This window comes from Mchenga conophoros, linkage group LG4, assembly GCF_057382185.1.
Source record: "Mchenga conophoros isolate Kocher_MC1m ecotype Shallow Benthic linkage group LG4, M_conophoros_male_GT1.1, whole genome shotgun sequence".
NCBI lineage: Eukaryota > Metazoa > Chordata > Actinopteri > Cichliformes > Cichlidae > Mchenga > Mchenga conophoros.
The window spans coordinates 21,606,137-21,678,106 of NC_140529.1; the positions used below are offsets into that span (position 1 = coordinate 21,606,137).

At 41.1% G+C, this 71,970-nt stretch overlaps 1 protein-coding gene across 1 annotated transcript; it reads right to left on the reverse strand.

Annotated features, from left to right (window-relative positions):
• Positions 1-12,177: 12,177 nt before the first annotated feature.
• LOC146575995 (protein Tob1-like) lies at positions 12,178-16,026 on the reverse strand. Its single transcript, XM_085270952.1, has 2 exons — positions 15,742-16,026; positions 12,178-14,457 (listed from the first exon to the last, which is right to left on the reverse strand). Exon 2 carries the CDS (start codon positions 14,225-14,227, stop codon positions 13,208-13,210), a length of 1,020 nt encoding a protein of 339 aa, XP_085127078.1. The 5' UTR covers positions 14,228-14,457; positions 15,742-16,026; the 3' UTR covers positions 12,178-13,207.
• Between the last annotated feature and the right edge of the window lie 55,944 nt (positions 16,027-71,970).

The following is a 71,970-nucleotide window of genomic DNA, read 5'->3' on the forward strand; positions in this document are numbered from 1 at the left end:
TTAATCCCATGCAAACGTACACCTATCTGGAATAACCCTGACATATTACAAAACAATAATATGATTAATTTCCCAGAATGGAGTTGTAAAGGAATTAAATACTTAGAACATATATTAGAGGGAACAGAATTTATTCCATTTGACAGACTAGTTGAACAATATGGGATCAACAAGACAAGGTTTTTAGAATATCAACAAATTAAATCCATAGTAAAAAAGAAATTTAACCTCAGTCAAGTTGAATTACAAACACCACTAAGTGCGGCACATTTTCTTACTCTTAAATCCCCCAAATTATTATCTAAAATATACAGAACACTTTCTAAATTAGATGAATCAATATCCCTTCCTACTGCAAAGTGGGAAGCAGATTTATCAGTCAACCTAGACCAAAACTTCTGGTCTCAGATTTGCTTAAAAACTTTTAAATTAATTAAAAATCCCAGTCTGCAATTAATACAATACAAAATACTTCATAGAGTGCACTATACAGGTCATCGGATGTTTAAGATGGGCTTTACATCTTCCAACAACTGCTCACACTGTCAAGGCAATACACCAGACAATTACATCCACGCTCTTTGGTTCTGTCCACCAGTGCAAAAGTTTTGGCGCGAGATATGTGAAGACTTATCAAAGTGTCTGAAATGTAACATTCCAACCTCCCCCTTAGTGTGTTTGTTGGGCAGCTTAGATAATGTCACTTCAGAAAAGAATATAGCCCATATGATCTTCACTGCCCTATGCATAGCCAAGAAAACAGTCCTCATGAACTGGAAAAATAAAAATAATCTTAATTCTAACCAATATAGAAATTATCTATTAGATTACATTAGTCTTGACACAGCCTCTGCCACCACATCAGATCAATTGCTCTGGGCCCCTTTTATCAGCTCCATCACCTAGTGGGGGTGGGGGGTCATAGTTTGGTCCCGCCTTCACTGTTGTGATTGGTGAGGGGGTAGGGACAGGCTTAGGGCGTCGGGGGGTTCCCCGGAGGCATCTTCCTTGGGGGGCTCAACCCGGGGTAGCGGTCACGTCCGGTTGAGGGCTCTGTTGGCTCTCAGGTGACTGTTTCCTCGCGGCTGCGTGCAGCGGGGCTAGGGGAGGGTCTGTGCTGACGGACGTGGGTTACTGACCTGGCAACCTGGCTGCCCCTGGGTGGGTCCGGGATGGGCGTGAGGTTCTGGGGGTGCTCCGTCTCTGGGCGGGGGCCCGGGCCGGGCCTCGGGGGCTCGGGTCCTGGTTGGTGTGTTGCCGGGGTTGTGGGCGGGTGGGTGCATGGGGGCCCGGCCCTGGAGCAGGGTGCCGCCGGTGCATCGAGCCGCCTGGGGGGCTCTTCAACTGGTGGGGGGGATGGTCACATCTGGCAGGAGCTTTCTTCTCTCAGGAACTCTCTGCAGGAGGGGGAGATACAGGAGAGGTGGAGGAAGATCTCAGCCTGGGCGTTTACCGTCTTATGTAGTCTGGAAGATGTGTGGTTGGTGGGGTGGGTGCAGTTTTCTCTGTGGTGGGGTTGGGTGGACTGTCCAGGGCTCTGTGGAGCCGGGGGGCGCTACTGCACTGGGCCCCGGTCTGATGGGCCTGGGCCCCCCTTCCCTGGCGGGTCGCGGAGGGTGGGGGTGCCTACTGGGGTCAGCGGGGGAGCTGGCCCCAGGGAGGGGTTACCTGCCCCTCCCTTCCTTCCCTCCCCATCTCCAGCTGCCTCCCTCTTCCCGCTCCTCCACAACCACCCACACATGCAGGGCCTTGGAGTGGGGGTATGTCACCAGGGTGCGGAGGAGGCTACCCCCCCCCCGTCCCCTTCTGGCTGCCTCTGCCTCAATTTTATCCCACAACTTAGACATTCACATTATTCACACTCTCATTACACATACATATAGGATCTTGGGGGTGGGCACAATCACGGAGTCCAAATCACCATCAGGGTGTATACCTCACCCCTGGCGTCGTTGCCCACCTCTCAATTTTAAATACACTTAGTCATTGAGGGCTAGCAGGAGGGACCATGCGCTTACCTGCTGCTCCTTGGCAGGTAGCTCCATGCCCTCCTGAGTTTTAATTGCACCTTAGAACACATATGCATCAACACTACAATGAGCGGGTGGAGGGAGGTTTGGAGTCTTCTCCCACCCCCATTCTCTGCGGCCTGCTGGAGCGGGGGGGCTAGTAGGAGGAGTTGGCCGTCCGACTGCGGTCTGGGGTGTGGGGCCTCCCTGCTGCTGCGGAGTCGGGGTGGTCTGCCTCTCCCCACCGCAGGGAAAAGGGTAACACCACCTGGGTCTGGGTGCAATTCCCCCCTCCAGGGGCAAGGGTACCTAGACCCGGTTTGTAGGGTACGCTTGGGGAGTGTGATTGTGTGTACAGCGTCTCTTTATGTCTGTCTCCACGTTGGTTGAGTGTGGAGTGAGTGCATATGAGAGCATGAGGGTGGGAATGGATGTTTGTGTCTGTGTGTGCCTGTATGTCTGTGTCTATATGTCAGGTTGGGTATCAGACGCCACCTCTCTGGGGACACCTCAGGCCCTCCAAGGTTTGGAGGCCTATCTCCACCCACCACCACTTCCCCTGCCGGTGGCGGACTCCCTCAGGTGTCGGTGTGTTGGTGGTTCTTTGTGTCTGGGGGTGGGCGTCCGGGTACACACCGGCTCACTCCTTGGCGGCCGCTTGTCGGGGCCTGGGGCCTGGGGCTCGCTCGGGCCCCTTTGGAGGTGGGGTGCCCCCGGCCTCTCGGCCTAGGGCTCGGTCACTCAGGCGCAGCTGGGGGCCGGCGGAGCTCACGGGCGCGTCACTGCAACCCCCCCTGGCTTCTGCTCCGCGGCTGCTGAGTGAGCCCTCATCTGGGACTCTCCTCAGCTCTTACTGGGACAGTGGCGCGGCTGCCCCTCTGTTGGTCTTCCATGGTCTCTTGTGTTCTGGGGGCCTCTGGATGTCTGGAGTTTTGATCTCCTCCATACCCGCTTCACACCCTGGAGGACGGGGCTGTGGCCCCCCCACACTCCCTAGCAGATCATTACATGGAGAAACCTTTGGAATGCAAGCATGCTGATCCACACAGGTATGCACACATGGGTATTCACAGACGCGGACTAAAGCTTTCTTGGCTGCTGCCTCAAAGCACACTGTGCGCTGTCTATCTTGCGTGCTGCACAATATCGTTTATTACTTAGTAAATACTGATATCTATGACTAGCTAGTTTATTGTGATGGTGCTTTGCTTTCTCTATTATTATGTTGCTCTTTGTTGTTTGCTGTCTCCTCTGTTTGTTTGTTTGTTTGTTTGTTTGTTTTTTCTCCATACAGGTGACCCAGGAGTTTTTTTTTTTTTTTTTGTCTCTCTTCCCCCCCCTTCTCACCGTCTCTTCTCCCCTTGGGTTTTCTTTCTTTCTCTCCCCCTCTCTCTCTCATTCATTCCCCCTGTCCTATTTATTAAAAAAAAAAAAAAAAAAAAAAAAAAAAAAAAAAAATGACAAAGGATGAACTGAAGCTCTGCCATCACGTAATGTCGCATACTGCTGTTTCTGATGTCATTTAAAAAAAAAAAAAAAAAAAAAAAAAAAAAAAAAACAATAAAAAATAAAACAGTTCACACATTAACATCAAATACATAAGAGTAACGGATTATGTTCACAGATAAAAGCCACCAATAAGAGTAAACTGCAGCACATAGGTTATAGCAAGGTAAGACTGTACCACCATGATAAAAGACACCAATAATGGAAAGATAGCAGAGAATTTAATACAATACAATACAATAGGTCAATAGGTCACTGCAAGCAAGCCAGCATTTAACTGGTAGAAAAGGCAAGTTTAAAAAGATATGTTTTTAGCTGTGATTTAAAAGAATGAATAGAATCAGACGCCCGGATGCCAATCGGGAGATTGTTCCACAGCTCCGGTGCAACTAGAGCAAACGATCGATCACCTCTAGATTTCAGTCGAGATCTGGGCTGAACCAACAGTAACTGTGAGGATGACCTTAAAGCCCTAGCAGGAGCATATGGGTTTAAAAGTTCCTTAAGATAGCTTGGTGCAGTGTTATTGGTAATTTTAAAAGTAAACAACAAAATTTAAATTAAAGAAACTGATCTCTGTTTTCTTTTTTAATTTAATATCACAACTTTAACTTTTCATCTTTTAGCCACCAGTTAAACATTGAAACAACATGACAACAATTTCTAACTCTGATTTCCGAGGATCGACATAATCCTTTGATTCCAATGCTGATGCTGGTATTGGATCAATGTGACCAAACTGCTTTAGAGACAGAAACATGTAAATTCCAGGTATAAAAAAAAGGAAAGAAAGGGGAAATCACAGTGATTTAGTGATCATTAAAATATGTACAGAATATGCAAACTGATGATGATTCATCTCCTAAACCATGACACACTGTTATACCCCAAATAAACTTTATAGATTAAAACTATTGGTATCTATATTGGAAATACTGGCCCTGCATTAACTTGGTATTGGGTTTGCAATATCACATAGCACTAATAATCCTACATTCACAGGCTCTTCATATGGTCCAGTTTTACATGTTACAAAGTCTGTAATGTGACTTTGTCTTGATGAACTTTTAACTGAGAATGATAAATAAAATAGATGAAGCATTAATTTTATCTACTTATAAACTAACTTCTCAATTTAAGTCGTTTAAATAATAGGTAGGATCTAATCCGGTCGTTAAGTCTGACGTCACTAGCCGTGTCTGGGCCTAAACTCCGCTGCAGGTCCATATATCAAACGATCACTATGGCATTACTGAGAGTTGAAAAACTGTCTAAAGTCTTTCATCTGTAATAAAATGATCAGCGTTCTGCTCTACCAGGTGTAACAATTGAGTTTAACATCGAGGCATCCATGAAAACGGAATTTATGACATTTAACGGAGTTAGAAGTTAGCAGGGAGTTAGCTCGCTAGCTTCTATCTAAATACAATATAGCATGTCCTGACTGCGGGGTTTTGGAAACAAATTCAAACGTACAGCTCTGTTATCACTTCCAACATAAATGAAGACAGAAAACTAAACAGCAGTGACGTTTGTAGGGTTACTGAAGTTTGGCTAGCTGGTATATAAAGATGTGCTATGTGACCGCTAGCGACACAGCTATGTTAGCACAATATAAACAAGCTAACTTTTTTTCCACTGGATAAAAGTTAATGTAAGTGTTCATGGTGGTCAGAAACAAATGTAATCGCATGAATGCTGTAAAAGGACCAAACTTCAGCCAGGAGAACAACTGAGATAATCCATCCACAATACGAGGTTAGTCATTCATATACTGCTGCATGGGCTGGGCTGTAGTTACATCCTAAGGTTTTAAAAACTGAGCTTAAATAAATGATTAGTGGTAATAAACAGTGGTCAACAGTGATCACTGACTGTTTTAGGAGCTTTTTGGGATTAAATAGAAGAAAATAGAAAACATTAAACACAACACAAAGCCCGGAAGTAGGATTCATCACGTCATCACTTAACGACCGGATCCCATATTATAAAGTAAATGCAAATTACAAAGTAGCAAAGTTTTCTCAGACTGGTATAAAGTATAACAAGCATATTTGGACTTAAGCAGGTGTTCACACCTGTTTTCTGACGTGTACACTTTTTTTGGATTATTTCAACATCTTGTGACCATCAACAGTGCAAAAGGAAGTAGGTTTAGTGCAGGAAACTCAAGTCTGCCTTCATTTCAGCGATACTGGGCTGTTGGTTAACAGGTGTGTGGTACATTCCTCAGACCATTGCCCAATCTGAGCAGTACCGCAGACACCACTGGGGGAGGTGATACCACATCTAAAATGCTAATAATAATTAAAATAATGATAATAATAAAAGGGATAACAATGTCTTTTCAATGGTGGTGAACTTTGAAACTAGCTGCCGTGAAAAGCCAGTATACAGTTTGGACATATGTGAGTCAATAGCACTATGATGGAGAGCTGGTCCAGTAACAAACCTTCTGCAACTCAGAAAGCACAGAAAGCATGGGAAAGCACACCCTCGGGAAAATCACAAGTGCAGTAATATCTGAGGAATGTTTCCAGCTCCTTGTTGAATCTGTGCCACGAAGTTTGGAAGGAAAAACATGGTTCAACCCAGTACTAGCAAGGTGTTCCTAATAAAATGGCCAACGATTGTATATGTGTAACTGAATGAGGTCACTGATTTAGAAATACTCTCGACCTGTACTACATGTACACCACATTTTATTTACTATTGTCTCACAGTTCCCACTTGTGGCTACAGTGTCCACTCCTGACAAAAATGTAAATATTCCTGTTATAAATGGCTAAAATGAGACTCAGTTTGACTCATTTAATCCACCATCTTTTCTTGCTATTCTCTTTTTGCATTTTTTAAATTTACTGGACTGCAGACGTTTGGCGTAGAAAGTGACGCAGGAAAGTTTGTGTTCGGGCCTGCACGTGAGTGTCCCTGGCAGCCGTATTAGAAGGATGGTTGAAATTCCTTAGCCGTGAGTCAGTAAGTGTTGATCCAGCTGTGGAGGCATTTCTTGGTGATGCCCAAACAGGTTCCCATAGTAATGGTGATCTCAGCTCCCGCCATCTCTTTGTAAACAACTGACAAAACCTTCCCCTTAGAAACTGCCCGTTTACAAATGGCAGACACACGGACTGATTGCTGGTTTAATGGTCTTGAAATACGTTTTAGAGGAAAGCAGTGCAACCCTCGCAGCCCTAAACACGATTTTGGTTTTAGTGGAAGCCCTTCTCGAAGGCATAAAACTGACATAGAAGGGTCCATTCACAATTACTGCTCTCTGCCACTGCCAGCAAATGCTACAGAGATGTCTTTTTCCTCTGCGTGTTTTGACTTTCTGTCCCACTGATCCACATGGGTGTAATCCCAGACTCACACATGAGGACAGGCAGGAGAGGGGAAAAAGGTTTCTTTTGAGAACTTGAGCCTACATTAAAGCTGTTGACAAAAACACTCTACTGCTGCACAAACATACGAAGGTAAGGGAACAAAGTGTGCATCTCATGACTTGAAGTCAAAAGCTGGCCAGCTGTTTCTTTCATTAATATGTGCAAATATTATTCATGAAAGTCTTCAAAGCACAAGCCAGATAAATCCAGCCTGACTTTAAGCAGACAGGAGAGCTGTTTAGAGCGCTATATTTTCTCAGCAGTGGGAAAGACACTATAGGTAGAGTGGATTAAACACACTTTGTATGAATGCAGAAATGAATGTGAGACATCACCAGACATGCAGTGTATTTATAAAGATCAAAAATGCTGGTGGCATGAGGAAAAACATCACAGGAATATTGTGGAAAAGACTTTCATTTCTATAGCTGACCTTTTTGGTAGCTCTCTATTCTTCACATTTCATAAAGAAGGTGTGTGTTTCTTTTGTATTTCTCTGGGTTGTTGTCATGCTTTGTTGCTACGAGTGTGATTTTCCTCTCCATCTCCCTTCCTTCCCCGCATGCCTTGGCATCTCTCCTGGCTACAAATCATCCTCTTCTGAGCCTCGGGCCTTGTAGAGACAGCAGAAGATTCCTTTGCTCCTCCCTCTCTGCGTCTTTCACTCCAGCACACAGACACACACACCAGGAAGTGACGGATAGCTGGTGTCCACCAGCCCCCCATACTACCTTTTCCTCACCATCACCACAAATTGCACCACGGCGATTAATCAGGTCGATGTTGAGTCGTGTTGCTTCGACACTGCAAAGCTGCCAAATTTCTAAAATCATCTTTTGGAGAGTTTAACCCAATAGCAGAAGTTTGTCTGGGGCAGGCGACGACCTGTTGACCTTACAAGTTGTTTACATATTTGCCAGAGATTAGTATGCGGGTAACTTAGTAACTTTGCAAATCAGAGTTCTGTTCCAAATTTTACTTCCAAAATATCGGTGTGACCCATTGGCAGGTACGGGAGTGTCGTGATAAACTACCAGGGAAACTGAAGTATGTCACCCGGAGAGGTGTGGAGAGGGAGGAGAGGCTGAGGCAGAGGACTGTGGTTTGTTTATGCTCTCCTTTTGCAGATAAGAGCAGTTGCAGTTTAAACGGCTGGGTGTGTGAGTGTGTGCTGAGGAGATCTGCAGCGTACAACACAAACCGGACAGCCCACTATGCATCAGAAAGTCTAAATATAGCTCACAGTGTGTGTATGTGGCAGCGTGTGCACAATGTATCTGTCACTCATGATGCCAGATGCAATGGAAACAGCTCATGCAATTCCTAAAAAGGCATGTATACTATATACAGTACATTAACCACGCTAAAACTGTGGCTGTTTGAAATAGCTAAAGGGCGTCAGTGCAGTGTGTTAGTGTAGCACAAGAATACATTAGAAAAAAAATGTAAACTGCTTTTGTCTGCCCACTAAAAACAGCCCAAATGTCTTTGAAGGCAATTGTGCTTCCAATACTTAGATGTCACCTGCTAAATGACTCAACAAATGTCCCTTTCTCTGTACTAAAATGAATTTGATTTCAGTTTTATTCATATCACAACACAGTAGTTGCCTCAAGGTGCTTTTTAATGAAATGTAAAGACCCGCACCTATAGTAATACAAAGAAAACCCTCACAATCAAACAACCCCCTCTGAGCAAGCACTTGGTGACAGTGGGAAGGAAAAACTCTCTTTTAACAGGAAGAAACCTCTCGCAGAATCACGTTTTGAGAAGTGGCCACCAGCCAAGACCGGTTTGGAGTGAGGTGGGGAAACCAGGCCAAAAACAAACTAGAGCCAGAGATTAATAATGACTAATGAATTAGATGCAGAGTGGTGTAAAAACACAAAGTGATTGCCGTTCTTCAGGGTCGGTAGAGATCAGAGAGTTAGAGGTGGCATCTGTCTCCAGAATCTAAACTGGGAGCTGGTTGTGCCTCCCTTTGTAAGTTTAAATATCCAGGGAACCACAAGAAAGCCAGCAGTTGGAGAGAAAAGTGCTCCACTGGGGTAAAATGAGGTCTTTCAGATAAGATGAGCCCTGATTACTCAAGGGGAAGGATTTTAAATTTCATTCTAGATTTGAACGTGAAGATATAAAAGAAGAATAACATTTCATACTTTTTTCTCACCTCTAAAACATTTTATTTCATTTTAAACTTAGCAACTGCTTGGTGAAGACAAAAACAACATCGTGCATTCTTCTGGTTACATTCTTCTATGTCGGGCTGATATGCTTTGTTTTCCTGAGATACAGATAAGGCGTAGTGAAGAGATGTTCAGGGGGGAAAGCGCAATTCCTTCCAGCTTATCATTGCTCAATCAGCTCTAGCATGCTTCCAGAAATAGACGGGGAGAGGAGTTGGACTGAAAAGCCATTAACTGCTCCCCCACATCACCGTCTCGTGGAGGGGACCACAAGCTGGGCTGAACTCCACCTGTTTTTATGACAAGCAGGTGGGGGGGTTCTGAGAGGTGAGCTTGGCACTGGGTTTGAATCAATAGCGGTGCTGGCAACATTTCACTGTCGCACTGCTTCCAGCACATAGCTCGTCTCTCTCTTTGTGTCTCTGTTATATTCTGATCCCAGTCTCACTCTCATTTGGATTTTCCCTTGGTTGGTAAAATATATTACACTCCCTCATGCTGTCTTTGGTCGGTCCTCCCTTCTGTTTTCCACCATCCTTGAGTTTAGCTTGTAGATCAGGTTAAGAACAACTAAATATCTGATGTTGCTTTACAAAACATAAATTTAAGTAAGCAAACTGAAGAGTTCGGATGTAAAAGCCGTCGTCAAAAATCTCATACGAGCTTCAAATATCCCTAAATCCCACAGTGAACCTCTTCCAAAACAAGAGTTTTTGGCAAATAAAACTCGAAATGGCACTACCTTTTGTCGGCAAAAGCCAAAGCACCACTAATCAGAAGACACAACTCACATCATGTGACGTTCAACCAGGTCAGCTTGGATTTATCAGTTTGCTCAGACTGCTATTGTAATGCTGTTTGCCAGCTTCATGCCCGACTTCGTATCTTAACTTACTTGACGTGACAACAGGTTTTATAGTTACTGATACACTGAAGTACATTGATCATAGTGTACTTATTATTTTTTTTGTCAGTTTATCATTTATTTTTTGTGCTGTCACTTAGCAATGAACTATGATGTCATCTTGTGGATTTTGCTCAACAGCTTTTTCAATGTTTCGCTTTAATTTCTGCTCTAATGATTTCCAGTGTTAACAGTTGCATCTTTTGCGGTAGAGGCATGGACTGCAAAAGAATATCCAATTTGTTAAAAGCCAATAAATTAATTTAAGTTACATTTACAGTTAACATAACATAGGAGCCTGATTAAAAGAAAAACAACGCTTATTAAAAACAAAACACGTCAGATGGACTTAGACTTTTCTGTCTGAGCTCTTCAATCAAATTAATCCATTTACAACTTGTAATCAAATGATAAGTAAGAAGCAACAAAAGTGCATCATGAAAGTCTAGGAAGTATGTTTGTCTTAGAAGGAATGACTTCGACATTGATTTTTAGAATCAAATGTGAGAAATAATTTAATCTAGAGCTGTAACATCAGTCAGTTCAGTGGTCCATCTATTTACTGACAACGGCCAATCGTGTGCATATTGTATAAGAGATATAACTGTGCTTTAAAATGATAAACTGACTGCCTTTGTGCATGTCAGCATTCATGATATGATTATTAGTAATCATTAACAAACTAAACATCACTTGTGAGATTGCATTTATGATTGCATGTATTTGCAGAAATAGCAAACCTAATTTAAACAAGTAGCAGAAAATAACTACTGACTGGCATTAGCGCACCTTTCCCTTTCATTCCAGCTACTGGACATCTCTGATCTCAACCACACACATTACAGTGACTCATGCTTTGTATACCATGACAAATCCTGGATAAAGAGGGAGCTGATATCACTAACGCCTCCTTTCTGCCTCTGTTGCAGGAGCTCCGACTCCCAGCCCCCACCCCAGTATTTTTGAGAATGACCCAACACTTGTGCACAAACACCGTGTCACGTACCAAGATAAGCACACTCCCACCAGAGCCTGTATCAGCGGCCGAGATAAACCAACACACACGCTGAACTTTGCACTGCCTATCAAGCCCCGAGTGTATCAGGGGACATGCAGACAGACAAGCAATGATGAGGCAGCCCCAAAGGGACAAAGATATGTCAGCAGGGTCGGTGCTGGCATGATACAGTTCAGCAACCTCTCATCAGAACAAACAGCAGTGACGCAGCTCTCAGTAATGGCAACCCAGGCACTGATCCTTAAATCTGATGCATTTTTTAGTCCTAGACATCAGGGGTTTTTTCTATAATTACACGTCCATCGTTGTAAATATTCTAATTTATGTGGGGGTATCATCCGATTGCCTTCCCTAGTTTGACATTACCAAACTAAATTCAAATTCAAAACTGCAAAATGAGCTGAGCATCCAAAGACTTGAGTTACCTTATATTTTTTAGTGGTTTCTGGGCTTCAGTCCACTTGTTCTGTCTTAATATGTCTATTTACATAAAATGTTTTTTCCCTGCACCAAAAGCACCCATTACCAGCCCACATCCTTGAAGACACTGAGTAAAACGTAAATAATGAACATATCTTTCACTCGGTTTTTCAGTTTACACAGTTAAAGTGATGACTGATGTCCGCCTCATCACACTGATTATGCAGTTCTGCTTTTTCACTTGAACCACAAAATATGCCACATCATTTCTCTAATCTACAAGTGGGCATTTTCATCGTATCCAAGGTTCTTCTGCCTTCTATACACGCTGTGCAGAGTACACCTCAGAATCCAGTTGACTGGTTTATCCTGCCTCGACTTAAATGTGAGCCTAAGCTAAGAGGTTATCAGGGTAGACAGAGTCACACTCGCATTAAACGTGTGTGCAATGGCACTTGGCCCAAGTCTGCAGGGCGTGAAAAAAGAAAAAAGTGCCAAGAGCTAGCAGTGTTGCTTGTGTACTGGCATATCTGCGTTACAGGCAGAGGAAATAAAACAATGTGTTATGAAATGTCATGTGTAAGAGCAACTTTGTTCCTGAAACTATGTTGTAGACACGAAACCTGCAATCTCTAACTTAAAAGCACTATTCATGCTCGCTAATGACATGGCTACGCACCAGTGACTTCAGTGCACTCGCCTTCACCAACTGAACCACAAAGACCAACGACAAAGTGAACCAGGGCAATTATTTTCAAGCTTTTTAATACAAACTTAATAAACCATCAGTCTCTCTTAACATGTAAGACACTGACTCTGAATACTTTGTTATACCGTTTGTTTTTATCAAGTATTGCACAATGTAGGTACAAAATTAATATACGATTACATTTTGTCCATGATATAGCAAAAATCTTTTAAACTCTTAACAGAAAATACAACTCTCATGTATTTTTTTTGAAAAAAAGAAAGAAAGAAAGAAAGAAAGAAAGCAAATATTCTTATATCCCACCACTACGGAATATTCTGTACACAATCTTTAGGATAGTCAATTTTTTTACATTTTTTTTTTAAATGATAAATTCATTTTTTATTTCAATAAAAAAGAAAACATAAAGTTGCTGCAGCCATCACAGATCACTGGAGTAGTAAAAAGATATAAATGCAATACCATGTCGTAGAAACAATAGATACTCTGATATTTTACAAACTCTGTACTAAATTAAATTATACAATTAGAAAAAGACCAGGAAATCCCACTTATTTATGCCAATCTCTTGAAAAAAACAAAACAAAAAATAATTGGCGATGTCCAGTTATGTTTAAATACTGAAAAGAGGCCATGACTTGTGTTGTTTTTTTCTCTTTTTTGTCTTTTCATATATATATGTATATATATATTTTTTTTTAAACAGTCACATAAAAAAAATATTTTGTGCTTGGTTGGCAAAAGAAATAACAATGATGCATGTTGAAGTTTAGGTAACCAAGCTTGGACATTTTGTACTACAAGCTTCATTAAGGAAAAGAAAAAGGTATAACTCAAGGGGGCAAAATAATTCACCCTCGGGCTCATGCTCTTAGACTCGTAACAAAGATCTTACAGGTGACAAGTCACTTTTTCCTTTTATACTTGACATTCTGTTCTTGTTTACTTTTTTTAAATTTTTTTTTTTTATTTCTGTTTTGAAATGTGCATTTGTGTTTGTTTCCCCCCATCACATTATCTCTGGTCGTTTCTGTATGAAGTAGTAGCTTAAGTAGTACCTTCACGTGTACTAGTTGGCCATAACTGGCTGGAATTGCTGGTTAGAATACTGCATGTTGCTCAAGCTGAAATTCAAGCCATCCATAAGCGACTTGTCATTAAGGCCACCGTAGGCCGCAAACATATCAAAGGCATTGCTGTACTGCAGCGGGCTGAGGCTGAGCGAGCTGTCGCTGGGGAAAAGAGCACTCTGGCTGCCCTGGCCCTGCAGGCTGGGGAACACAAATTCCTTGGCATTGGGGGAGAGTGCCGAGGGCTTCTGGTGCTGCTGCTGCGGCGCGCCGAGGCCTAACCCGTACAGAGAGTGCATGGAGGTGGAGATGGCTTTCTGTTTCAGGAGACTGTTCACATTCAGGCCCAGGTTGGTGGGAGAGGTACGTGCCACCTTGTTCCCAGCACCACTGCCGCCATTGTTGCGTCCACTGCTCTTCATCTTAGTGGAGCCAAACTTGGTGGCAGCAAAGGTGGCTGTTGTGAAGGTTAAAGGCTGCGTGGAGCGGGGCATAAAGGTGGGGCTTACTGCTGCCGAGTGGCCAAAGGGTGGGGAGGGCGAGCTGGAACCCGGGGAGGCACCATTCACAGGCTCATTGATGGGCATGAAGACCTGCGCGTCTGGATTGAAACTGTTCTTGATCTCTTTGTCCAAATCAAGTCCCACATTGCTACTTCCACTTTCGTTGCTGTCGTCGACGTACAACACTTTGACGGGCCCCTTCTCCCCAATCTGGTAGGACACCTCATAGGGGTCAATCCACACACTGAGGTCCTGGGGAAGGTTGTTGCGGACATCTTCAATGTCCAGCCCACTCTCTTTGGCTGCCTTCTCCACCACGGGGTCAACCTTCTCCCCAACGTGGATGCATCTGAATCCTGAACCTTTGTATGGCTTGTCCGGGTACCAGTGTCCTTCATATTTCTGCTTCAGCTGCCGCTCCAGCTCCTCGCCAAAAATGTTGACTCGCCGCCTGGGCAGCTTGTTATACAGGTATGAGATGATGAAGTTGAGGGCTACTTGGATTTCAAGCTGCATAGCTAACTGCTGAAGTTTACCCGATGCAACAAGATTATTTGTGTCTGACCTTGAACGTATCCACTGGGTCTGCTTTGTTTATCCGTGTTTGGCAGCACAGCTGCTCTCTCCAGTCGGGATGGCAAAAGTAACCAGAACTTGGATGAAACAGGTTGGGGAAAAAAAAATCAAAATCAGAAGTGCTGGTTTTGTGTAAGTGGTGTCCTTCCACAGGGTGTGATATTTTTTTCCTGCAAGAATTAAAAGTGGGGGAGGGACAAAACACATGTATAAGTACATGAAAATATATTTGGAATGATCATGCAGTATGGCTACACAGCTAAAACGAAGGGAGGAGGGTGCTTTAATTATTAAGCATTTGTTTTTAAAGCAGGTATGTTGTACTGTGACCATTTGAGCTCATAAATATGTAGGCTGTAAGCCATAAGATGGCCAACCAAAGCAGGATCTTAAAGGTAAAATAAACCATAAAAGAGGAATATACAGAATATATTCTAATAATATGAATATATTGACATAAATAAACAGAAGAGGCACTACAGCTGGGCTATACTGTTGTCAACCCTGCATCTAAATGTCAAGAAGTAGGCATCGTGCACATTAACCTCACACTAGGACTGAGAATCCTATTACATAATAGGCTTCTAGATATCCTCCTTACAGCAGGAGACAGGAAAACTACTGCGGGGTTACCGCATTTCATTATCTAAAAAGGGTAAGCTTGACTTAGTGACTGCTTTGTAGATAATACCTAATGGTGGATAAGTTGGCAAAGAAACGATCCGGTTGGATTTCAGGCTTATAACCGTGCTACTGGGTTGGTATGGTATGCATACGGCACAGATTAGTCGAAGCAGTGTCGCCGAACAACCTGTCTGCGCCCATGTTTTGCGATTTTTGCGAAAGGATTTAGCCATTAAACATTTACTGAAACGAAGGCTGGATGCAGGCAGCACAGAAATAGCCCTCTTCTACCGAGAAGAGCTAGACAGAGAGGGTCTATAGGGAGTCAGCCTGTAGAGGCTGCTGAAATGCCCCAGAGTGGATTATTTTATTTCTCAGAGGGGGAAGCTAGCCCACACTGGAAAATAAAACCCCAAAAATCTGCAGTGTCTACACCTCACTAATAAAGACTGGTCGCAGTTGTAGCTACAGGTCTTGGCTGGTGTTACAGTAAGAAAGGCATAATATTGCAGAAACTGCAGCGCACAGGAACAGACTGTACTGACACTAGAAAAAGGCGATACAATAAAAAAATAATAACGGGCTGCAGTGAAAATTCAACACCACATCGGACTCATTTCGAGTCTGTGGAGGTATCGCTATGTGCTTACATAAGAATAGAGAAAAAAAAAGAGCACACACAGCCTATATACACCCCTCCCTAACTTCGTGAACTGACGCAGCAGATCAGCTTATAGTTAAGTACGAATAGAGCTACAGTACAACTAAGAGCAATAATAAAGACAGCGACACACACACATTAGCAGAAACAAGAGAGCTGGAGTACTTACTTTTTTGTAAAAAATAAAGATTCTCAGTAGTTCTGAAGTACCGTTAGTTAGTGCAAATAGGAAAAAAAAAGTATAAATACTTTCTTCACATATAATAAATTATCAGCGTTACAAAAAAGTCTTCCAGTACACGTAGATTTTTGGAGGATTGGCGTTTACGGTTTTTTTAAGGTTATTTTTCGGTTTTTTGTTTCTTAGCTCTCCTCTTTCAGCAGGCTTGCAGAGTAGCTCCCTCCTTTCTCGGGAGTTTCGCAACTTCGTCCTCTTCTGATACGGCGTTGCTCGTATTTATAGCTTTCCTCCGCCATGGGCACGAGGTAGGCGGTGATGCGGTTCCAGAGGTCAAAACAATGCAAGCGCCTGCGATTGGTCCGCGGCGGGAGTCCCGCCCTCTTCGTGACGCCCGAGGCGAGCACTGATTGGCTGATCGGCGCTGTCAAACTCGGACAAACGGTCCTGTGAGACGAGAGACGCCTGTGATGAGGAGTTTGCGTCAGAGATAACCTAGGTCTGTGCTGACAGCAAAAGGCAAAAGTCCTAATTAATGTTATTCACTAGCAGTATTATGTAAAGAGATCGAGCTGACTTGAAACAAACATAAAGGTGAAACTGTGGCACTTCCGGGAAGTAAATATGTTATAATAACCCACCCAGCAGGTTTTAGTCGTCGCAATCAGATAATATTTAAGACTAACAGCTCTGTGCCATGTTGATACCAGAAAAAGGGGCCTTAAAATAATTTGCGCCTACATTTCGTCACAGAATAGTCACAAAGACCCCCCCCCCCTTTTTTTTTTTTTTTTTTTTTTTTTTTTTTACCTGCCACGAAAAGCTGCAGGATCTGTGATAAATGTATAACGCCTGAGAGGAGATTCCCCACAGCGGAACGATACAGCTGGCAAGCAGTGTGGGTTGTGCTGCATGCTATCTAGAAAACACAAGCGCTGATTGGCCTAAAATGGGGCAGGAACCATACTGTGAATGGTGTACCCGTATCCAAGGTGCTGATGTAGGCTGCGCACGTCATCGCTCGGCTGAACGCACGCTGTTGCCCAATTTAAAGTGAACCGGCACACACACAGGTATCTGCTCAAGAAAGGAAGAGTCGCTGGGGCTTTAAAAGCCTTTAAAACCACAATAAGGAAAACGTGCTTTCTCCTCATGATTAATGGTGTTATGTGAAACGGAAATAAAGTCGTTATCCTGATTAATTTACTTTGCTGACAACTTTGAGGTCGTATAGATAGATAGATAGATAGATAGATAGATAGATAGATAGATAGATAGATAGATAGGTCGCCTTATTTACCATGGCAGCAGTGCTTTTTATTTAAAAAAAAAAAAGTCTGACAGAGTGGACATTCTCATGTTTCCCAAGCAGAGTCATGTGCTTGATGTGAGCTGTAAATGCGAGCAAACAGGGCTCCTGTGGAAAGTGCTTTAGGGAACAAGACATGACAGATGAGGCAGGGGTGGCTGAAATAGAGGGGGATTATACGATTTGACATTGCCCAGCAGATTCAGATTCACCATCTATCTTAAAGTGGAAGTGGGCGGGTGAGTGAGTGGACTGCCAGCCAGCAGCACTGTGTTTTGCAGCATGCCTTGTGGGCTGTTTTCACTGTAAAGATCTCGGTGTCACATGTCCTCCAGAATCACTTCCATATAGCCATTCTGCTGGGGCTCCTTTTTATGGTATGGTGTTTATATTGTGTATGGCTCCTGTATTTTCCCCCCACTAATGTGTACACAATTTGTGCCCTTGTGATGTTTGGAGTGGCAATAAAAGGCATCAGCTGACAGAGCAAGGTCAGCAGCTATAATCAGGCACGTTAAGACTGCTATATTGTCTTAGAGCGTAATCCTCTAATCATTGGAGTCCAGTGTATCTGCCACTCACTGCTGCTTCTGTCACATGAAGATTTCTAATTCTCCCCTGAAAACAGTGTCCAGTCTAACTTTGTGCCACAGAAATGAGAATATAGGCAGTTACGTGAGTAATTTAGCAAACGCTGCAGCTCAGTTGCCTTGTTGTATGGAAATCCAGCTCATCAGGGCTTAAGCTGACCTTCCTGTGGAACTTTGCAACAAGAAAGGAGAAAAGGGTATTTTAAAGTTTACTAAGCCATTTCTCAGCAAACTGAAGGGCATCTTTTAAGTATTTACAACCAGGCCTTAACCTAACATTCCTCTAGCACCAGAAGACAACACGGTGTTGCCCATCCTTCACTGCTGTCCTTTAACAGAAAAACACAAGCCCCTGGTGTGAAGTGACTACAGACCATAATAATCCACTTCTGCTTTCCTCTGAATGGTTTGTTCAAAGTAATAATAATAATAATAATAATACATTTTATTTAAATAGCGCCTTTCAAAGCACCCAAGGACACTGTACAACAGATAAAAACTGGAAAGCGATAAGAAATGGGAAAAAAGACAGCCCAATAATGTGCAATAATGTAAAAGGCATTATCCTCTTAGCAACGAGGAACTTAAGGGCTGTGATTAAATAACCATTTGCTTTGTGTTTATTTAAGGTCTACTTTTATAGTGCAGTGACACAAACAAACAGACACACAAGTGGAGGAGGATTTCTCACACACTGCTGCTTCCCTGTCTGCCTCCCCGCCTTCCTTTCCTTTTATCCCTCTTTCTATCTTTTTAAGGTAGATACAATATAATAATACAGAGAAAACAACAACAGTCAAACAACTGCCTATGAGCAAACACTTGGCAACAACGTGAAGGAAAAACTCCCTTTTAACAGGAAGAAACTGTTGGTAGAGCCAGGCTCAGCGAGGGGCAGTTATGTCTCTTATATGTCTGGTAAGATGATAGAACACAATAAGTACATCCACATTAAACAGGACAAGCTAAAGCTACACTTTTCATTCATTCGACATATTTAATTCACATAAATATAAATCTCACTGAGATCTGTTTCTGAGTGTTTACATCAGTGTTTCATGGCAGTATCAGCCAGTCTCTGTAGCAGCCTTTCAGCTGTGGCTGTCCATTAAACATCATGCATCAGTGGCTCGACTATGAGTCATGCTGTGTGCATACGCACTGAGGATTTACACGGCACGGTATGTGTAAATACAGGGGTTGTGTTATGAGTTGTCACGACATCGACGTAAACGCTTTTCTCTCCCGCACAGCCACCTTTAAAATCCACAGAGGCTGTTACATAATTCATCCAGGAGCGGACCACTGGGACAACATCAATAGATCTATGTGACATCTGCATAGAGTGGGGGGGTTAAAAAAAGCATCTTAATACAGCCAACTGTAAGCTCTGTAAAACGGCAGAAAAAAGGAAATAAAAGATACATATTTGTCTGGACTGTTATGTATATATTTTATGTTTTTATAGTTGAAGTTTGCTGTTGCTTCTCTGTTTCTCTGTTTTCGTGCCGAGCTGCTGCTTTACATTCATTTATTTTACTTTGACCTTGTAGCGCTGCTCAGAAAAAAGAACGTGCTTCAGCTTTAACTTGGACTAAATAGAAAACAAACACACACACACACACACACACACACACACACACACACACACACACACACACACACACACACACACACAAATGAGCAGGTCAGTACCTTCAGCTGAACCGCCCCAGACTGATATTTCCTAGGAATGGTTCCTCGTGTGACGGCTTTTTAAAGCTAACTATCTTCACCCTGTATTTCTATTGATTTTGGCTGATTTACAAGGGGGAAAAGAGAAGGAGGAAGATAATCAATCAATGCGATAGCTCTGTGTCAACTCAACAGAACATGCATGCTGGGTCTCTTTGCACATAAATTCCCTCATATGATCAAGTGACACCCCGTTTGCCTCGTGGAGAATCAATTTAGTAATGAGACATGGATGGCTAATGGAAGATATGAAAAAAAAGTGCAGAGGAAATTCTGATTCATTTATACAGTGACAAGGTTCATCACTTTTTGTGGTAGATTATGTTGCTAGTTAATATATATTATTACTTTTCTGCACTCTTCTCTCTCACTAATCATCCATTTGGATGGCAACACAGTTGCTCACAGTGTGCACAGGATCTGAAAGGAGGGGTGGAAGGTCCCCTGTGTGGTCTTGTACATACTCCACATGAGTCAAACAGCAGGAAGTGGATGTGCTCCAAGTTGGCAATCTAAATAGTAAACAAATAGAGCTGGGTAGACGCTCTGCAGCTTGTTAGTTTAAAAAGAGAACAATGCGTTATCAATAATTTACAGTGGCTCAATGCCACAGCTTGGCAAAAAGTGCAAATGTGTAGCTGACAGGATGACAGACACAGCCTGTAGATCCTAAATTTGTAATATTTCTAAAATCAACGAATGATTTTACTGAGTTGTTAAATTCTCTGCACATGTTCTTCTTCAACGACAAGCCTGGATTAGATATAGACACTATCTTCAGCCCACCATATATTTTTAATGATTCTGTTTGCTTTTCATAACAATCATAAGTTATTCTAAACGTTCATCTTGTGACTGTTATTCTGTTAATGTTGTCACATCTTTTTTATGTTAACACCAGGGATCTTCCTGCATTCACGGTTCTAAAAGTGATAATGGGAAAATCTTTTCCTCGCCTCCCATCATTCTGCCTGTAATATTTTTATTACATTTTAATAGATCTAGTTTGGGATTCATTTTGGGAGATACTGCAGTGTGTCAGAGCACTCTTTAGTGTACCCCTGAATGGAGTTAATGTGCTTGCACAGTAAGCAGACTGTAAAAACAATGCATGAAAACTCACAAACCAGACTAACATCTACCCCCTATCTGCCTTTTGGTCTAAAAACTGTCTGGCATGTTTGGACTTTTCAGTCCTTCAGTTCGGACAGGGGCTCATTTGCATTGACATTATTATTATATTTGTGGCCCCATGTGTCACTGACCACCTCCAAATGTCCCTTCAGGAATGCGGTGGCAAAGCCTCTCCGAGTACGTTCGCACCTGTATATAGAGCTGTTATTTCCGATTGGGTTACTCAAGACGCATTTTAGTGCTCAGCGTGACTCTTGGGGTGTTGGGGAATAAATAGCGTCTAGGGTTAAAGGAGTGTGGAGGTGTGAGAGAGGAAAGAAAAGGGGAAATAGGGAGGTATAAAGGACAGCTGGGAGGATATGAAGAAAGATGCATAAAAGAGGAGACGGTTATGACCGTGTGGAGGAAGCATGAGTGTCACAGAAAGTGAGCAAGAAAGATGAGAGGACAGATAAGTTCAGAAAGCGGATACGTGAATAAGAGAACAAGAATGAATGGATGAAAGCCATTTAAAAGCTTCAGCTCAATTTTATTTTCAAAAACTCAAGTCATTAGCATTGAGGCCTCCGCAGACAATCCTGTAAGCCTATTCAAGGTAGATTCAGCGGCTGCAGACTCCGATGCACTTATCATAATTCCTATTAGAGCTGACCCTCCGTGACACAATTAGGATTCATGGAGAGAAATTAAAAGTAAACAGCAGGAGCTGTCTCTGCAGACGTGGGCCTGATAGATGAGAGGAAAGATAGAGGCAGACAACAGAGGAAGAGGAATGAGGATGAATGAAAAACTGAGAGGGAATAACAATCCCACTGTTGTTTTTAACAAAGGGGGGGAGGCTCCACTGTGTTCGTGGCTGCGGAAAAATACTTTATTGAATCTGCGTCTCCATCAGAAATACGCACACACGTCAATACATTTCTCATCACACCAGCCGTGTGTGTGTGTCTGTGCGTGCATGTTGTAACTAATGATGAAGCCACACACCGGTAGCTATCTCATCTGCTTTTAAAATGAGATTGTGGTTTGACAGCTTAAGAAACACCCATATTATCTTGAAATTTTCTGGCTATTGTATTAAATTATTCAACATGTAATCATCCAGCCTGTCACAGGGGGCAAATTAGATTCTGCAGCTCATCTTATACAAACGAAACCATTCAATAAAAAAAGGACGCCCTGCGCTGTTTAGCCTGTGACGTTGCATCAGACCAGAGCAGCCTCGATGTGTTCCCCTTACTCAAAAGACAGTAAAATGTGCTTAAACTTTGCACTGCTTCCATGCGATTCCAGCAGTTCTTTGGTGATCTGAATGATTTCTTAGCTTAATCAAAGCCTGATCCGAGAATAACGGGACATTCCTTTGCGTTTACAGACTGCATTTTAGCGTGGCTGTTTATTCAGTAACGCTGAGGAAATGTTAACATCTGCTTAAGAAAAACGTGTGTGTTTTTCTGAACCAGTCATTCGAGGGCAAGTGAACTTCAAAATAAGAAAATATAAATGAGAAAGTGAGTTTGCGTGCATGTGTGCTGCTAGTGGTGGGATGGTGTTTGGAAGATGTGGCGTGTGTTTAATTAGGTGAAAATTTATTTATAAATTCAAGTCGCAAGTTAGATTCGATATAATTTTTATCCACAAAGATTAGAGATGTTGTTTTGGCTTTACATTCCAAACCAGTGGTGAACGTCACATCAGCACAATTGGAGTAATCACACGGACTTTGTACTAAGAAGCTGGCAGGTTAAAGACAGGCGAATGTCCTGAGTCAGACATGCAATTCTGCAGGGTAAGTCCCAGGGCAATCACAACATCCAAATTTATTGTAATGATTATTTTATTCTCTTGAATATAATTGTATAAAAGTACATAAAAAACAGTTACGCTGTTATTTACAATAATTGGTATATAGTAACATATAGGTTTTAACACCATACTACCTTGTTAGAATTGTACAAAGTCAGTTTTTGCCTTCTCTTTCACTCTCCCTCAATATATGGGGAGGTGTGTGTAGTTGTGTGTGTTTATATATACACAAAATACAGTTTAAAGCAAAAACAGAGCAAATCTAACAAGCTTGGAAGTCAATATTTGGTATGATAACCTTTATTCTTAAACACAGCCTGAACTTTATAAAGGCAAGTTTTTTTCTTGTCATTTCTTTAAGTAGTCTTCAAGAATGGTCTCGAAGGACATTCAAAACTCTTCTTTGAAAGTCGGCTGCCTTTTGTTCAGTTTTCTGTCAAGATGATCCCACACTGTTTCAATAATACGGAGGTCTTGGCTCTGCAGAGGCCAATCCATGACTGATAGAGGTACAGTGCTCAGCATAAATGAGTACAACCCCTTTAAAAAGTAGAAATTTAATCAGTAGCTCAATGAACAAAAGAACAGTTTCCAACATTTTCACAAGGCTGAGTTTTATTGAACACTTGTTTAACTCCATAACATGAAATTAAGGTTAATAATATAACTTAGATCACAAAGTCTTCAGTTTTACTCAAATCGGTTGAAGCGAAAACGAATACACCCCGCAACAAAAACTACTACATCTAGTATTTTGTATTAACACTGTGATTTTCAAGGACAACACCAAGTCTTTTAGGCATGGAATGAACAAGTTGGCGACATATTGCAACATCTATCTTTATCCATTCTTCAAGAATAACCTCTTTTAGAGCCTGGATGCTGGATGGAGAGTGATGCTCAACTTGTCGCTTCAGAATTGCCCACAGGTGTTGGATTAGGGTTCAGATCAGGAGACAAACTTGGCATTTCAATCACCTTCACCCTGTTCTTCTTCAGAAATGAAACAGTAGCTTTAGATGTGTGTTTTAGATCATTGTGAATCCACTGCAAGGCAGGTGCTTTCTTCACGTTATTTTACGGTGGATCAAAATCTGATGGCACTGTGTAATCCCGTCAAACCATGACACAGCCTCCACCGTGTTTTACAGTTGGTCCTACACCTCGTCCATACATACTGACTATGATTTGAACCAAAAGTTTCAAAGTTGGATTTATGACTCCATACTTCAAGTTCTTGTGTAGGTTGGCATACCTCCACCTTTTCTCCCCATTTCCTGTCTTTAAGAACCCCTTCTTGATCCTTCCACTGAGAGCATTTTAATGAGGCTTCAATGGAGAGTCGATGAATCAACTGTAGGCCCAGATGCATCTCTGAGGTCCTGTTTCAGCTTTTTGCTTTGACTCAAGCCTTTGAACGCTACCATATCAAAATTATGTTGTATCAAATTCTCATAATGAATAAAACTCATAAATTATTCACAATATTTTTTCTTTCCCAGAAGGATTATGACTTGAAGGAGATGTAACAGATAAGCACAGCTCTGGGTATATAACTCTTTACTTTATCTTCAGCTGATGACTTGCAAATACTTTGCCCCAGGGTACATCTGGCTGGAGCAGACACACACATTTTACTGCACATAATCTCTGCTGGTGTTCCTCGGCATTACCAGACATCTCTTGTCTCTTGGAACAGTGCAGTGTGTGTGTGTGTGTGTGTGTGTGTGTGTGTGTGTGTGGGTTTAAGATCTCCTGCCCCCTTATCAATGCGTCACACCTAAGCACAGTAACATGGAAACACAACTGTGGCAACAGCGTGTGACTCCCAGCAGCTATTGGTTGTACCTGTTTTGGGAACAGATACGGTATCACAGAGAGCCTGATGCATACTTAAAATGAGTACAGCACATTAACCTTTCCTTTATTTAGCTTCTGTCCTGTGGAGTCAACGAGGTGAACAAATATCAGATGGCAAACCGACTGGCCATGAATGCAAATCAGAAAGCAGGCAAACAGCATAGATAGTAATTGACAGCAGCTCCGATGAATCATCTAATGGATCTGTGTGTGTGCGTGTGCTTGTGTGTGTGGGTGGGTGGGTGGATGTTTATACATAATGGCGATAGAGTAGCAAAGAAACTGTGGATTTCAGTCGTTTCCACTGGGTGATGAATTTTCTCATATCTCCATTAGTAATTACAATTCATTGTTTTTATGATACACACCATTAACCTGAGTTAAAGGGACACTCCACAGCAAAATTAAGCAATGCAACTGTATGACATAATCACGCTCACAGCAAGGCAGCAGAACTGGGTCGTTTTTTTATGCCTCACATTGGTTTTTTGTGAAAGCCTGATTGATGCCTGTGTTGCCCACCTACAGTATAACAAAAGTTTGTTCAGAAAGCAGCTCAGGGTCACTTCTAACTCCACATCCAGCGCTCAGTCAAGTGACATCACTCCAGGCAGCTGTCAGACTCGGCGCAAAAGGCTTTATGTAACTTTTTTCAAATATGCTATAGGCCAGTAAACTCCTCAAATGCTGAAAACAGGCTTTCAGCTGTGAAACCACTTTCCATTTCCCCCACTTATCTTCAACTGCAGCTGCACTATTTTGTGAGCAAAAAAGAAAACAGTATCTGTATGTTGTGAACCAGTCGTATCCCATATTGTAGCTAATAAAGTTTCTAAAAACGCCACTACCCCTAAGGCACAGAATTCAGAAATAGCCCTCTATCTGTTTTATCCTCTCCTTTTTGTTTCCTCCCAATTCAAAGTGCTAACCAAACAATCCTTCTACAATACTCTGGCTATCATAAATCTTCCTGCGCCCACTAAAAGGAAGCACCCAGCTGCTACACTTCACACTCTGAAATTTGCACCAGTCATCTGAAATTTACTTCAGAGACCAGAGTATGTGCACGACTTGCCGTATCATTTACAAGCTCCCTTTGATCACCAGCGAAAGCATTTGATGCATATGGCGTCCCTGCCTCCACCAGCCCCACTTCGAGTCAAGCATGTATGTAGCACAGCAAACTGTCCCCCTCGCCCTGACCTTTGGCTGACACACACATATGGAGTCACAAACACACGCGCGCAAATCTTTTTTGACATAATGGTGCCAGTTATGATATCTCTGGACAACTGTTGGCTTCTGTGGAGGTCGGGAAGCATCATCTGTCCATTCAAAGGCAAACAAAGACTCATTCACCAGCTGTGACTCTTTCCGACCTCCCCAGTCTGTAAGAGACCCCAAATGTCTCATCTTCACTTTTTTCAAAATGTTCCTTCCAAACACCACAAAAAACATACCTGTTAGTTTACACTTTTTTTTTTTTTTACAAGGTTCCCTGAACTCTACATCAAATGTTTTTTTCCCCATTTATCCTGAGGTGCTACAATTCTCTTGTTCCTGGACTTGTGAATGAACCATGCTGGGCAAAATCTTCAAAACAACAAATCAGGAGTCCTCTGGAAGGCTTATCATATAATTGTCAATTCCCATCATCCCCACTGATGTCAGACATTTAGAGGCAATTTCAAACTACCACCCGCAGATTCCCAGCAGCGACAGGAGAACAGCTACAATTACTGTCTGCAGGACATGAAGGAAAATGAATGGCATTCAGGAGTTACATCAACACAGCTATTGTGTTTAAAGGCTCGCTACAGGTGAGTCTGTATTAACACTAGCATGTGACAGGGCTGGTTTTAGCCTGGCATTCAAGGGTGGCCAACTTAAGTGCTAGTTGCAGATATGGGGGAAAGGTTAGTAGAGCAGAACAGAACGTTGGGCATAGCCACACGGTGACATTTCCTGAGATTAGTCTTGCAAATTTGTGTTTTTGAACACCATCCTTTATTGCGCATAATTTATCAAATCTAGGGCTCTCGCTTTCCTTACACTTGGATCACAAGGGAGAGCACACACAGCACACTTGGCCAGAATCCTAAACAGGAAATTAAAAGAAAATTCCTTAAAGACAATGATGGCTCCTTCACCAGAGAGCCGATCAGCAGCTGAAGCAGGAAACATCGATGACTCAGTGGTTTTGTTCCACTGAATCATGGAACAACAGCAGAGGTGCACAGCAGCTTCAACAGTGGGTGTTGTTGTTGTTGAAAAGATGCAGGTAGGGGTGCTTATTGGTAAGGAAACATATCCTTTGGATGGCTTATTGCTCTTGTTAATGTTAATTAGCGCAACGTCTTGTCCGAGTCCACTGGTGGGATGAGCCTGAGATGCTGATCATGTCTGCACTCTGGATTGACCAGTTATTGACGGTGTAATGCTGGGGAACCTGTGCATGCATTATGTTGTGTGCGGCAATAAAAAGTTGTTAAAACCTTTTTTTGTGGGGCAGCAAAGTCAGCAAACTCTTTTTATTATTTATTTATTTCAGACCAGGTTTGACAGTGACGTCTGTGAACTTGCAATTAAAGTTACGGCTCTATCATCCTGTGTGCTTGCCTTTTATTGGAATGCATTAGCTTTCATCAATCTATGCAAATGTACGCCAATACATTGCTTCAATAAATCAAACTTTTAATAGAAGTTACAAAGGTGGTTTTTGTTGAAACTATTCTAGAGAAGTTGCAGAATTATGAACACCACAAACTATGTCTATTAAATCGACTATCTTTGACATCCATTTACCTGATGTTGTATTTGGAACACTTTCCAGTAACGTCTTGGGTCCACTTTTACTCTCAGAAATGTCTTTATTCAACATTATCCTCAGAGATCTTGGTCCATATTAACATGACAGCATCGCACAGTTGCTGCAGATTTGTCATCTGTCCATCAATGAAGTGAATATATTGTTCCACTACATCCTAGAGGTGCTCTTTGGCCCATATTGTACCAATTGGATATCACCCACACCTGAACCTTTGAAACGAGGAAGGAATGAGCCATGCTTTCATGCTGTGTATGGCAAATCCCTGCCATCTGAATTTTCCAGCAGAAATAGAGAGTCATCAAAGTATTTGCAGTCTTCTATTGTCCATTTTGGTGAACCTGTGTGGACTATAGCCTCAGCTTCCCTTTCTTAGCTTCTTCTGCTGTAGTCCATCTGTTTCAAGGTCTGATATATTGTGTAATCAGAGATACTCTTCTGCATACCTTGTAATGGGTGGTTATTTGAGTTACTGTTACCTTCCTATGAGCTCAAAGCAGTTTAGCTGTTCTCCTTTGACCTTTGATACCAACAAGGCATTTTCATCCTGAGCTGCTGCTCATTGGACATTCTTCCTTATTTTCAGACCATCCTCTATAAACCCTAGAGATGGCTATGTGGGAAAACGTCAGTAGATCAGCATTTTTTAAAATTCTCAGACCAACCCACCTGACACGACAACCACGTCACACCTTCAGCTTCATTGTTCTGATGCTCGGTGTGAACTTCAGCAGGTCGTCTCAACCTTGGCTACATAGTTAAATACACTGGGTCTCTGCTGTGTGATTGGCTGATTATATATCTGCATTAAGGAGCACCTGAACAGGCGTCCTCAACAAAGCGACCGTTGAATGTAAGTCAGCTAGATAAAATTTCACATCAGTAATTAAATGTTGTAACAGTGACACCGTGCCCCGCGCTGTCTCTCTGCTGTCTTCTGTCTGTCAAAGCGATAACTCAATTAAAAATGACTGAGCTGGCTGGAACCTTAACTTCACCCCCGCACTACCAAACTGTGTTATTAGCGAGTTGACGTAACTCCCGATCTGTTACTGCAGCCACCCACGACACTGAGTGAAAGGAGGGAGAGAGAGAAAGAGAGCGGAGCAGGAAAACAAAACTCAATCTCCCTGATTGTCTTCAATATCCAAGAGCTCTGAGAGCCACGTTTCTGTCAATTAAATTTCACAAAGTGCCTCCTTCTGTCATCTCCAGACTGTTGTTTGCCTTCACCTCCACACAAACAAAGCTGCCATTAAGACACAAGACTCCGATGATGTCATGGTCACCATGGAAACTATTCTCACGGTCCACCCCTCCTCTTGTTTTTTTTCCACCCTCTTTGATCTTTTAAATCTCCTCAGAGAGAGAGAGAGACATACATATCTCTGTCTTTCTTTACATTCCATGTGACTCTAATGCTGCTAATACATCAGGGGACCAGCTGAAAGACTTTCCAGTAAAATGAAGGAAGAAGAAGGATGGTGCCGAAGCTGCAATGCTGAGAAAAATCATCATTAATTTCTAGTCTCATTGTGTCCATCCCTACATTCTGCACAAGCGGTTCACACAGGTGGCCACTGTGCATACTGACATTTGTTGATTCATGAAGGAGGGATGAGGTACATGACACCGGAGTTTGAGATGGATGAGAAAGATAGGCAGGAGTGATTGATGTGACTAAAAAAAAAGCAGGGAGAATAAATGAATGTCTGAGGTTTTCAAACCACTTTTTGCTGTTCATGTTTTGTATGTTCAGCACCAGAAACTTGATCCGGATTACCAACGCCCCATCCCAGCAGACCATCTCTGGGAGGCAGTGACAGTGCACTTTGTGAGGGACCCAACAGAACAGAGAGGAGACATACAGACAGACAAGAGCTTTATTCCACCTTTTGCAGACGGTTGCGGCACACTTGCAGAGTCCTGAATCATTCATGACATAAAAAGTTTGTTTTTCTCATCTACAGTCTCGTACTTCAGGCAGAATTGAAACTCATGACCATGACTTTTCTGTTGTGCGCAAACCAAGAACCTTGGAAACACTATTAAATCCAGTTAAGGGAATGGCGTGACATTTCTGGAAATATGCGGTCAGGTTTATTAAGAAGACCAATACCACTCTAATATCTGCCCATTGAATTAAAGCTGAAGCCAGCAGCTAGTTCCCAGAAATGAGTAAACAGACAGACTGGAAACAGGAAGAAAAATCAGGTTTAAACCATCCCCCTAAAATGTTCATTTTAGTGACGTCTATATTTTAATTTTAAGAAAGAAAAGGATGAGTTTCATAGAAATAAATAGAAAAAATCTATGCTTTTTACATATGATAAATAAATAAACATCTATGAGCATTTAGAGGAAACCTTAATGCCATAGTAGCCAAAAACAAAACAAAAAAACAACAACTTGTCTTTAGTTTTGAGGGTTTATTATTATTTTATTAGTCAGTCAGGGTTCTGAGGCTGCCTTAGCAAGTCATACTCGCTGTAGCTGATAGCAGTCAGGACGACCTTCTGGCACTGATCACTCTTGCTCTCGCTCAGACTTGGTTGTTATGTAAGGGTGCGGGTTTATTTTTAGAGAGCACAATCCAAGGAAACACCCACTGCTATAAATCCAGGGCTTGTGCGCTTCCATCTTGGGAGCATATGGATAAGACGGCATGTTGGCTCACGCGGAGCAAGGTGTGAAAAATGTTATTTCATGTTATATTTTCCTTGTGATTTATGGTGTTCACGTGGAGCGCCTGAATTCTCTCGTCCCTCTAAGTGCAGCAGCTGCTTCGGTGATACTGAAACAAAGCTGAGCAACATAAGAAAACCAAATTAACAGGTGGTGACCAATCATGCTTGTTATGCTTGTTATGTTGGTTTTCTTTGTGTGGGCCAGTTAGTGAGGCCTTGTGGGCGGGGTTGATTTGGTTTGTTTTTCTTTTCCTGGAGCCCGGGTCACTGTGCACAGTGGTCACTGAGCAGTGCCATCCCATTTGCTCTGGTCAAACCGTGCTCATGTGTTATGTAATGGGGACATACTGTACGGTGACCTAGTTAAGCACAGCCCTTATAATTCCTCATGTTTCCACCCTGCCTGTGGAGTGGCAGAGGTAAAATGATTACAGGGAGATCAGATGCATATCGAATACAGATTTAACATGAGCAATTAGCAAACTGGAGTCACCTGAACAGCATTTTGGATTATTTACATCCAAAAAGTTACTAAAAACATGTATTCAGATTATAAGCAAGTTGCTGCTTTAACTCTTTACCCCTTAAAAGCCTTGAAGGTGGTTTCTGTCATATTTCAGGCCTGCTTATAGAACTTAATGAGTGGATTTCCATCTCTGCCTATGCAGCCTTGGAAAAACCCTAAAACGAATCTAACGGCTGTCAAACCAGTTTTACGGAAATATACTGAGGTATCAAGACTCATCGTTAAGATAAATCATAGTTGTTAATTCCCCTGTAATTAAATGGAATTTTGAAAAAACAAATAAATATATTTAATTATATTTACCTACTAATACTTACAAGTAGGTACACTAGAATAAGGTGGTAACAAGTTAGACTTTTACAGAAAACAAGTCAATAATATAATGTAAGTACTGTGTACGTAATTTGAAGTAGTGTGTGATTTAATGGTAATTTTGGAGAAAATAAACTATATTTGACATCTTATATTGGATTTGTGGCACAATAATGACTGAGCTACAATGATGGAAGTCCAACTTTTACTGTTCAAACAGATCTTTGAAAAGGAGGGTGGAGGAAAGGAGTTTGTCCTCTACTATAAAACAGCTGGAAGTTAGGAAAGGTTAAGCTGCTTCATAATACGATCCATGCCCCGCAGAGTGTTCTTACAATGTAAAAAAGAGAAATACGGAGGACTTAAAATTATTATAAAGAATCATTTCCGTCTCCTTTCCTGTCTTGAAATCATGTTTTTTCTTTATTTCTTCACAGTAAAATATTACTAACACTTGTAACCTGCTTTTTCTAGTGTACCTACCCTTAAGTAAATTGTAATTTCAAATAAAATACATTGAATTTCCATTAAATTAAAGGTGAACTGTGCCTTTAATCATGGGCCGTATTCTAAAGTCTTTCTGGAACATTAAATGCTTGTCACAGAGATTCCTGTGGATCCATGTACAGCTCACCTGCATGCAAACGCGATAAAGATAAAGCATCCACTAGTTAGTCACTTTAAACTAGTAATGAAAAATACTTTTTCTCAATACCCAAAACAATCCTGACATTACCCATGCCCAGCTGAGTTCAGCCATTAGCTTGTGTCTCGCAGGCTTTGATCAGCCCCCTGTCAGATGCCAGGACTTCCCAACTGCCCCTCCTCCTGCCACCGTTCTCAATGTTCCCCTTGTTCGCAACTCCCAAACTAAAAGTGTGGATTTGTGGAAGCAGCGTTTAAAAATTGCCCCATGCACACATAACCTGGATGGATGGGTGCAGATGGATGACAGAGCAATGAAAAGTAGCAGGCAGACAAGAAGATGGAGGGGAGGTCGCTGGCAGATAGGTCCCCCTGTGAATAATCAGCATGCATGGAAACAGTGAAAAGCACAAGCAGCAGAGCCACCACCGGAGAAGGGGATGAGGAACAAGAGATGGGAGAGCAAGTGGAAAAATCATTGTCTGAGCTCTGAAGGCTGTTGCAGGTCAAATTACTGGCAGCAAAAACTGAAAAGGTGGCCTGAGAAGGGAAGGGGTGAGAAAAGAAAAGGGTCAAGAAAGGGTCGTTATTTTTTTTTTTTTCATTTTAGAAAGCTGGGTTAAAGCGTGTCATACTGCCCTGTGTCAGTTTAGATTAACATTTTGTGTGTCGCAGTCTCTGGCACAGCTGCCAGCATGAGGACATAAAAGAAGACGGGAAGACGAAGGAAATATATTAGAGCTCAGGATGCAAAAGATATGACAAAATGAGGGGGGAGAGGAGTAGAGAGGAAAAAGCAGACATGGGAGGAGGGACATTGTTTTAGCGTCTGTGGTGCTGATGTGCCTTTTGGGAATCAGTAGGGAACATAATGCTGTTTCTATTCTTGCATATCTTCATCCTGAGTACATGCTGCTGGAGCCTATCCTCATCCCGTGTGTTTGCCTGCTTCTCCATCTTATTGCAGAATTCCTTTAGAAGTTTGCATACTCAAAAAAACACATCCACATGAATATATTAATGTCATAGTTTGGCAAAACATCCATGCATTGCATCCTAATACTTCAAGCAGACTAATAAAAATGAGGGTTCAGGCTCTGAAATCCGTAGATTGGAACACGAAGGGGACAAAATGATACGGCACCCTCAAGGACAAAAGAGGACCAGAAGAATGTGGCTCACCTCCAAGTTGCACACACAAAAACACACGAGCAGATGCAGTCGATACAAAATGGAGCTTGAAGCTAAAAATATGAGGGTCCAAGCAGCTACGAAGTGAAATAGGAGCACTAGAAACTGGAAATGGGACCAACAATAAAGTTAGCATTTAGCGATCTGACAGCAGAAGCTCAAATTACCGATCGCCCAGAGCTTGATTTCCATTTTGACATTCACACACATGCTCCACTTTAATGAGGAACCCAAATTTCCTGACATCAGATGAAGTGGTGTATAGACTGTCAGTATGTCGATAGATAATAATTAGGAAGTTCTTTTTTTTCCTGCAGCAAATGTGCCAGGAGCAAAACACCCAAGATCCAGAGCTTCAGTTGGAGAAATACATTAAAATCTTGCTCTTTTATTGTAATTGGAGCAGTAAATCTATCTCAGGTTTACCAGAATTTAATAATAATAATAAAAAATGGCTGTTTCATTTATGTGGAACCATATTGGATGTTTCACGTATTACACCCTATCGCACATTTATCACTGGAATGATCTCAGTCACCCCTTACTGCTGATGAAGAAAGTATTACATTTGAGGAAGCAGATTAAATTTCGATCGTGCATTACACTTCCTGTGATACATTGTGCCGTAACATAAACGATACCAGCTGTTCCCTTGTTTGCAGTACAGTACAATTTTTAACGATATGGTTGTTTTCCACTATTTTCATTATTTTCTTTTTCTGTGTTGTTAATCTTGCTTAAATTACTTTTTAAAAAATGGATGTGTTTTGTAGTAACAGGGATCCAGTCATCAACGCAAATGTACACAATGTGAAATAATATGTTCCGAACTGCAGAAGAAAATTGTAGGAAAAGATTCCTGTGTATTGGGAGGTATGTATGGAGGTCCATAAGTGCCAAAATGGATTAAATAAATACGTCATTAAAGAATTCAATAAATGTGCCATTAATTAGTTAAAATTGGAATATAATTTTTTAAAAATTACTAAATGTTTTCTATGAAATCATTGGTATTTATTTAATTATTTATCTAGGATTTAATTCATTATTTCCCATTTTAATTAATTAATGATGCATTTAATTAACTGTTTAAAGATGTAGTTGTTTAATTTTGGCACTCATGACCTCCCATAGGATTGAATTTGATAGTTTGTAATGTTTCTCTGAGACTAAATGGGAAGCTAAAAGACACAACACTTCACTTTTTCCTGACAGCTCTTTTTTTTTTATTATCATAAATTGAATTGTGTTCAGCCCTCACAGCATATAGAGGAGGCTGCAGCTGGATTTAGGTGCTATTGCCGTCCATCCGTTGGGCACCTGCTTTTTGCTCATCTTAGATATCCAGTGTCAGTGCATGGATAAGGTGAGGGAACTATATGCCTCCATAGTGAAACCCAGCACTTGAGCCAATACTGTATGAGCACTAATGGCACGCATTTTACTGGACTTTCTTTGTGCAATAATTTGCTCATTTGTTCATTTGTAATGATTAAAAACTTGTCACCAGTCATCAGTTTGAGCTGATGAAAGTTTTTCTGTCTCACATACAAGTCCAAAAGTTCAAGGTGCAACATTCTGATTCAATTAGTTTACTCAAATAAGTGTCCTTTCTTTTGGTAGTCATGTTCTATATACAGGAGCTGTGAAACACACACACAAAACACACACATGGAAAAAATCAAAGCTTAAAAAACGCATAGCTGAAGAATACGTGCTGTGAGAGAAATGTCACGGGCCAATGAAGTACTTTTATTTTATTCTGATGAAAGGAAGAGATTATTCAGAGTGTTTAGGGCCAACCTTGGTTATAGTGACAGGGTCTCATCAAATAAAAATGTTTTTTTCCACATCAGGCTTACACATTCAGAAGCTGAATGGCTGAGATGGAACTCAGATATAAAATGGTTCGGGGTTTACTTCAGTCTTTCAGCAGCTGCCAGAGAAAGCAAAAGACTCACATATTTGTTTGCGTTTTTAATGTCTGTGGAAATATTCTGTAGAAAGAAAGCTCATAATAAAACACAAAAATGGCTAAAAATCTGTGAGCTGATGATGATAGATTATTAATTATTTGACTCATCATTTTGTCCTTACATGAGGAATATTTGAGCATCCTTAGACAGCCATCCCAAAATGTCAGCTTCACATCTTATTACGCCCACTGAGATGTGAAGCATTTTTTGTTTTAATGAAAGAATCAACTCCATACCCCTCTGTCTGGTAGATACACCTGTGGTATCAGTTTGAGCATCCAAGTTCCTAACATCCCAAGACTTCCTTCTTGAGTTACTGCATTCACAAGATTTTCTTATCCTCTGATCTTGACCCTGAGGTTGACATTACTAAGATTCAAACTCCTTCAAGAATTTTAGCAGATGCACATTATCAATTTGAAAATCCTATGTTGCTTCATTGTCATGTTATCGTGTTCACAAAGTTGGGTTGCCTGTGCATCCGCCCCCCATCCTGCCTGCCAGGGAGACAACAATAGCCCATCAGCCTTTTACAGGTGAGAGGTAAAATGGTTTATTGATAGCCACCCTTCCACTCAGACCATTTCTAATAAAGATTGGGGAAAAAAATATGATGAAATGAAGAAATGAGGGGTACCTTGAGACTTTTGAACAGTACTTTTCAGGTTTTCCAACAATAAGAATGGGAGCTCTTTGTGAGGGACAGCTGCTGCTGTAGCTGCACAGACAAAGAGACACTTCTGTTGCAGACATTTCGAAAGAAGAATGGTTTTCAAAGTGGTTGCTACACTAAACAAGAGGTTCAACAAGCATTTCTTTAAATGCTTTTGCACATAGGAAAAAAAAGCATGCCTTTCTCTAGTCTGAATAATGAAGCTGTGCAGGAACCTGATAAAAATGTGACCAATGTCTGAATGACTGAATGCCATCACTTTACCGCAGCGATGCAGCCGGCAGTATTACGTATCTCATGTCAGAAAAAGGCTTTAGAGTCCGCGTAATCTGGCCTGTGGTGCAGCATCGTGGGTTCACATTGTCATTTATCCTGGAGATTATTTCATTTATCGCTTCGGCCCCTCCAGATCACTTATTACATCACAGTCCACCTTGTCTCCAAGGACACACTAACAACCCCATTAAATAAGGATGAGAAATCCTTTTCTGTGTCACTGCCGGTTCCCAAGCGTGTTTCATTACTCCCTGTGTACGTCAGCAGCTGCATGAGTGTTCGCACGCACCACTAGAGAGCCAATGTGGCTCTTATAGAAGCTCTAAAGTCTTTAAACACATCACACTTTCCTATCATCCCATCACGGAAAAAGTATCTTCTATTTACCTTGTTCCTGCAGTGAGCAGCAGCAGTGTCAACATCATTTGCATCCTTTGAGTGATGATGATCCCTGCTGAGGGATAATGTGCTGCAAATAGGCCTGTAAAAAAAATGTGAAAAACACATCTACGGTACAGTATCAATGATTGCGGTCTCTTGTCAGATTAACCTCAGAGAAAAGTAATCCACCAATCAAAAACGCTGCATTGATACAGAATCTTTATATTTTCCCCACATGCTATATAAAGGCTGTGTGACAGGTCAGCAGAAAAGGAGATGGCCCAACATGACCAGCGGACATGAGATAACTGCTGAGTCATTGTTGTCCTCCAGTAACTTTAAACATAAAATCAATACCTCGGGGCACTTGAAGCATCAGAAAGAAGACTGCAACTGGACACCATTTTCTTGCTTTGTTAAAGTGCCAACAGGGCGCCAGACAAGTGGCTTCACATCTGACCCACCTATTCCAGGGTTTCTCAAGCAGTCATGGCACCGCGCTTTCGATTGACTTTAAAGATGAAATAAGCAAGAAAAAGAGGAAAATAGTTCAATTTAACCGAAATATAAACTAACACAGTTTCATTTGGTTATATTCCTCTAATGCTGCACCAGGTTTCCACAGAGGTAGATGAATGGCACATGTAGAAGGTGGTCACAGATGCTGCAAATCAGAAAGATACAAGTAATACAGGAATGCAGCATCATGTAAAATAGCAGAGTTCCTTTATCTCCATCCTCCAGACATGCTGCAGTTATTGGTACAAATAATATCCTTTAGCTATTTCTGACCTACAACAGTACAGCCGCTCCTTTATACAACTTATACAACCAACTCTGGATAATCAGCCCTGATGAGATGGGAGATTAAATAGTGTGCCAACATTCTGAGGGTTTTTTTTTTTTTTTGCCTTCTTTCTTTATTCATATCAAATCAAATCACATCAAATCACTTTTTATTGTCACATCACATGTGCAGGCACATTGGCACAGCACATGCGAGTGAAATTCTTGTGTGCGAGCCCCACAAGCAACAGAGATGTGCAAACACAACAACACAAACGAGCAAAATACAAGAATGGCCAACCTGAAACTAATAAATATATGTACAATATATAATAGTGTATGCATTTCTGGATGTGTATACTAAATATTTTCCTACGTGTGTGTGTGTGTGTATGTATACACATTTTTACAAATTAAATAGTAAAAAAATAAAATAAAATAATAATAATAATAATAAAATATATAAAATATACAGAGTTGAATATGTGCAAAACAAGTGGCAAACATAGATTAAAGGTCCAAAGTAAATAAACTGCAATCTTTATGCAAAAAAACATGTTGAGGGAACCAAAATTACAAAAGGGGGGGGGGGATCCAAAAACATCTTATTTTTCAAAGTGAAAATAATCTCTGCGTCCTTTCTAAGAGCATAGTTCTAGCCTTGAACTAACACAGACACAAATCAAAAACACATCTGTATGTACACTGGGAGGCGTTTCAGAAAGTGACCCTCTGCCACACATCCTGTCGGGTCTATGCCGTGTTTGGATTAGGAGGAAGAACCCGCTGGCCTCCACACTCAAACACAATAGAGTCTTTGGACTCACACAACACCTTAGACAGGGCGGGACGTGTTTTCCTTACCAAAGCCATCCAGATTCGATTTCCATCCTCACGATTCGGAGCATGATGAACTGTAGCGAGAGCTGGACTGTATATATTTAGGTGACAGAGTCACACCTTTTTTTTTTCCAATTCTAAGAAGACTTTCCACCACTCAGCCACCACTGGAGCATTTTAAAGCAAGCAGTGGTGTGTCCACTTGTTGTTGGGCTTCACACAATGCCGCTGCTGTTATTTCCTCATCTCTCCTCATTCAGACACAGTGTGTGCGTGTGCGTATGTGTGTGTCTTTGTGTGTTACATCCTGCAGCTACTTTTGGTACAAGATATTTCAGTGGTCCATCAAGGCAGTCACAGGTCTCTGGGATTTCTGAAGGTCTTTCAAAGTTTTCATCTTTGGATATCGGACGCTTTTTCACTCATATTCAGTGCATTCCTTTTAAGTAAGTAAGTAAAATTTATTTATATAGCACATTTCACAGATAAAAATCACAAAGTGCTTCACAATAAGATCAGACATACAAGTTAAAATTAATTAAAAGCCTGTTTGTATAAAAAGGTCTTCGGCTGCTTTTTAAAGGAGTCAGTAGAGTCTAGACAGCGTAAAGACAATGGCAGAGAGTTCCACAGCCTCGGTGCCAGTGCCTGAAAAGCCCAATCCCCACGTGTTTTACCTGGTCATTTACTTTTTGTTTTATTCCTTTACATCTACATAAAACAGACAATTTAGTACAGACACAATTTTCAAGTAAGAAATAGTTGAAATTAGTCAAAAAATTGGCATATCTCAGCGTGGCATGCAGTGTGTCCTTAAAAACTTTTAGGAAACTGGAAAAAAGCCTAAAAAAGCCTAAAAAACAAAAACAAAACTGTCACAGCAGATGAACAACATCTGAAAGTCATACAGTTAAGAAACAGAAAAACTATCCATCAAAGACCTGAAACAAGAGAAAAGATGCATCTTTTTTTTTTTACCCAGCAGCAGTAGTTTTTTTGGGGTTTTTTTTTAAACAATTTTAGAAAATATAATCCAATGTGTCATCCTACTGTTGCCTCAGAGCTCAAAACAAGCTAATATCAAGCATTATTCTCCATTTTTTAGGCTTTAATTACACATTTTGCTAATGCTACAACCCCCACCCCACCCATCTTGTTTTGGGACCTAGTATAGCCTCCCAGGATTTTGAAAAGTTGTACAATCAATTACAATTTGCTCATTTGTTTCTCTAAAACAGCCAGCTGTTGTTTTCCACCATTTAAGAGGTATTTTACTAATACTTGGTCAGACAGTTATAATATAATTAAATGCTATAAATCAAACTTTTGACTGGAATTTAAAAGTAAACATGACCAACTGGGGCAATGTTGTATGCACCTCGTGCATCTGCCAAAGTTCAGGTTCTTTTTTAAACAGCATCTCATGCAGCCTCCTGCAGCCTCACGCTCCTGTCTGTATCTGCTCCAGCAGAGTGTGTCTAACTATCATTGATTGATGCAGTAGTTACCGTGTGAGGGTACTGACGTTTTTGCTGAGACAACAAAGTGGAAGGCATTCATTTTGTGGCTACATTAAAACAAATCTGAGTACTGCCTCGCTGCAAATGTGCATTTTCTATTTAGACTAATGATACTTCCCTAAAAATAAATAAATAAGTAAATAATAAAGCCCAGTCCTGATAGAGTGTGATTGCATTGCTTGGAATTATGCAACAGACTCAAAGATAGAAAAAAAACATAATTTGCAAAATGTATAATATGTAGATTGTATATTCTTCATGAGCTCAGCAATCTCCTTTATTGCATGGATTGGTAATGTCACGGCTGTCTCCCTCGCTCAGTGATTTACAGTTTCAGCATTAAAAGAGGTGTCAACACCCAAAATAAATGGTCCAGGAGTTAATATGCTGCCGTATACAACATACAGGCCAAGGACAAAACGTTCTGCATGCATTAAAATCTTTTTAATGTGAGAATATCTTTCAAAAAGTGAACGCTGTGGTAAAGTTCAGAGTTGTAATTGAAACCCTGAAGCAGTGATAAGATTACACCAAAGGGTACTTTTGGTTTTGATAAGGGTTGTGAAGCACGACGGGGCGAGCTGGCAGTGAAAGCAAAAGGAAAGGTTGTTTCTCTGTTTCTCTGGTGCCAGCTGAACTACCTCCAGATCAACGCCAGTAAAACCAAGGAGCTGGTGGTAGACTTCCGCAGGCACAAGCATTCTCCACTGCAACCACTGAACATCCAGGGTATGGACATTGAGGCTGTGGACAGCTACAGGTACCTTGGTGTTCATCTGAACAACAGACTGGACTGGACTCATAACTCAGACGCCCTCTACAGGAAAGGGCAGAGCAGGCTGTACCTGCTGCGGAGACTCAGGTCGTTTGGAGTGGAGGGCCCACTCCTGAAGACCTTCTATGACTCTGTGGTGGCTTCTGCTATCTTTTATGGCGTGGTCTGCTGGGGCGGCAGCATCTCTGCTGGGGACAGGAAGAGACTGAACAGGGTGATCCGAAGGGCCAGCTCTGTTCTAGGATGCCCTCTGGACCCAGTGGAGGTGGTGAGTGACAGGAGAACGGCGGCTAAGCTGTCATCCCTGTTGGACAACATCTCCCACCCCATGCAGCAGACTGTGACAGCACTGAGCAGCTCCTTCAGTGGGAGACTGCGGCACCCACGGTGTGGGACGGAGAGATTTCGCAGGTCTTTCCTCCCCACTGCTGTCAGACTCCATAATAAAGACTTTAACTGAACAAACACACACATCCACACATGTGCAATAACACTAAGTGCAATAATCTTTTCTGGCATCGTTGTATTTTTACTCAGTTGTATATAGCATTCGTATTCTATTTTTATCTTATTGTATATTTTTATTCTATTTTATTCTACTGTATATAGTATATTATTTTATTCTATTCTGTACAGCTGTGTACTGTATTTATTCTTATTGTATTCTAATTTTTGCGTCATAACTTTTGCACTGTCCACTTCCTGCTGTGACAAAACAAATTTCCCACGTGTGGGACTAATAAAGGTTATCTTATCTTATCTTATCAACACCTTCATATATATATGTATGTATATTGTAGCTGGGCACCCAGAGATGCACACACACATACACCCACATTTTAAACTCACACATGCAGGAAGGCTGACTTTTGAAAACTCTCCATCCCTTGATCCCTGATGTAGCTCCTTTGGCAGTAACAAAGGTTGAGGAGTGTTAATGTTTCACTCACTCTGCCATTCTTTCTGCCAACTTCCTAAAAACACACCGTGGGGCCTCGTGGAGACAAAAACTGCTTGTGCAAACAGCCTCTCTCTCTCTCTCCTTCCTGACATTTTGAGTTCTTCTTTTGCTGCTATATGTACATCTGTTGCCTCATTTCCTCCTTCACCTATTTGTTATGTCAACACGTCTCACCTAAAACACACACTGGCTTTATTGAAGCTGTGAAAGGCGGATTCATCAGCTACTATGGAGAGGTTATTTTGAAAGGGAGCTTTTTGTCATGAGGTCTAATGTCACAGCATTCAACACAGTAAGACAGTCCATAACAAGTTCCACTTAGGCCTGCAGTTGTTCCGTCAGCCCACCTGAGTCCATCTCAGCAATGGGGAATGTTCTAAATCTGTTGCCGGGTAGAAGCGCATCTCCACCCCTCGCCGCGATTGGTTGACGGGTCCTGGACAGCCCAACCTCTTGGAACAGTGGCGTCTATGTGTATGAGCGCAGCCATCTGTCACAAACAGGCAGCGGAAAGCAGCTCTGACAACTGTTCTGGGGCCAGGTATTTGTGATGTGCTGGCTGCTAAAGTTAGAGAACCCAGGGTTAGGTAATCTGATCCAGCATCTGTCAGAGTACAGCTACTTCAGAGAGTTTTTTTTTAAAAGCAAAACAGCAAAAACAATGTTTTTCCTTTTCTTTTGTAAAAGTTGACACAATCCATCAGACAGTGTGACAACGTGTGAGCACATTGTGCTGTTAAAGGAGTTAATCATCCATGGAGTCTTGAATATATTAACTTTTAGTATGTAAGTTTTTTTTCTGTTGCTCCCAAAGTGGTCAACTAACAAATTTGACAAAAAAAAAATGTTTTGATTTTTACTAGTAATTCAATTAAAAGAAAATTCAGAGAGACAAAGATGAGTTTAGTAGTAAAAAGCTTTTTGGAAGGTTAGTTACGATCAGTGTATGCAGAGGAGCATACATTGCATACAAGTCATCTATCCTTGATGTAGATGGGCCAAAGCAGCAGAGGACCACACTGGGCGCTACTAAGGAAGGGAAACAGTGTTGAGGCTACAGTTCTCATGGACTCAACCAAATTGGAAAAAAAAAGTTGGAAAAACGTTGCCTGCTCTGTTGAGTTTGGATTTTTGCTTTAACGTTTAAATTGCTTTAACGTTTAAAGGCACAGAGGCCTTAATTAATTTAACAAGCACCTCAAAGTAAATAAAGTGCTTCTTAAGGAAACACAGTTATTTCTTTCCATGAGTCTGTTTCAGCTGCTAACTTGTGCTACTTCCACAGTCTCATCTAACTCCTGCCACTATGAAGGCAGTTATAATCAATATTTATAAATTAGCAATATTTTACTTGTTTATCTCAAAGCGGCTGACTGTACTCTGAGCCCATAGAAAATTACATCCAATTTTCTTTCCCAGCAACTTTATAGCTTCTATTTTCCCACTGTTTAGGTTTTTGGACCTTAAATTTACTGTTTTAATTTAATCGAATCTATTCTCTTGCCACTCGCTGCTTTCAGCAGGTGTAGGCAACGACTTGTCAAATAAAATCTTTATTAAAAGAAAACATAAAGGAAGAAACTGATTGCACTTTAAATAGCCAGTATCAAGTACTGTGTCACTTTCCCCTGCTTATGTTCCACTGAGAGACTCATTGCAGCTCTATCACACAGACAAACAGACACATGAAACGTGCCACTGCACTGCCACTACAGCACGCGGCATCGGGACACAAAAAGTGCACGCACGCTATCCACAGTTAATCTTACAGACATCATTATTTGCTCTTCTGGTTAGATATTTGTACCTAGCATAAACAAACTGTTACTTGAAAGTGCTGAAAAAAAAACTACTGTGTGTACATTCATCTTGTGTCCCGTAAGAGCTTTGCTAACACTGATTCAGCAATTCGAACAACGAAAGAAAATGCAGAGAGACAGAGAAAGGCTGTTTGGAGCAAACGTGTCGAAAAAGTGTGGGGAATGAAACTGAACTGCAGAGCTGTTTGTGCATGTGTTTAGTTAATGAAAGGGGGAACTGACAGCCTGCTCCTGCCTTCGCAACTGATTGCATAAAAGTAGATTTCACTTATTATGTGAAGTTTATTGCAAAGCTTTTTACAACATATGCTTTTACTGACTAAAGAAATTAATGCAAACAGATGAGGTAGTCTGCTGTTTTTGCCTCTTCTCTCAGCCTCAACCAATCGAAATATAGATTTTAGATTGCTGCTTTTGTCCAGCCGTTAAAGTAAAATGCACAAAGTCATACCAGGACCCACAAGTGCTTATAGTCATGCACACAAAAAGAAGCTGCTAAGGCCTGAAGCTCGCATTTCAAGGTACAGTGCCAGTTTGTGGACTATCATTTGCCTTGAGACCCAAAGTAGTTCAATGGCCTTTTCTCACCTCGCTACGTGACAGCAGGGTAAATAGATGACCGGGAACGTGACCTTCTTTTTCCAGGCACAAAGAGGTCAGCTCAGTCTAACCACTGAGTTAAAGTATACTGGGTTAATTTGCAACAACTGTAAGCTGGAGGAGATGTTGTGCAACTGGGGTTAAAATGGTGCAAATGTTATTTGAAGTCCTTTCAGTGATTACAGCTGATTACAAAAAAAGAGAGAGAGAGAGAAAGAGAGAGAAGAGGGGGAGGTAGAGAGGAGGAGAGGACGTGGAGGCAGTGGAAAAGTTTCATTGCTGTGAAAGTCAAAGGTAGGCGTCTACACAAAACAATACTTAATCACGCTTTAAAGTGATAATAATGCATGTGATCTTTGGACAACAGCGAGATAAAGTAGTCAGCATAATCTGTAGCATCCTTATGATCTTTTATTCATCGTGGTACACGCTGTTGCTTCATATAACAAGACAAGAGTCAATCGTATTCATTCTTTTAAAGGTATCTGTGTGAGATTGTAAAAAGAAGCAGAAAAACACAAAGCTTAGCAAAAGGTGATTTTTCCAGGACAGAAAGAGTCGCCACTGTCTGATCACAGGTCAGAGATGACTGCTACACAAGGAGTGCACTTTGGCCTCTCCACTCTCGCTCTCTATCCATCCCTCCTTCCCAAACTCCCTCTATCACTGACCACCTGGCATTCGGCAAAGCGCTCCCTTTCCATCTGCTCTCATTCTCAAGCCGAGGAAACACTGAGGGACAGATGGATGGATAAAGCGGTCGGAAAAATAGGAGCGGGAAGAGTAAACAGTAAGGTCAGCGATGAAGGCAGCTGAGTATCTTTTATCGGCTTTAGATTAACAGAAAGCCAGAGCGCTGCACGATAAAATCCAGCATTTATTAACTCTTGTTTTGCACTGCACTGTAGACCATTCCAACTCGTGTTTCCTGCATGCTGGAGAAATGTGAAAAGAACATTTTGAAGCATGTAGTCTGCCAACATTTTCATTAGCTGTGGCTTTTCTCATTGACTCGGATTTAAAAAGTCACCTCTGAAGTCGTGGTCATCTGTTATTCTTTATGAGTCAATCTAAGAAAGCGGCTTTTCATTCTCACGAGGCCTTCACCTGTATGTTTGGACTGTGCGGTTTAACGACTAAATGCAAAACATGCGATCAATGCGTGCTTTATGTGTTCTCAGACTCACGCAGCATAATTGATATTTTCTGTTTGAATGAGTGAGGCAGCACGTAAGGTTGAAGTAAGTCCGATTTAATGGAGCAACCTGCACTGGCAGATGTTTGCTCTATCCACTCACTGGATGTTGACAGAGTTTGTGCACGCATGTGTGTATCACTAATAGGCAGAACAGAAATGAGAAGTTTCCTGCCTGTCTTTCAGATCACACACACAACTTGACAGTTTAATGTCTCCATTAATATGATTTGCACAAGTGATTTGTGCAGGAACGGCTCACCATGGTGTTTTCTTGCCCTTCACTGTTTTATAAAGTACATAGACGTGTCACACATTAAAAGGATACAGAATTCACATCCTTTAATGGACTGTAAGAGGACCAATTAGCCACATTTGTGCCACAAGAAGACTTTTTTCTGCTTGCATATTGAATGAGGTTTACTGCAGGTTTGTGTGGGTCTCAGTGTTGGCACAGAGTGCAGAGGGAAGAGGCTAGTTGGCCATTTGAAGAAAGAAGAAAAATAAGCTTCTATTCAGTGGCTCATACATTTCAAAGTTTCACAAATCCATGCTCTGAAGTTCCTCAAGACTTCAAGCCACAGACTGGCATATTCAGCCTCTCCTCTGCCAGACAGCATCATCACTTATTCACTAGGTTACTGTGAGATGCCTCAGCTATTTATAAAGGCACAAGGGACTTCAGTTTCAATTGTCAGTTTTATTTATTTCACAGCAGCCAACCCAAAGTGCATTATACTGCAGGGCGAAGAGCTTCCAAAGTTAGACAGGAAACCCCGATGATGACATTATGCTCTAGGAGAAGCACTTGGCAAGAGTGGGAAAGAAGAACTCCCTTTCAACAGGAAGAGACCTCTGGCAAACCCAGGCTAAGTAAGAGGCAGACATTTGTTGTGATTGATTTGTGTCAGGACCACATGCCCTGGGTCAGCGGCAGAGATGGGCGCGTTACTGTAATCTGATTACTTTTTTCAAGTAACGAGTAAAGTAAGGGATTACTATTGCAAAAACGGTAATTAGATTACTGTTACTTTTCCGTAGGAACGCTGTGTTACTGCGTTACTAAAACCGTGATTTTTTTGCGAGAATGTCTCATGACAGTGACGAAAGCGAGTGCGACGTTCGTGACAACAGCTGTGTGCAGATCAACAATGGATCATATATCGAGTGCGGGAGAGAGTATGAGCGTGCAGCATTTAAAGCGTGGAAGTACTGACCTTACTTTGAGTTTGATTCCATAAAAAGTGACAAAAACATTAGCGTCCGCTGCTCACTGCGTGGGAAGAAAACTTCTTTTTACACCGAAAAAAACCCCTAAACAAGCTCAGAGTGTGCAACGACGTAATGGGAAATTCACAGAGAAACTCGCGGATTCTTCAACTGACCGCTGCGGCACACCTGCACCAGGGTAAACCTCCGCCTACCCAACTCCTGCTTTACAGGTGAAAATAGAGCAACAGGACCGCTAGTCTTTGACATTATTTATTTTCTGCCACGTTTTACTTGCATCTATTTGAAAGACCGAGTGTAAACACAAAAGAATATTTTATTTTATGTGCTGGAATGTGCAGAAATTAGGTTTAAATGTTAAATAAATTTCTTCCAGTCAGAGAATGTTGCATATAATTTAATGTTTGCTTGATGCATAAAGTTAAACGATTAAAACTGATAAAACAAGTTTAAAAAAAAAGAGACTTTTCCATTTGATTACATTTTGTATGATGGATTATGCAGAAAAAGTAGAATTGGGCTGACAGATCTATCACTTTATCACCTATTCAGGTTGTAAATCGTGTTTTTAAAAAGTAACTAAGTAATTAATTACTTTCGAAAATAAGTAATCAGTAAAGTAACGGGATTACTTTTTGGGGGAAGTAATCAGTAATTAGTTACTGATTACTTTTTTCAAGTAACTTGACCAACACTGGTCAGCGGGAGCTAAGTGTTTTGTTTTTTTGGTTTGTTTGCGTAGTTTTGTAACATCTTTAGTAATGTTTACCTCAGCACAATTTCCCAGTGATAAGGTGGAAACAGTCTTAACAGGAACGCCACGACTATTACTCCCACTGAGCCTGGTAAGGCCACAAGAAACACTAAAACACTGCAAATGTTTTAGTAATAGGTTATCTTGAAGAAAAAGAAAGAAAGAAAGAAAGAAAAACTTCCGGCTACTGTCGGCTGCTCGCTTGTTAACAAGGGTTCGCTATTGTAGGTCGCTCGGCATGTTTGATTGGACAGATTTTTGATACCAGATACTCTTGCTGACTCAACCCCGAAAGGATTTGTGTCTATTTCTGGCGATGAACCGCGGTTCTTTTTATACATTAGTCAAATGTGTAATATTCTAAAAAGATTTTGGCTGAATAATATTATTATCATAATAGCTAAACCATTATGACTAATGGAAAATGAACTTACAGCACTGATTTTTCTGTTGCTTTGTGCGTCTGCGTGTTTCGTTATTGCAAAGTGGAGTCCTGGGGCCCGTTCTTCGTACGTCGCTTACTACATCCAAGATCAAATGACACATCCAAGACCAAATCATCGCGCTAACTCTGAGCTTGCTATTCCGGTTCCCCGAACACACCTGCTGTTGACGATTAGTACAGCTGGATGAAGTAATGTGAGATCACTGGGTGTCGTAAAAGGGGCTACGCATCGATAGTAGAAACATTGATCGGCAACCCTCTGATTGGTCGGCGAAAATGTCGAAGGAGAGCGCTCGGTATTTTTCGGCAGCAGAGCAAGAACTCCTGAGTGAGGGATTTCAGGAGTTTCAGAGTTCAATCAGAACGCAAGGGAACACTGCAAAGGCTGCAAAAGCAAGGAGAGAGGGCTGGCAGAAAGTTGCTGACAAATTAAACTCGTAAGTAATTTAATAATAACAATAATAATGGAGTGGATTGATATAGCGCTTTTCAAGGCACCCAAAGCGCATGACAATACCACTATTCAGTCACTCTCACATTCACACACTGGTGGAGGCAGCTACAGTTGTAGCCACAGCTGCCCTGGGGCAGACTGACAGAAGCCAGGCTGCCATATCGCGCCATCGGCCCCTCTGGCCAACACCAGTAGGCGGTAGGGTAGATTTATCATATCACACTATAATATCCAATATTATATTACATTATATTATATTATGTTATATTATATCCCCTTTCACATTAGAGCCACAACAGGACCCACTAGAACATGGGAACAAGTAAAAGTGAAATATAAGAATATTCCACAGAATGGTAATATTTATCACTTATATTGCTTTTAGTCTCTTGAAAAGAGACCCTGAAATAATCTGTTTGTTTGTTCATAACAGCAACCAAGAAAAGGACAGAGCAAAAAAAGACAGATGGTGGTCCTGCACCCCCTCGTCAACAAGTTGGTCAAGTAAATAATATCCTCACGGGAATATCGATATCTCTCTATGAGCACACTGTCGCGCTGAGCTAAAGGATCCTGTCTGTCCCGCAATATACGCTGAGTTCTGAGGACTCTCCTTATCAATCTTGCACCTTCCGCAATGGGTGGCTCGCGTATACGGACAGGACATGGCTGCAACAGGCTTCCCAAATCCACCTTCGCTTTTATAGCCGTGGTCTCCCATCTTGATTACACGAAGTAATTTACAATTACTACTCTGAAATATGAATTACATCTGTAATAATCACATACATGTAATAGAATGTTAATAGTACATTTCCCTTTTTTTAGGAAATGACCTGTATGTATCTGTGTGACATCAATAACAGGATCAAGTGCTGCATTGTCTTTAGTTACATTGATGTTATTTATTTATGTATGGTGAAACAGTGGTGGAATATCGCTGTTGCTTTCGTATAAATGAAGCGGAAATACCTGAGTGGCCGCGATCTAATCCTGTTTACATAAAGTGAACCTGCTCCCGAGCAGGTTTACGCTTACGGCTCTGTTGCTATGGCAGCAAGTCCCGGATGAGCTTCAGGGAACCGAACGATCCAGGATCACGCGAAATCGTCAACAATCAAATCCAGCTAACTTACTTAGCGAGGTACGAAGAACGGGCCCCAGGAAGCAGGAACTTTGGAAAGTAGTCAGTCATTGGAAAGACTTTGTCAAAGTTATAGCATCACAAAAATGGAAAACCAAAAACTCACAGGTTTATAGCTAATGATAAAAAGGTTGCTTTTATAGATAGATGTGCACTGATTAATCAATTTTCCGCTCATCTTTATGCACACATTGCACATGTGCACATTGCAAGTTTTAATGTATTTATTGCATTTTGTCTTCACAACAAACAAAAAATGTTACAAGTATCGATGCTGTTTAAGAATCCAAAGGTTCCCCGGCTTCCTGTAACGTGACTAAACTGCACTTTGGTTAAGCAATGAGTCCAGAGTTCATTTATGGCTTTTAAAAACTAGTGCAAAGGTAGACGACAAAGTCTGTGAAGATTTATTTATAAAAGATGTTATCGGAACTGGTGACGTTTTTATAAAGGCCACGCAGGAGTCTGACATCATCTGTGAGGTCGCAAATCAGCCAAGAGAAAACAGGTTTAACAGATAAAGATATCAGTGGTCAGAAGATTTAAAGCCATTGAACTGGAGGTTACAGAGGTGGTGGCCTTCCTTGATGAGCCGTTCTTTCACATGAAGAACTCATAGTTGACACAAATGAAGACATTCTCTATTAGTTTTAGGCCAACAGTAGTTTTGTGTAAAAACTGTTGAAAAATCTTTCTGTTGTCACTCCAAGTAACAGGTTTGTTAACAGTTCGTGTTAGCTCTTATAGGCATTATAGCTCATAATGGGTAGTACTGAGATATGATTTTTTACATCTCAGAGGTCTGTGGGGTCAAAAAGCAGGGTGGGGGCTTGTTTTACTGAAGACCAAAAACTCAAATCGACCTGTTTAACCTGTTTATCCCAACTTGATGGGGAGCAAGTGAATCTGCACTGTTTCCTACCTCTACTACTCTCTCTGATCTTCTGCACATCATCACTCCTTTCTGTATTCTCAGATCCTGCTGCTCTATTAATCCCATTATACCGCCTGCTCACCCAACCACTGAAGGTTTCAGAGATTTCAGCTGAGTGGCCCCTGATCTTTGAAACTCTCTCCTGCACCACATTTGCAATATTGATTCTTGCATTAAAATGCATGTTTTTAAACCTACTTTTTTATTTGGTTTTATTTTAGTTGACCTTTTAATTATACAATGCATTCACTAATTCTGTGGTGTTTTCTAATTGTCATTTTATGCACATTTGTATATAATCATTTGTAAAGTGCCTTTCAAGGTTATTTCGGTGACTGGATGACTGTCTTCCATGTCTGTTAACACAAAGTCACTGTCACATAATTTTATCACACCGACGTCACAGACTTGATATAAATGGCAAAAGTATTACAATAATAGTGTTTGAGATCCTCCAGGATCTTTGTTTTGTGGAACCATAGGTAACCATCTGTAAAGTGGTAAGTTATCAGTTAACCTGCTACAAAGAGCCCACCACTGATCTGACATGCAGCTCGGCAGAGTGCAAAAAGTGCTTCAAGAAGGTATGGGTGAATGTAGTTTGTAGTGCAGCCACAGTGCCCAGTTCGAATCTACGACTATGAGGTATAAATACCACCACATTTAGCCAAAACTTGATGGATGCATTGCAAAGACACAGCTAACTGCTAATTAGTTCAAAGAGTTATAACAGATTTCATTAGATATCAGATATAATTTATATATTTAAGAAACTCTCTCATGCAGGTCTTGCTGGGAGGAAATTATTTAAGCATATTTATTCACTATAAAGTCTAATGTGTTATAAAAATGTCTCTGTGGAAACTGACAGGGTTTTTTTTCGGCGCTTTGCTTGAACTTGTTTGCACTAACTGCTTGGCTTATTACAGTCTGAGCAAAAAAGTAAATATTAGAGAGAAACATCGAGAAGTCTTGATCTTTCTAAATCTAGACGATCCACATGCGGGAAGGTGTTAACATATCACATTAATGTAATTTACATGATTTTTTTGTATCAGAGAAGACGCCCTTTTATACTCCTGTTTCTCCTATTTTGTGTTATTTGCAGCACTGTCATATATTAGAGAACATCCTTGGAACATAGAAATACACTTTACAAACCTAAGTGTACAACATCTGAAAATTTACTTTATGTTCACTCGTGACAGAGCTCCAACAACAACCCACAGTGAAGGCAGAATGATTGGGCGCTCACTATGCTCTCTGCACCTCAGCTGAGCATGGGAACTCTGATTCATATCAGTGCCATAAAGAACAGGGCAAGGGCACTTTTAGACAGGGATGGCATAAATCCCACAGTACATAGCTGATGAATATAAAAAAATGCTGCTCAGTCAAACACAATCCATTTCTACACACCCTCTTCATGACAGGGTCTTTTTATTGTGTTTGTTTTTTTCCTCCTCTCTTGAGCTGCGAAGTTTGAGGCTGCAGTACACTAATTTAGGTTGAGTCCGATGCCGGTTTCGCAGCAGCACAGAGCCAACAGGGTGACCTTCAAAATATTAAGGCATCTTTCAGTCTCCCCAGAGGCCATCATAAAGCACGCTCTGAGCTGATGCCACAGGGTGCAAGGTGTAGGGGCGAGAGTTATGGTGTGCTGTAAAACAGAAAGGAAGAAGACTAAGAAGCTAGGCCAAAGTGACTGTACGCTGATCAGAGTGAGCGTGATTACGTTCTGTTTCATGCAGGTTCCCTCCGTTTACTATAAACTCTGTAATATATGACTCCTTTTTGTGTGTGTGTGTCAAGAAAATTACCACTACAGTGGACGCACAAGGCACGTATAAGGGTTGCTGAATGAAACGTTGTGCTGTAGGATATCACAATTTCTCCAGTTATAGGGAGAGAAATCTAGAAAGAAAGAAATCTATTTATTTGGATAGTCCCTACTTTTTTGTTCATTTTAAATCCAGTCCTTGTACCTCACTGTTGTCATTAACACTGACCTATGAATCATTCAAGGATTAAAAAAATGCACTGAGGGATGAGTGCTGGGTCTACAGATAACAAAAAGCTTAGCAAAGAACCAATTTAAAATTGTGTCTTTGTTGTTACTAGCAGCCTTCCAGGTTTATGCCAGGTAAATGCCACAGTATGGTAATGGTATGTTCGAACCAATAAGCTGATTCCTAAAGACCTATTCCCTGATAACTTGGCACATCTTGGCATGATGTCCTTAGAAATTTGAATAAACTGAACAAGTGGAGGAGAAAGTGCCAAAAGATTTCTAACACACGGTGCAGTAAAAGAACTCCTGGATAGAAAAACACACAGTGGCTCACTGTCAGACATGGATTGGCCTCCCCAGAGCCCGAACCTTAACATTATAGAAGGATCATGTTGACAGAGAACAGAACAAAAGGCAGCCATGACCCAAAGAAGAGCTTTGAATGTCCTTCAAGCAGCCTGGAGAACTATTCCCAAAGACTCCTCACAGATATAAGAAGACAGCTTGCCTATGAGTGTTCAGACTGTGCTGAAGAATAGGTGCCAATACAAAATATCGAGCATCTTAGAGGCTCTGTTTTTGCCTTATATGTTGCATTTTAGTGTATTTTTGCACATTTTAATAAATTGCTGCAAAATTTGTGAGTAAAGCCTTAAAATTAAGAGGTATATCATGACTATTGCACAGTACTGTACCTCATTGTGTATTAGGACCTGGAAAAAACAGGCTGTCATCACTTGTGCCTCCTTTCAAAGCAGTAATTGAACCTCTAGCTGTGGGTTTTTATAAACATAAGAAAGCCATTAAGTCAATAGAGAGTAAGGTCGAGATGTTTGCCCAGTAAGGCCAGTCAAATTGTAATCCATTTTGCTAATGTTTGCATAGTGCTCAGCCCGAATACAAAAACATGCTATGAACAGCATTAGACTATGAATCCTTAAATAGCGCCTGTGTGGGAATCCATAAATACAGCGGCTCTGTTTCTCTTTCTGTTCAAACATAAACAATAGCAACATTTATGCTTCTGAGTTTCAACAGTGCACAGATATTTGTGCATTTTCCAAACTAGTGAGGTAACCTACTTACAGGCTGTTAAAAAGAAGTCATGCCCCCCCCCCCCAACATTCCTCTGCACCTTTATATTTCCTCTTGGCTATTTGTGGCATGAATTTAGCTGCAAGCAGAAAAACTTAGCACTGGCAGAGCAACCTGGTCATGACATTTACGGATGCGGTGACCAGCCTTCCCCTGCATGTTTACCCTGTCAACACCGCACACAACTGCAGACCGTCCACAGCAGAGAAAATAAGGAAATTGTTCTTTATGGTGATTAATGTGCAGTTATTTTGCTGAAAATGTCAAATGTGCATGGTAATTTTTTTTCTTTTTTCAGATGGATGGTTATGACTTCGCTGCCTTACATTTGCAGCATTTTTCTTTCAGGCTCGCGTGGCATTTTTACAAATCTGCTCCTTGCTGATAAAATGATCCTCGTAGTCTTGCTTAGTTTCTCGTCATCATTCAGAACTGCTGCCCACGATGACTGAAAAGATGTCCCTTACAGTAAGCATAGCTGTGAAAAAGAGGGAAAGAGTGCAAAAAGACACCTTTCTCCAAATCTCCGGGCAAACTGTTTAGCTGTTTAGGGTATAAGGAATGGAAAGGTGCTGACAGAGAGAGTAAAAGAAACACTAGAGTGTGGGAAGATGACAACAGAGAACACATTGGGAGGGGAAAAAAGCTAAATGATAATAAAAAAAATGGTGAAAATGATCTAAAAACAGAGGAGGGGGGTTTGAAAGAGGAAAAGGAGAGTGATACGCTCAGAGAAATGAAAACATGATGCATCTGCAGCCGCCACTCTCTCTGCTGTTGATCTGTTAATCTGAGCAAGCATAGAGCTAAGTTAGTCACTAGCTAACAGGCAATAGCTTTGGTGTTACCTCTCACCAAAGTGTCACGACCCGGCACATTCACAGGTCACACTGTCGACTATACAGCCCAAAAACAGAAACGCTGCCCTCATAAATTAGCAAGAGAGCTGTTACTACATTAGCAAATATGTTCGACCTCTGCAGCAGAGGGGAACATGCTCTGTAATCATTTGTAAGAAATAAGCTTGTAATGCTGCTTATTTTTCTCCTCTCCTGTTTTATTCTGTTCCTCTTCCACTTTATGTCATTTTAATTCAGGTCACTCCTCATATCCTCACAGCACTGCTTCACATGAAGAAGCAGATTGATTTTTGCCCAGAGGTGCTCCTTGTTAATGCTTTTACAAAATTCACTGGATATAAATTGATAAACTTAATCAGAGCCGATCTTGCGATGCTGCAAACAAATCATGTTTTGCATTTGATTTGAAAGAATTTCTCTAGAGTTTTTGTGCGTGGATTTTATGCTCGCTGCGACCCGCGTACCCTTCATGAATTTTAACAGCTCCCTTTACGTATCAGAAATATCGACAGCCTGAGTCAATAAAAAATGAAAAATTTATGGACAGTGACTGGGCAGAAGGGTTGAGATGTGGTGCCCTCGTATGAGGCGCAGAATGATAGGATTCAATTAGAGCCCGCATGTTTTTCGAGCTCTGAGGTAATCATTGAAGGGCACGTGTTGTCAGGTTTCTATGATCTTGAAGGACCTGAGGACCGCTGGGTACTTTAAATAAGACATATTATTCGCTGTGAATCACACCTTGTGTCAGTTTTTAACTAAACAGCGACCATTTCAATGCAAATTGGCAGGACAAAAATGTGGTACGACTAATCGTACTGACAAATACATAGAGAAAAAAATATAATACATCTGCTGTGGTGTGCATTGTGAATAAAACAAAGGAGCTGTGGTAATGTTAATATGATTTGTAGCTAAAAGAGACAAAACAAATGTTCCCCTTTAGGAGAAATGCCTACTTGCAAATTCTGACAAATAAGCTGTGAAAGACAATGTGACCTCGCTGAGTGCAGAATACGCTTATTATTACCTGGCATATCCAAACCACTGCATATCTGTTACTAATATATGCACAAAAAATTACAGCAGAGCCCTGTTGTTGTTGCTGGTGTTGATACTAATCCAATCGATGTTAAAGCCGTGGGTCAGCGGGGTTTAGGCCGCTGTTGAGTCATTATATAAAGCTACACTATCTCACAAAAGGTGAATCTTTATCTCTCGCTCCTCCCTCCCTTTCCTGCACACATCTGCTTTGTACGTGCAATGAAGTACCTTGCAGCCTCCTTATTCCCCTTGTATATTCCCCTTGCATAAGCTTGAGCTAGCTTTGGCAGCCGAAAGCCTCGAGCTGACCTCAATCCCTTCCCTCTGTGGGTCACAGCCTTGCCCGGCAGAGCAGCTCTTTGGCTGTGACACCGAGCTGCAATCCACTATTTACTTAGCCCCACAGCTAGCTGGTTCCCATGGCCTACGGTGATTAGCCTTGCTATTCATACCCCAACAAAGCTACCCTCTAAAGCTCTCTGCCTCCTCAGCCGCTCTCCTCAAGGATGTGACTGGTCACACATGCTGTACTGCAAATCTACTTAACACACTTGTGTTAGATAGGTTTGTGTGGGAGTCGGTGTGTGTAGCAGTAACTAGCACTCTAGCTAGTGACTAGCAATACTAACTATATCATCAACTAATATTAGCCTTGTGGGTTTAGCTTGCATAGCTCTACTGTAGCATGTTTCTTCTTCTTCTTTAATCATTAGTTTATTTAATCGTTAATCATTTTATTAAATCGTTTTACTTAATCATTAGTTATTATTAATCTCTGGTTCTTTTTCACAGTGTCTTTTCTCTCTCCCATCACCCCCAAACAGTCTCAGCAGATGGCTGCCCTTGCCTGAGCCTGGTTGTGCTGGAGCTTTCTTCCTGTCAAAACTGATTTTTTCCTTCCCACTCTCACCAAGTGCTTGCTCATACAGGGTAGTTTGATTGGTGGGATGTTTGCTGTATTACTGTACAAAGTGGCTTTGGACACTATATAAATATAGTGTAATTTAATTCAAATTGAATTGTTGCTTTAGTTTAAGTGTGAGTTTCAGTGGCGGGCCACTGCAGGCCAGAAGTTTTGCTTGCTCTGAGAGCGTTGTTTAAAGTACAATACTGTGCTTGCTTATCATACACAAATAATTCACATATATGTAATGTTCCAGGACATGCTCCTGTGCAGTCTTCCAAAATACAAACTGCTCTTCACTAGAGGTTGATGACCTATCTGTCAGTCGATTGCTGATTGGTTGACAAATAGGTCGAAATAGGGAAGGGAGCCACTGTGGAGAAAAGTGGGGAAACAAAATAAGGCATGAAAAGACATGGATGCTGCGGACACTTTCATTGTTTTTACCCCCCCAGTTTCTTTACAACATCTGAGTCTGAACAGTTGAATACAATCTTCTACCTTGGGAATTAATTAAGGCGGCCTAAATCTAGAGTGTTTTTAAACAGCTCAGAATGAAAAATGCTGCAACAGAGGCAGGGAGGGATGACAACTGGAATGTGGGAGTATGCGAGCTTACAGACTGAGACGGGCTGAGATAGAGGGATAAAAGAGATTTAAATAGTTCTTCTTTAGTGACTAAGCAAACCTCTTGTATATTTTAAAGCATCATTTTATCTCTTTCTGTCAAATGTGCAAAGGATCAAAAGACAATGGAGATGAAAAAGAGGAAATTATGTAACACCAAGTAGTATTATAAATACTGGGGAAGATGCGGGCTGTTGGATAAGTCAACAACAAAAAATTGAAGGTAATACAAAGAGATATTGTTTTTGTGTTTTTTCCAGCTGATGACCTGCATTGTTTCTATCAAACATGATGATTCCATAACATTAACACAGTGTTTATTATTATAACCACAGCGATGAAGGCCATTTAACCTTTAAAGACCTAAACGCAAACATTTTAACACAGCTGGGTCAAACTAGGGACAAGTGACCTCTCTGGTAAGATTTGCTTATTTCAGGGTTTCTTCCACGATCAAATCAAACAATAGTGATTGTAGTTCAACTAAGTTCTTTGTAGCTTGGCCTATAAGAAATCTATGCTCCACGGCGAAAGTTTACACAACCAGATAGTGATAAAGCTCGCAGCTCTGTGAGGACAAGCACTGTGACTTAATGACCCTGTGGAAAACTATCTAGAAACAGACCCAATCGAAAACAAACACAGAAAGAGGCTGGCTTATGTAAAGGTCACGCCTCACCTCTCGATTGGTAATGATATTGGCTTTGAAAATTAGATGCAGGTAATTCAACAAGATGGTGAAAGCACTGTGCAAAGGAAAAACAAAAGATTCAAGAACAACTGAAGTGACTGGTTTGGTATTAGGAGGCTTATTTTGATTCCCAAAGGGTGGAAAATGCCTCTTGGAGTCGGGAGTGTTGCCCACATAACTTTCACAAACACTGGGATTTTCTCACCTAAGCTGCCAAATTGACACTGGAGAAAAGAGCAATCGCTCAAACCTCAGTGTCAGTGAACACGGGAGGTGCCATCCACGGTTACGTCGCCATGGTAACACCAAACATATGGTAAAGGGAACCAAACAAGTCCGCTATATTGATCGGAAATGTTGTGAGCATGTTGATATGGTGCAGTCGAACATCATTTAACTCTGCCTTAGTCTTCATTATAAAGTTTTCACACTGCTTAACATGAAGCTGAAACAGGCACATCCCCAACACTGCCTCCCAACCAGTCCTTGCATGAATCTGTTCCTCACAATCCTATTAAATGCACCCTTCACCTTCATAAACACCAACGTATTTTACAAAGATGGGGATTTTACACTCTGAAATGCTGGCCTCCCCTTTGGCTAAGATATACTACCGTGCACCTCACGCTGTCACGAAAGAGACTGATGTTCACGTCCGAGAGGTCAGACAGCCATGTTCCCCTCACTGCAGCTCAACCTTGGCAGACACATTACTAGATTTAATTCACCTCTCCTGTGCTGTATGTCTTGTGTGTATAACGTCTGGTAAAGGCCAATCCTCGCGGTCCATCCGGCTGTATTTCATATGTGTCTGAGCGAGACAGAGATAGACGCACGAGGAGAAGGAGGGAGCAGAAATCAATTTAGTTTGACATGTATGAAATACGGGTTCACATCCCTAGAGGGGCGGTTTGTAAATGGGAGTTTCGACCAGATTGTATCTGAAAATTGCAAGTTTGAAGATGTGTTCAGTCTTGCAGGGGTTGGTTATAAAAATTGGGGGGAGAAGGAGAAAAGCAGCCACGATACTTTTGAGTTGTTTTGGGGCAACAAACTGAATGTCAATGAACATTAAAACAACAGATATGGAAAATAGATTCTGCTCCTCTGTATAAGATAAGAAGAGGGACGGACAAGAGGAGTCTGAGTGGGGAAGGTAAAAGATAAGGTGGAGGGAAAAGTGGAGAAAAGGATTCAAATAACACCCAGCAATTGTAAGAAGGGAAATGTGAAGAAAAAGATACAGGTGGGAGGTGTGGGGTTTCACTGAGCAGCTACTTCAGGCTGTAAGCTGACAGGTGCCAGAAACATGTCACAACATGAACTTTTACGCAAGAAGAGGCATTATCATAAACCATGACCTACTTTGTGACTGTTTTCATAACTGCTGGAACCCAAGATTATTATCTTAGCGAGGCAAACTGTTATGCTAGTAGTTGGGTATATTTACTTTTCCTCAGTGTGTGCCAGGCCCATAGGCTTTCACACTGTAATACATAAGGTATCATTTTAGTTAGGATCATTTTTCAGTGTGTGGGAAAGCCCAGTGGAATACAGAAACTCCCAGCCATTTTATTAGGCACACCCATGCAATTGCACATTAAAACAAATATCTAATCAGCAAATCATATGGCAGCAACTCAGTGCATTTAAGGAAGAAGATATGGTCAAGGCAATTTTCTGAAGCTCAAACCAAGCATCAGAATGGGGAAGAAGTAGGATTTAAGTGACTTTTAATCTGGCATTCATTGTTGATGCCAGACTGGCCTGAATATTTCAAAAAGTGATTGTCTGCGGGGATTTTCCCACACAACCATCTCTAGGGTTTGTAGAATAGCCTGAAAAAAAGCCAGAAAAAAACGAAAATATCCAGTGAGCACCAGTTCTTTGTGCGAAAATGTGTTGTTAATATCACAGGACAGAGGAGATTGTCCATACTGCTTTGATAAGAAGGCAAAAGTAACTCAAATAACCGCAAAGTTACCAGAAAGCAGATGGCACTCCTGTTGGCTAAGAACAGCAAACGGAGGCTACAATTCACACGGGCTCACCAAAACTGCATATTATAAGATTGGAAAAATGTTGTCTGGTTTGATGAGTATCGGTTTCTGCTGTGGCATTCGGGTGGTAGGGTTAGAATTTAGTGTAAACAACACGAAAGCATGGATTCATCCTGGCTTCGATCAGCAGTTCAGGCTGCTGCTGGTCATGTAATAATGTGGGGGGCATTAGTTTGGCACACTCTGAGACGCCTTAGTGCCAGCTGAGCATTGTTGAAACACCACAGCCTACCTGAGTATTGTTGCTGACCATGTCTTTATAACTACTGTTTACCCATCCTCTGCGTCCATGATAACACATCATGTTCCAAACCTGGAATTATCTCAAACTGGTTTCTTGAACATGACATTTCACTGTGCTCAAATGGCCTCCACAGTCACCAGATCTCAACCCAATAGAGCACCTTTGGGTGTTTACGTCCACCATTGTGGGATCCTGTCACATCAATTGGACCAAAATCTCTGAACGTTTGTAGCACCTCTACTACAAAGAATTAAGGCAGCTCTGAAAGCAAAAGAGGGTCCAAACTGCTATTTGCAAGGTGTACCTAAAAAAGTGGCCAGGTAGTGTATATCAGTGTTTGATCTCAAACAAACATCACGATACTGCAGGCACAATCACTCTGCCGTTATCTGTGGTCGAGCCTTTCACTACACCCTCTTAACAAAGATTATTTTATTATTTTAGGTTTTTGTTCATACTAATATGAAATGATACTGAAGAGATATTTGATACGTTATGCAAACCTCTTGGTTAATACATGAGGAGACGCACACTGTGAATACGTGACAAGCATGGAGTGCAAATGTGTTGTTTTGTAAGCATGCTTTCCTAAATGGAAAAGCAGCATTTTCCATTCACATGAGAAAATGAACTGAAGGTGCCCTCTTGGGGCTGTTCAAAAAAAGGTTGAGCTGTGCTTAGTTTGCGTCATGTTCAGGGGGGAAAGAGGTTGCTGTTACAAATGCGTGCTTTGTATTTATGTCTAGTGTTCTCTGTTCTCCTTTTGAGATTGCTTCACCCACGTCATGTGTCAGTTTCTGCTCTTTCACACACATTCGAATATTCCCAGACACTTCATGTTTCTAACGCTGGATGGAGGTTGTCATGGGAACACATTTTCAACTGCTTTCTCAGCGTGCTCATAAAAACAGAAACACAGGGAGTCATCAGTGACGTTTAGCTAAATGCACGGTGGGACTATTAAATAATTTTAGGGTCGTGGTGCGCAATTGCACACAGGTTTTTTAACGGTTTTGGAAGATTTTAACCCAGATTTCATTTGATTTTATGATCGGCTCTGATGACTCTGCAGTGTTGAGCAAACAAACAGAACTACAAAAGTAGACTTACTTAGGATTTTTTCCATGATGTCAATATTAACAATATTAACACACAAACTTCACACGGGGAGGCCCTGCTCAGGTTGGAGGCTGAGAGTTGATGTCTCCACTGTTGCCACAACAATAAAATTATAGTCATTACCTGGTGAGTTTAGCTTTGTTTAGTTAAGTAAATTAATTATTTCTCACTAAGCATTGGACACCACGGCATGAGAAAAATTGTTGTGATGTACAATTAACTTGCAGTCTCATTGCCTTGGATATGGTTGCTTCAAAGATTTCAATTCAATTTTATTCAGAGAGCTCCAAATCACAACATTATTTTCTAAAGTAAAGGCCCTATACAATAATAAGACAGAGAGAACCTCAGCAGTCAAGACCCACTATGAGAAGTCAATTTGTGACAGCGGGATGGAAAAACTCCCTTTTAGCAGGAAGAAACCTCTATTAGAACATGGCTCAGGGAGGGGCGGGTGTCTGCAATGACCGGTTGGTGATGAAGGGATGAAATAAGACAAAAAGACATGCAGAGAGATGAAGTGAAGTCTGTGGCCAGTTGCAGTCATGATAGCCATAAAACAGCAATAAGACAGAGTCAGTCTGCTATCAGTTTTCAATTAAATGAAGTCAAGCCAGCAACTACATTCAAGGTGTTTGTGATATTACAGCGATTACCTGTGCTAACTCAGTGAAAATCCCCAAACTGTTTCCATCTTTATACATGCAATCTACATCTACATACATGGAACTTCACATTAAACAAGAATTCACTTTAAATGCTTAAAGTGCTACAAATAGTGGCGTAGTTGTTGCTGGACAGCAGGATGACACCCTGTAGGTGCTCGCAAACTTGCTTTTATACAGAGCCCACAATCCAGCCAGTTGGCAGTGAGTTGAGTCAAGTCCCCCATTGCAAAGAGAGCCCCTATTGTTAGGAATAGGTTATGCTCATCAGTGCAGACTGACTCAGATTGATTGCAATATGCTGGAAATCTGTCTGCATTTATACATTAGACTGCAGTTATGTGCAAACCTTCGCCCATCTGTCTGAGAGTGAGCGTAATCAGTTCAAGTCAGACTGTGACTGTTGGAGACAACAGACAACAAAAAAAACTGATGAGTAGTCAGCCTGGCAGCCTCCAATTATACATGCTCATGTTTCTGAAGTAGTGACTGTGGTGATGGCTTTACACTCTCTTTGTCGTGGTTTTCATCTTTGCTTGTGTGATTGACCATTCACGCCTAGGTTAAAGTCCAAAAAAGTTTTTTTTTAATTTAACCCCAAAGCAAAGTTGATTAAATAATACAAAAAAATCTAAATCCTGCGGCCATAAAAGAGGTCAAAGTAACACAATTCTACTCAAAGTTGACAACAAACAGTACTGGTAACTCAAACAAACGGACCTCCCTAAATGAGACAAAGGGGAAACTTAAAATGTGGCTGATCAGTCCACAAAAACACAAAAGGGGGTAAAACACACAAAACCTGACTGAAACTAACATAACAAATTCCAATCTCCTCCCATGCTCCAGAGTTATTAAATAAGCCAATTTGCAGTTCTCCATCTAGGCTTGCCCCGCCCCTTTCCCACCTCTTGGCCCCCTCAATCAATCAGAATCAGAATCAGAAAGACTTAATTTAACCCCAAGGGGCAATTAAGAGGTAACTCAGAAAACAAAGAGATTAAATCATACATAACAGTGTAAACTAAAATGTGCGCACTTATTTTAGAATATAGTGTTATGCGAGTATGTAAATGAATTCTAAACTAAAACTAGTTATTATCCTGCAAATTAAATACTATATTTAAAGAATGAAAATGTGAATGCAGTGTTATGTATAAGTCTCTAAACTAATATTTAGTGGATGTTACCACTGTGTGGCTGTAACTGCAACCATCACAGCTTGGTATATCTTGGTGATAACAAGATAATGCTTTTCAGGTCATTTAATAAGAATAAAGAGAAAGTACTGTAACAAACTCCTTTCTCCATTGAGTAATTATGTAATGTACTACTACTTTAAGAAAAGTAACAGGTAATGTGTAATATGTACTTTGTTTTAGTAACGGACCCAACATTGATCGTGTATAGATAGTGTACTGAATTGTGTTAAAGTACTCCTCTGTTACAATTACATATTAACAGTGGGATAAATAAAGAGTAGAGTGTAAACAATTTAAGTGCTCACTTCAGGCAGAAACTGATCCTACATGCTTCTCTTTCATCCTTCAAACTGAAGCAAATCCCAATGCTCGAATCAAACTCCCTGTAATTTATAGTCATAGTGTTTTGATGTAAAGCTTAAAGTAAAAGCAAAGGTATATTGAAGAGTGTGTGACCTAACGTAACACCATAATCTGTGTAAAAATAATAGGTCGTTCATTTGTTTGCTGTGTGACTGTGGTTACAGTATCTGAGCTTAGGTGACAGAATCAGCAGATACGGTCTTTAGTGTAGCCAGACACCATTCACAAGCCACAGCCCAATTATATTTTTTTCTGTTTCCCATATGAACCCAAGATCCAGCTTACTTTGGCTGAATTACTTCAGTAAGTCACTTTAAATCACACACCCCTTTAATCAGGGAACAGTTCAAACACTCTTGAACAATAAAAAAACATATTTTTGCAGTTGCTCAGGTGGCGTAGTTTGTCTTCTCACTCGCCTACTGAATAAACGGCCTACCTTCTGCCACACAAACGGCTAAGTGAAAATAACAAATCATCCCTGCACCAAAGACATGTGGTGTTCTTACAGTAAATGAATTGTAGACTCTCTCTGTGCTTCCATCTGTCTCTGTGTCCCTGTCAGAGATTTATGGCTCTGTCTCACCACAGGACTGCCACTGTACCCAAAGCTGCTCCGTAATCACATCATGGTGCACAAAAGCAAAACATTTGCTCGTGTATGTGTGGCGTTTATGCAAATGCATCAAAAGGCAACAATCGAGACTGAAACATGAAGTTCCTTGAACGGCTACTCGAAGCGGCTGGCTCCATAGGTACTACACAGATTCTGGCACATGCAAATGAGCTCTTTGGCAATCACATTGTTGTCCAAAACTACTACTTTAAAACAGTAAAAATACTACAGTACTTTATGACTTTCAAACTGTGTTATCTTTGGCATTTTTCATAGATTCAGCTAAAGAAACTGCAACAAATTGTTAAATGTTTTTGCTGCAAGTAACAAAATGCCTAAAGAAACCATTTAAAAGTGGTTCTGTGCTAAGCTGTCTATTATGTGTAGACACAACACTGGTTCATGTGTCGAGTTAGGTGCCTTTTTCGTGCTTGAATGATCTGTAGCTCAGTGTCCAGTGGTTTAAAAACAACTGCTCTGAAAAAGTGAAAAAGTAGCCAGTGTAGCAGTGTTCAAAGACAAACTTTGAAAGATCTTCAGAAAGCCTGGAGAACTATTGCTTAAGACTTTTTTTTTCTTTTTAAATTACCAGAAACTCTGACTTCTTGGAAGCAAAGTATTAGAAAAATGAGGTGTGGCTCGAGACTGTTGCACAGTACTGCAGATATCATGATATGCAGTCCACGATATACCGGCATGCTTTTGATTACTCTAAATACATTTAATTTAATTGTATTTATTTAAATAAACTATTATTTGGCACTTAGGGTCTTATTGTGTTTAATCAAGCCTATGATTTGTTCAAGCTCACTTTCTTTTCCATAAAGTCTCAGGACACCTGAACCACAGACCGTATAACGATGTTTTTCAGCGATCCCAAAGATAATGCTGACTAGCAGAGATGATACAGGAAGTATTGTCCGTAAGCCTTCAGGTAAAGCTTCAGAAGTGCCAGTTTTTGTTTCCTGCCATCCAGCTACTACTGCCCATAATATTTTTTTTTATATTACCATTTATTTTATTATGCTGTTCTACTACTACTTAAGTCAGTGCTATGTTTTCAAGTCTTGGCAAGAAAACAGCAAGTTAAGAGAGAAAGAAAACAGTTTCCAACATCATACCTGCCACAATGACTACATCTAAATATCCTCCTCATCTTGCAAAGTACACAAAAATATCCCCTGGTAACAAATTGCATTTTTATGTGTTTGCATAAGTTGCACAGTTTTTCCAGAGGTTATAGTTTCATGTCTCGACGTTTCTTTGTCACCAGAGTGACAGCTAACCTGGAAATATCAGTCTCCAAGTTCGGCTTTACCTCTGGACATGGAAAAATGGTCCTGGGCATAATTTGTTTACTGAAGACTAAACACAAGATGACTGACTGTAAGCTCCTTTACTGAAACAATATCACAGGCCCTTATGAGCGAGCAAACACACCGCTGAAAGGGTAAAAGCAGAGGATGGTTCTTTAACGCAGAATCAACAGCACATATCAGCTTCAGTCTGCATGAGCACAGCAGCTCAGCGGTTTGCGTAAACATTTCCATTTTAAACGTAAAACAAGTCGCACTTATGAATTGACACATTTGCATTTTAATGAGCTACCTCGAAACTGTGACTCAGGAGGCGATTATTATGAAAGAACGCAGGCCAGCTTTCAAACTTGATTTCTCATGCGGTCCAATGACACGTGTGTGGGGCATATAAAGCACTCGAGTGAGTTTGTGTAATATATATTCATAGAGGTGCTGCACACTCACACGTTCTCTGAGCTGTAAACTAATTGATATTGCTGTGTAATGAACCGCATCAGTGCTGCTGCTAAATGACGACGGCTCATTATATTCAGTAAGCAGGATGCCATTTTAAAAATGTTTGCTTGTGACCTATAAATTGGTGTCATATTGTAGAACTGTATCTGTCCCCAATAATAAGTTAAATAACAAACATACTGTATTGGAGGATACTGCACATCTCTATCTTTGTGAGTGGGCAAGCTGAGTCGAATAAAAGGACCTTTTTTTTTGAAGCCATTAGCAACTGGAAATTAAAAAATGGCTTCCCTTTGAATACGTTTCCCACAAAAATTGTAACAAACACACACATCATGCTTCATACTATTATGACACATGATTGCACATGTTCTGATGTTCTGCATGTCCTCTGTGGGTTCTCTCTGGATCACAGTCCACAGTCCAAAGACATGGTGAAGACATGGTCCTTCAAAATTACAAACGATATCTAGAGTCAAGTAACAATAACATATATACCAACTGTGGTAGTTGGCCCTGCACCTGGCCTCAGATAGGCAGAAGAAAATGTGTGGATGGATGGATGGATGGATGGATGGACGGATGGATGGATGGATCCATGCACCATCCCGCCTACTTTATGTTGTTCAGTCTCTACATAAAAGCAAAATTGACTAACCCTGCCACAAATTTCTACAATAATTTTGTCTACAATAGTCACTGGCATCCTCTTTAGGAGAATATCAAATGAATATCAAATCAAGTGCATTAAGCAGAAATGTAGTGCATAGCACCTCAGTGAGATTTAGACTAATCAGTATCAATCATCTGCCTGTATGACTTCAAACAAGACCTGTAAGCTCAGCAGGCCACTTAATGCCACAGTGCCAATCACATACACACACACTGATATGCAGACAACAGGCACAGCATGTATATACAGTACCTCTGTCACACATTGCACACATAAAGAAGCCAGCTTTTTGCTGCTTTTGATGATGAAAGAGCAGTATTACCCCGAACCTCTCTCTGGGGGTCTTCATTTGAGTTTGACATAGCCAGACCCTGCAGGAAATCAGAACAGCTCAAACCCTGTGGGGCCACATCAGAAACAGCACAGATGAAATCATAAACTAGGATGAAGCGCACCAGTGGGACCGCTCTATGGGGTGTCAAGGAGGACTGCACATGGAGAGGCAGAGGAGATGGAAAGGAGGAAAGACAATTCAGAGATGAGAAGAGAGATGAACTGACCAAAATAAACTGAAGGCAAAAGGTAAATCTTGTGAAATCAGCTGAATTCTCACAAGATACAAAAACAAAGCTTCAGATTATGCACTACAGTCTGGTCCATTGGTCATCCTGGTGCCAAATACTGTTTTTTACATATTTTGATGTATGTCGACGTTTACACCCTGGAGAGGACACAAGAGAAAGAGAAAAATGACACGAGACATGACATAAGAGGCTTCTCATGTGCAAATTTTTGCTTCTTAATGTGCAATTTATTTTTATTTTTTTACCAAAGTGCAGAGTGCTAACTAAATATCCCCAGATAATAAATAAATAACAAAAGTGTTAACGATTACCTAAAATAATATATAACAGACTCATAACCCTTTCAGTAAACACTTTCCTGATGTGTTCATGATTTCCTTTATTAGATAGTCAGGTTCATCATTTTTCATCTCCAGTTTCAAAACATCAAGATAGCGACAGACAAAATGATGACTATGAGTCTTCACGATGGGACCACACATTCAAATGGGTGACATCACTGTAGCAAATTCCCTCTTTTAAACACCAATCAGGAATAACATTATGACCACTGACAGATGGACTGAATAATACTGATTATCTCTTCACTGCAGCACCTGTTAGTGGGTGGGATGTAACAGGGAGGAGTGGTCCACTCCGACAGATGAGCTACCACAGCTCAAATTGTTGCAGATTTTCCTGCTGGTTCTGATGGAAAGATGTCAGAATACACAGTGCACCACAGTTTGTTGTGTATCCATATCCGCATGGTCAGGGGGCTCATGCTAACTCCTGTCTACTTCTAAAAGCTCCAAACATGGGTATTAAGCATCAGAACTGGATCATGGAGCAATGGAAGAAGTTGGCCCGGTCTGCTGAACCATGTTTTCTTTTACATCACGTGGCTGGCCGAGTGCATCTGCATCACTTGCCTGGGGAACACCTGGCACCAGGATGCACTATGGGAAGAAGGCAGGCTGGCAGAGGCAGTGTGATGCTTCAGGCAAAGTTCTACTGTGAGACCTTGGGTCCTGACATTCATGTGGTTGTTGACATGTAGCACCTACCTAAGCATTGCTGCAGACCACCATGTACACTCTTTTATTGAAACGGTACTCCCTCATGGCTGTGGACTCTTTCAGCAGGATGATGTGCTCTGCCACAAAGCAAAAATGGTTCAGGAATGGTTTGAGGAGCAGAACAACGACTTTGAGCTGCTGACTTGGCCTCAAAACCCCCCAGATCTCAATTTAACTGAGCATCTGTGGGATGTGGCTGATTCATGGAGGCCTCACCTCACACCTCAGAGGATGTGTTGCTGTCTTCTTGGTGCCAGATACCACAGCTCAGCTTCAGGGCTTTGGTGGAGTCGATGCCTCGATTGATTGGGGCTGGTTTGGCAGCAAAATGGAGATAACATTATTCCTTATTGGTGTATACAGATGCATTGTGGGCAGATTGTGTTTGTCATTCACTGAAGCATAAACACACTTTCTCTCTTGTCTGTCTGAATTTTATACAGGTGTGTAACATGTTGAAGGCTGGTTGCTTTTAGTTGACTGAAGTGCATAAAATGGGCCTAGTTCCCATCGACTGATTGATCCCAATTTCTACTCAACTTCTTCTTGTCGGAAAAGAAATGTATGCTAATCATCTTTAATTATTGTGTTTCAAGATATATAACATTTGTAAAGTGTGGTGCAGGCAGCCTTATCTGCTAAGACCTTTTCTCACTGGCTGCAGTCACTCTGGTCTCTTTTACATGCATGATTACAAAAGATAAAACGCTGACGCACAGAAGTGGATGTCAGAAAGTGTACAGTTGCCTTAAAGCCTTAAGTGCCTCTCGAGAGAGAAACCCACTACTGGCCTCATGAATCACACAATTCAAAACTAAAAAAAGAGTGACTCATGATAACAAACTCTTCCAGTCGCTGCCTGCATGCAAAAGCCAAACAGCGCAAAAAGGATGGGGTGAACAATGGGAAGTGATAACAGCAGTATGTCTACGTCACTTATGAAAGAGTAACCAGACCCTCTGGGTGGAGAGGATAAATAAAGGAGCAGGAAGGTGGATAATATTCTCCACATATCCCTGCTTGCTTGTGGCTTTGGCGCCTGTCATGCTCTGCTGGGCAGTGATGTCACTCAGGCTGCAGGGAGGCTTGCTGGTGCTGCCCCTCACGGACCCACACAAACACATTTTAAAAAGCACACGCATCTGCACACACACAGCAGAGTTTTAATGATTAAACAGGCAGCATATATATATATTCATACACACACAACACATGATTCAACATCAAAAGTGGTCAATAATTTAAAGTTCTCTTTCGGTGCAGTGACTGCCTTCCACAAACACTGGACAGGCGATTCTTATTCTCTGCTAGTTTTCTTCTTTTCATCCATCTTAACTTCACCACCATCCACTCTTATGGGCATCGATTTTCTCTAATCAACGCAGGGTTTAAAAAATATACATACAGACTCAAATGTAGCGATACACTTACTTAAGTCAGTTAATAAGTGGTGTTTAATGCTTAATAGTTTAACAAAAACAGTGATGCCGAAAATTTTACATTGTCTTTTAACTTGACAAAGCCAAGACGTATTAACTTCCCGTTAGTGATCATGACTGGTATGACTGATTTCGACCAGCATAAAAGGGAATTTATTTGACAGCACTGCCTGGATTAAGCAATACTCAGTACAACGGGGAAGTCCAGGAAACTCAAGATCTAAGAAGGAGAATTGTAGATTTACACAAGTTGGGAGGGTCTCTTTGAGCCGTTTCATAACAACTGCAGAGCCCAAGATCATCACTTAAAACAACTGTACCTAAGTGCAAGATATTGTCATGTAGCACAACGTTTCTAAGGTCTGGAAGAAGACCTAAACTGTTCCCCTCAGATTTGAAGAAATTAGTTAGGATGTTCAAGAACAACCCAGGAACCACCAAGGCTCAAGCCTGCCATGAACTGGGCTGAAAATTATTGTGTTTTTAAAAGTCTTTAATGATTTATTAGACACAATCATTCCACTCCGGAAAAAGAACAGTTTAGAGAACTCAGTAAAAAGCCCAAATTACAACAACATTCTTGCGCATGATCAGTGGATTGTCTGATTCCAGCTGTTCAGAATATTCAGGAATGGAGGAATGAGGCGAAAGAGTTGGTAGATTCTGGAAGAATTTCACAGGGCTAAACTTCACACTTGCATACACTTCCTAAATATAAAATGGAAGGAGGAGAAAAAAAAAGAAAAACTGGGACGAGGATCCTATTTGCACCCATATATAACCTCTGTCTCATTTTTAGTGTCACACTAAGCCCTGCCACAGCTTTCAACCCCGGTTCAGTCCCCTAAGCACTGTAGTCATTTGCTATAAATAGGCATACATGCAGCAACACACACCACAGCCACCATATCAACCGTCTGCTTTTATTTTTAAGCTAAACAGCTTCAGCTGTGATGAAGTCTCACCTGCAGGCTCCTTCATGCCGTGAACACTCTCAGGAAGCAGTCATGCTGTGCAGTATTGGATTAGAAAATGCTTAGCCCATCACAGTAAAAATACTGCACACTTCAACGGGAGGCCAAGGGCATTCTCACTGCAACCGAAGGAGGCTTTTAAATCACAGACGTAGGAGCACACCACGCTCCTGTGCTTTATGTCCACAACACATGAGTCAGGTGAATAGTTTAGAGCACTGCAACCTTAGCGGCATCCACAAAATATACAGTACATAAAACATTTAAATCTTTTAAGACTAGATTTCTTTTTTTCTTCAGTCATTTCTGAGGAGTTTTATTCAAGGTCATGCTCCCTCTTTATGTTACCGTTTTTTTATTGTTGAGGCCTCGATTAAAAAGCTTTTTCCGACGGCATGGTAATATGAATTTGTGATGCCCAGCACAAGCAGCAGAGCATCGCCTGTGAACCTGAAGCTCAGAGAAAAACACGCTTGCAGGTCTGCAGCAGTATGTGTTAGAGGCACGTGTATCGGGTTGGTGTTACTAAGAGAAATTCTGTGACACAAAACAAATGAAGGCTTTTGCATTTCGGGCATCTGTTGAAAAAGACCAGAAGTGATTCATGGTAAATTAGGAGACTACAAAAGAAAAAAAACACTAATGTGGATGCCCCCGGAAATTGGTTTTATGATAAAAAATAGTATTCACAGAGAGATTCAAGATGGATGCTGCGCATGCTCATGCACGAGATACACACTTCCCTCCTTGTTTACAAACTAGTAGTAGCAGATGCAGCCGAGCCTCTCCTCTCGCCTCTCTTTGTTGACGCCCTCCCCATCCTTTTGGCTCCTCTGTTTTCTTGACTTCTCATTTCCTGAATTTGTTTTCATCCAGCCTCCCCCACCAACACTAGCAGAGAATTGCTCTGATTTTTACATGTCTCCTAAATGAACCGACACACAGCTCTATCATCACGCTGACATGCTGCAGCCGTTACACAAACACCAACTCATCAAAGCTGTTGTGAGGGTACAACAAAAGAAAATGCATTTCATAGCAGTGACATTGGCTTTTTCTTATAATGAAGCACATTCACTGATTCCATAAAAAGGAACAGGAAAAAGGACCTTTAACCCTTTAGTGAAAATATTTTTAAACACACGTTGACTTTTTCTATTTCTGGAAACTTGGCCATACATTTAAAGAAAAAAAAACAACTTTTGCTTGTTTTTATGTTTTTTGCATATTTTTCCCTTAACTGTTAAACCACAGATTGGTTTGGTTTTTTGCCATATACCATTTAGGGAAATGCATTTAAAAAAACAAACCAACAAACAAAACAAATGGAAAATGTACTGGTAGAAAATTAGTTGTTTTTTTAAGAATTAATGACGTGACATGTTTTGAGCATCTTGCCTGGTTGTAGTAGACAACAGCTGAAGGGGGACAAAAACTACAAATGCCTGGACAGGAAACAGGAAGTCCTTTTGTTCCTCTCAGTCAGGACAAGGAAGAGGTATTTAGGCATTTAGACAGTTAGACCTGAGACATTTCGAGCAAGCCAGAGCTTTTAGGCTGGCCGGTGTAGCTGAAGGCTGAATGACCTTGCAGACATAAGGGGATGATGGCTGCAGGTTTTCCTTGCGTGTTTATTGTATTTGTAATGAATTTTATCAGGTTATTTCATGTTTTACTGTCCTATGAATGAAAATTATGTATTCTTGTTTTGTTTCTCTTGTCAGGTATTATAACATAATAGTTTTCATCTAATTAATGCAGCTTTTGTATTCTGATTTAAACAGGAAGACCAGCCGCCATAACTGTTGATGCGCTCGGTTAGAGAAATGTTTTCATTCTAGGGATTTAATTACTGTTTGAAAAGAATTCAGTTTCTTCAGAATACAAGACCTTTAAATAATATGGCCAGACACCACACATAAATGACTTTTTTTCAGTCATCATGATTCATGAGCTGTTAATAATATTCATGATTTCTCAGTCAGGTCTGCAGGACTGCAGATAAAAGCATGAAATCATGAAGCAATTATTCTTACTTAATCATAATTTCAACACTTACAGACATATACGTTCACTGCCATCACTGCTCAGTTGTTTAGCCCCCACTTGCAGACTTGACAAGAACAACATTAACTCATATGGATCATGATTAAAATGCTATAGTTGTTTCATTATTCAATGTACAGTTTGTAGTTATTATAAAGAAATGATGAGTACTTTTCCATGTGTGAACCCCTGCAGATATCTTCACTGTATAGTGTTACTCATCCCTGTAACTAACTGCAAACAAAGCACTTCAAAAGATTCAACCTTGACTCAACTCAAGGATTGATTTTCATGAAGCAGAGCAGGCAGATGGAGATGTTACATATCAGTCGGTCCCTGTTTTAGCATACCGAGGGGCGCTGGGTTCACTTTACTGTAATCTGTGTTCTACCCGAGCTACACCATAAACAATGAGCCCAGAGAGCACAACAACCGACATCTCACTTTCATCCCTGCTAAGTGAAGGAAAATCCCCAAACAGGATTGAAATCCCTTAAGTGCCTCACATTTTTAGCAAAGCTTTTACCTGCAGGCTGTTCCTGCACCGCTGCTCGGTCTGAACATTTCAATTGTTGATAACAATGATGAAATTGCTTTGTGTATTTTCATGCTTTGATGCATAAATTACTCGGATATTAAATCATGAGTCTGTTTTGCAATCCTGAAATTGTGTACACGGTATTTTGATTTTTTTTTTTTACCACAAAGTTGGGATCAGTGCCTTTTTATCAGCATCTCAGCTGTAATGCAGCAGCAGCAGCCTGGCGTGTTACATCCTCAGAATC

Bases quoted from the DNA above. Each gene is read 5' to 3' on its own strand.
- LOC146575995 (XM_085270952.1), bottom strand. From the start codon at position 14,227: ATGCAGCTTGAAATCCAAGTAGCCCTCAACTTCATCATCTCATACCTG.